Source organism: Malaclemys terrapin, chromosome 6 (genome assembly GCF_027887155.1).
Source record: "Malaclemys terrapin pileata isolate rMalTer1 chromosome 6, rMalTer1.hap1, whole genome shotgun sequence".
In the NCBI taxonomy this organism is placed as follows: domain Eukaryota; kingdom Metazoa; phylum Chordata; order Testudines; family Emydidae; genus Malaclemys; species Malaclemys terrapin.
The window spans coordinates 112,497,715-112,569,522 of record NC_071510.1 but is presented as its reverse complement, the minus strand read 5'-3'; the positions used below and the strand labels follow the sequence as shown (position 1 = coordinate 112,569,522).

At 45.0% G+C, this 71,808-nt stretch overlaps 2 protein-coding genes across 3 annotated transcripts; both read left to right on the top strand.

Annotated features, from left to right (window-relative positions):
- Nucleotides 1-12,040: 12,040 nt before the first annotated feature.
- Nucleotides 12,041-24,821, top strand: SEC11C (SEC11 homolog C, signal peptidase complex subunit). The gene is made up of 6 exons (XM_054032180.1): nucleotides 12,041-12,626; nucleotides 16,475-16,584; nucleotides 18,502-18,651; nucleotides 22,897-23,016; nucleotides 24,066-24,123; nucleotides 24,620-24,821. Exons 1-6 carry the CDS (start codon nucleotides 12,585-12,587, stop codon nucleotides 24,671-24,673), a joined length of 534 nt encoding a protein of 177 aa, XP_053888155.1. The 5' UTR covers nucleotides 12,041-12,584; the 3' UTR covers nucleotides 24,674-24,821.
- Nucleotides 24,822-47,840: 23,019 nt separating this feature from the next.
- On the top strand, nucleotides 47,841-55,637 carry GRP (gastrin releasing peptide). 2 transcript variants are annotated; one of them, XM_054032292.1, is made up of 3 exons: nucleotides 47,841-48,171; nucleotides 50,957-51,226; nucleotides 55,245-55,637. In XM_054032292.1, exons 1-3 carry the CDS (start codon nucleotides 48,000-48,002, stop codon nucleotides 55,274-55,276), a joined length of 474 nt encoding a protein of 157 aa, XP_053888267.1. In that variant the 5' UTR covers nucleotides 47,841-47,999; the 3' UTR covers nucleotides 55,277-55,637. The 2 variants fall into 2 exon arrangements, with proteins under 2 accessions (XP_053888267.1, XP_053888266.1); XM_054032291.1 differs by having other exon boundaries at nucleotides 47,854-48,171; nucleotides 50,957-51,207.
- The last annotated feature ends 16,171 nt before the right edge of the window (nucleotides 55,638-71,808 follow it).

Here is a 71,808-nt window from a genome sequence, read left to right as displayed (position 1 = left end):
CCCGGCCATGGGGCTGGGTGGTAGGGCAGCCAGGCAGCAGCTCTGATGCCGACCCCCGCCACACAGGACTGCTGGGCAGCCCTGGACCCCCGCCAGATGGGGCTGGCAAGCAGCCTTGACTCCCACCGCACAGGGCTGGCAGGCAGTCCCGGACCCCTGCTGCACAGCCCCAGACCCCCGTGGGGCTGTCTGGCATCCCTGGACCCCCGCAGAGCCGGGCAGCCGGCAGTCCCAGACCCTACGGGGCTGGCGGGCAGCCCTGACCCTGACCCAGCCCCACCGGGTGGTGGGGCCCCCAGACCCTTGGTGGTCTTTAGCACACCACTGGGCTGTAGCTGTGTGTTAATTGGGCCACATGCCCCTGTGGGTTGAGAACCACTGCATGGGGGGGGGAGGAACTTTGTAGGGAAGTAAGGTATAGTGATCAATACACATTCAGAGCCTGAACTTCTATATATTTCTGACTCTTCCACTGTCTCCAAGTGTGAGAGCAGTAGCTTTCTCAGTTTACCCATCTGTAAAATATGTAATACCACCTCTGTCCCAAATAGGTAGTGTAGATTGAGGCTTCATTAACTTTGCCATAAAGCTGCAACTATGCTGAAAGCTTTGAAAGGATAACCCTTTTCTTTCATTAATAAACAGCACCTTTTCTAAAAGCTGTATTTAAAGGGACATGTGGTGGGGAGGCTGCCCCACGCCCGGAGAGGGTGGGCTGCGGCAGGCCTAGGCGCCTGCGTAGACGCGCAGCCAACCAGAGAAGGGCTTACTGGGAGCCAATCAGAGGACAGCCATATAAAAGGCTGCTCAGAGTGAGAGCAGTCAGTTTGTCCCAGGCCTTCAGAGGGGAAGGTCTGTCTCTAGAGCTGGGAGGCCAGCACCACGGACAGCGCAGCGCAGGCCAGCTTTAGAGAGTCGGAGAAGGTCCTACTCCGCAGCCTGCCAGGCGGCCGGTCTGGAAGGAGAAGGCCTAGCGGGGAGAAGGGCTGTTGGGGAAGTGGTCCAGAGGAGTAGTCCGAGGAGGAAGGAGAAGGAGGACAACAAGACTGTCGCCAGAGGGCCTCTGGACTGGGACTCAGAGTAGTGGGCGGGCCTGAGTCCCCCCCACCCCATTTACCCCCTTATCGGTCCATTGGGCCATACACTCGGCCATAGGCCGCAGGGAGCGGCCGGCCAGAACCACACCAGGTCCTGGACTGTAGGGATCGGGCTTGAAGGCATGGGGCTGGTGATCATGCCCCCCTCCCCCCCGTAATGGGGTGTGAATGGACAAAGAGACACTGTAGGAGGACAGTGTTCCAGAAGAGGACGTGGTGCGTTGGGAGCAACGCGAGTCCGCGTGCCTACCAAAGGCGAGACGACAGGTGGGACGCCGCCTGAAGGGGGCGCTCTACTGGTTCAAACCAATTCCCCGAGACGACCAGTAGGAGGCGCTGCAGTGGTGAGTCACAACCCTGTCACAGGACACCATTAATTTGTATTCTAGTCAATATTTTTTATGTTAATCCTCTGTGCGGTATAGTTTGTGACTATACAGGGGAAGCCATAAAAACCAGCTTCATCCATGCACAATGTGCTGTCAAATATACAGAGTAAACCAAACAATTGAAAAGAATATTTTTCTCGCTGCTCATTTTTTAATCGCTGCAATCCTACATGTTGCTTGTAATTATAGTAGTCGAAAACGTCATTAATTTTAAATTGATGTTCTTTTAATCTTCCTGCCTGCAATCTACTCTCTTTCATGATACTTTGGAGTCTGCCACTGACTTCAATAGGAGCATGTGAGAGCCTTTAAAGAAGGAACTAATTATCTTAACTGAGGGGCAGGGGGAGAAACTTCACCAGATTTTGATTTTCATCTAAACATACAAAATTCATGAATGCATTTCTGGAGCTGCCTCTTCTTGTTTTTCGGAGGGAGGTTCTCTCATTTTGATACATTTAATGGCTTTTTAAAAAGAAGAAAAAACTGTAAAATGGTTTCATTTTGTTATAAAAATTGAGCTATAATCAGATTGCCTAGTCAGCACAAATCTATTTCTAAGTGCAATTCACCACACTTCCTGCAGCCTAATGGAGCTCTCCCTTCCACAGCAAGTTAATGTTAAATTTAATTGGTACCAATCCACGCAAGTTGAAGGAAATCACATGATATACTGTACAAATGATTAACCCATTTTACAGTTTCCCCTTCTTGAAATGAGACATTTCATATCTAATTAACTTTAATTCTCTCCTTTTCCAACTTGAGACTTTGTCTCTGTATTTCATCTGATAAAAATGATACTCAGCATAACTGTGATGGGCACTACAGAAATAGTTAAAACTATTATCAAGGCAGACATGTTCAAAATGTCCATCTTGCATAGACTTTAACAATACTTTAGTAATATTTAGAGAGACCCTTTGAGCCTTCAGGATTTCAAATGTACACACATTTATTATGGCAGAGCAAAAGCTCGGGTATAGTTAAGGTTAAGTATAACTATATATGCACAAATCTGGGGGCCACTTAGAAAATTCAAGGCTATTACTATGCCATATACAAGGGCAAACCAGAATTTCATGGTGATGGCCAGGGTAGAACTCAGACCCGCCCTGCTGCAAAACACAAGACTTTAACAATTGAGTTACAGGAGAATGCGGGCAGGGGACTGGACTCAATGACCTCTCGAGGTCCCTTCCAGTCCTAGAATCTATGAATCTAGAAACTTATACTGACAGCTGTTCGGCTGTGTGTCATAGGCCCTATACTGCTATCAGTCTCTCAGGAAAAAGTGCTGCTACATACACACTCTAGTTGCCCAAAGCACTACTGGAGTGAAGCCACCAGGGTGAAGGCCACCCCCAATACAACAGGGGAGAGGGCGATTTTGACCAAGGACACAGGAGCCACCCCCTGCTCTTACAAGATACACCACAGGGACTTTTCGTGTCTGTGCATGGCCAATATCATAGGGACTCTCCTGAAACACCTGGCTCAGACTTGCAGGAGGTTGTAACTCAGCCCGTCAGTCTGAAAAAGGGTTAGGAGGGACCTCACCTTCCCTTCCCAGGAGGGGGAGATCTGAATCCCCACAGAGGGATCCTCCCCTCCCCACCGAGGCCAGAGCTAGCTCATAGGGTCCCACCCAGGCAGCGACCAGGGGTTGTGCACTGGCTGCTAGAGACCTGCCATTTACCCCTCAGCAGCAACCATGTTGCTTTGTTGGACTTCGCCTGTCATGTGATCCATTGCTTTGGCAGCTGAGGGGGCAGTGAGCTGGTGTCCGCCTGCTCCCGGGCTGTGGAGTGGCCGGGCTCGTGAGGATGGGGTGCCCCCCGGCTGCTCGCAGGGCTATATGTGGGGAGTCCCCTCCTGCCCGCTGCAGGGATTCCTCCCTCGCACCCACAGTCCCAGTGGGCGGCGGGAGGGGCCTGGGGGCGGAGAGGAGCCCTCAGCCAGCCAGTCAGCAGTCTGAGAGGAGCAAGCGGTGGGGGGGCCCGGAGGGGGGAGAAACCAGTGGGCAGGTGGGGCCTTAGGGTGGAGCGCAGGTACTTTAGTACTTGTCTTATCCTCATTTCCACATCGGGCAAGCGGGGAAATGCATTTGTGGGAACAGTGAGCCATTCAGGAAACAGGCTTTAGGCTATTTCTACACTACAAAGATAAGTTGACTTCAGTTACGTAGACGATCATTCACCGCTGTAATTAAACCGCTTTTGCATGTCAACACAACGCTCCTTGTGATGGCAGAGTGCATACACAGTGGGTGCTATTGCATTGACAGAGAAAGCAGTGGACTGTGGGTAGCTCTCCCTTTGTGCAACTCGTCACCATCTGCCACTGGGTGCTCTGGGAAGGGATTGCAGTGCCTCATGGGCGCGGGCTCACCATCCCATGATGCAGTTTCCTCTATCCCATCATTCCAACTACATTTTGTGCCACTTTTCAACAACCCCTGTAAACTGTGCACTTGACATCTGTCAGAAAGCATGGATCCTGAACTGCTCACCAATCTTGTGATGAGCATTATGAACACAGTGCGGCTGATCTTGCAGTATTTCATGAGCGGCGAATCTGATGACACCATGGTGTCTGCCTTGCTGTGTGCCATGGAAAGAAACAATTCAGGATTGGTATTGACATTCATGGAGCAGCTGCACACCATGGACCATTGGTATGGAGCTTGGTAAACAAGCACTGAGTAGTAGGATCACATCATGATGCAGGTTTGGGATGACAAAGTGGCAGGAGAACTTTCAGATGTGCAAATCCACCTCCTGGAACTGTGTGGAGCTCGCCGCTGCCCTTACAGCACAAAGACACTGAAATGAATGCTGCCCTCATGGTGGAGAAAGGAGTGGTGATTGCTGTGTGGAAGCTGAGAATTCCAGACTGCTACCGATCAGTCAAGAATCAGTTTGGCGTTGAGAAGTCCACCGTGTCAGCTGCAGTGATGCAAGTGTGCAGAGCCATTAGTCACCTCCTGCTACAAAGGACGTGACTCTGGACAATGTGCAGGAAATAGTGGATGGCTTTGTGGCAATGGGATTCCCTAACTGTGGCGTGATGATCGATGGCATGCATAGCCTCCATTTTGGCCCCAGACCACCTTGCAATTGAGTACATTAACAGAAAGGACTACTTTTCTATGCCAATTGTGATCCTGGGAGACCCAGCCTATCCCTTGCTCCCATGATTCATGAAGCCTTACATCAGAAACCTTAACTGCAGCAAGGAGCACTTCAACAACAGGCCCAGCAGGTGCAGAATGGCTGTTGAATGTGCCTTTGGCAGATTAAAGGGTCGCTGGTGCTGCCTTTTTGCCACGTTAGACCTCAATGAGGAAAGTATTCCCATGGTTATAGCAGCCTGCTGTGCTCTGCATAACATTTGGGAAACTAAGGGAGAGACATTTCTGCAGGGGAGGAGCATTACAGTGGATCAGCTGGCAGCTGCTTTTGAGCAGCCAGATAGCAGGGCTGTTCAACAGGGAGCTATTCGTATCAGGGAGGTTTTGAAGGAACATTTTGACAATGAGTCCCAGTAATATGCCTTTCTGTAATACATTGAGAAGGCACTTCTGTCTTGCATCGTAGCATGACCTCTGTAATGATTGCTGTTTGTGTTAATTGTACTCTGCAAATGCACAGATTGCCACTGTGTATGAATTTCAGCAGCAACCATTGTATGTAGGAGACAAATAAAAAAAATTCATTTTCTTTCCATACATTTTTTATGTATACAGCTATACAAACATTTCCATTTCTTACCAGGGACATGACAATGAAGAGCACTTTTTTAAATGAGATCTTCCAACAGGGTATATGTTCAGCTGTCATTGTGAAACATGTCCCTAGGGGTGGAGTGCATGGGGTAATGTGACAGCTCGGGAACACATGAGGAATGTGTGTGGGGAGTTTGGGGAGGGCATGGAAGGCAATTCTGTACGGGCTGCAGGGGGAGGCGAACATGTACGTGTTCCACCTGCAGCACAATCAGGGACCTCAGCATGTCTGTTTGGTCCTCGAGCAGCTGTATCTTCCGCTCCTGCCTGATTCTTCTCCTGGCTATCCATTCTCAGTTTTTCATTGACAGCTTCTCTCCATGTTCTCTGATCCCTATCAGCAGCATCAGATGGTTCCAGCACCTCCCTGAACGTGTCTTCCTTACTCCCCCTGGTTCATCTCCTTATTAGACAGAGCTGCTCAGCCAGTGTGTAGGAGGAGACCCTCAAGGGCACATCTACAGAAGCTAAAGAAACAGACAGAGAAACTATTGTGAGTGCACTCACAGCTTTGATTCATACAAGTTACACACACCACTTTCTCACTTTCCCTTGGCAGGCATACAGCTCAGCGAAAGTCCTAACTATTGTGAGTTTGGCCCGGGGAGAAAGAGGGAAGATGGGACAAAAGGTTGATGCTGTTCAGAGGGGAATCACTACAAATGTCTAGGGACCTGTGACGGAGCATACATGCCCCGCACTGGGACTGCGGGGGTTAACCCTTCACTGTGGGCTGAGGAAGCCATGCCCCCACGGCCCTACTGGGCATGCTCAAAGTGCAACACCAGTATAAGAGGGAGCAGCCTGGTTCACTCTGGACGAACCGCCGTAGGGGAAGGAGGTGTGCTGCTGGCCCCCACTGAAGAGCCATGGGCACTCCACAACGTGGAGGCCAGCCAGCTGACAGTGACCTTCAACCCCCAGGCGCTGGACGCGACTGAGGGAGAAGGAACCGAGGGAACTAGGAAGTCACGAGATGCGGAGAAGCAGGTAGGAAGTAACCCAGGAAGACTTTACGGGGAGTTGGTTGGACAATAGTAGGCTAGCTCAGTGTGTTTTGGCCGGATCCCTGCTGAGCTGGTGGCAGGCAACCCTGCCACCAACAGGGCCCTGGGTTGGGACCTGGTGGAGAGGGAGGGCCTGGGTCCCCCTATCCTGGCTGCCACCCCCTGTGAGGTGGCAGCTCATCCTGACAGTGAGTGACTCCAGCCGCTAGGCCACACAGCCCCGAGCCCGGCAGCAGCCATGGACTCCGGCCACTAGGCTGCACAGCTATTATCAGTTTGCTAGCATCGAAAACAACTGTAGAAGGCTTACAGCTCATAAACCAATGGGCTCTATATAATCATTGTTGTGGAAGTCTAACAGCCATTCAGTTAGGCAATAATTGAGAACTGATTCATTATAAGGAGACTAATTGGAAACAGAGGAACATTCTTTTATGAGAAATTCTGCAGAATGAAAATCAAAAGCAGCTACTCATACAGTAATGGATGAAATTCAGAAACCTGAATCACTCATGAACCTCTCATTAACAATTCATCACAATATTGTGAACAGAATATGCCACAGAAGCGTCTGGACACTGGACTTACCCCACATCTTTGCCTAACTTTCCCTTTTATTCTTCTCTTTTTTTTTTTTCTATCTGTTTTGTTTGGTGCCCTCTTTAAACTCTGTAAAAAGACTCCATATATCTTGGAAGATGTATGAAAAACAAGCTCAGGCTACAAACTATTTTGATAACACATTCAACACAGACACTATGATATGTCAGCTTCTCTTCTATTGATTGTTTTCCCTGATCAAGTTGCCACAAACACTATTTTTAATCTTTATTTTGTCACTTCTTCAAGTAGATGAATAACAGATTTCCTCCCAATTAAGGGAGGAAAAATCCTTTTTGAAGCCTAAACAGTACGGTAAGAAAACCTGTTTCACAAGAATTGCAGACAGCCTTCACAAAGGAAGTGACAGATTTTGATTCTTTATTCCTTTACTGCTTCAAATGGTAAAGCCCTCATTAAGAGTAACATTTCCATTGTTGCATACCCCTCTCCTTAACTCAGATCTTAAGTATGCTTCCTAAATCTGGTAATCTTGGAGTCCTGACTTTGTCCTCCCACATCTCCTTCTTTGCTCCCATGTCTCCTTTGCTTATTAACACTTGTAAAATATTGAGTGACCACTACATCTGTTTATTGGTGCAGCCTGCTCCAACCCTGTCCACCCAACATACACTGGTCTTACTGTGTGCTCCTGGAAAATTAGGGAAGGAGCAGTCTTTGTGAACCTGGGTTTTTAAGTGCTATAAATCTATTTTACATCAAGCAGATCTAGTAAATACCAGTGTGAAGTCTCTGGGTTTTGGTTAATACACTAATGGTACATCTACACTAGCAATTGTAAAAGTGTCCATGTGTGGACTTGTCCATTATCCATATGTAAACCCCTGAAGCATATGTCTCAAGTGCCTGGTCCCCACTAAGCCTCCACTTCGGACTAAGGTACGCAAATTCAGCTACGTTAATAACGTAGCTGAATTCGAAGTACCTTAGTCCGAACTCACCATGGGTCCAGACGCGGCAGGGAGGCTCCCCCGTCGATGCCACGTACTCCTCTCGCCGAGCTGGAGTACTGGCGTCGACGGCGAGCACTTCCGGGATCGATTTATCACATCTTAACCAGACGCGATAAATCGATCCCAGAACATCGATTGCCTGCCGCCGGACCCTCCAGTAAGTGAAAACATACCCAAAGTGAGTAAAGGACAAGCCCTGTACCGGTCAGATGGTGGGTAAGAGGCAGGTCCCAAGTCTCAAGTATTAATAGTCCTCCACCTCATACTCACAATTTACTGAATCCTTTTCTCTTTGACCCTTACCCAATCTTTAAAGGTCTCTGTCCCCTTGTTTTCACCAGTAGAAGCATGCTGCATTGTCCACATCAGAACAGATTTCAACTGTACTCTTTACAGATCAATACAGGTGACAATGGTTACAGCTCTGACAGCAGCCACTTGGCCTGCTGAGCATACCTTGGTAATGATCAATGTCTGGGAGGAATATTCTATCCTCCTTGATTTTTTTTGGCCAGAGCAGCAGAAACATTCACCCGTACTGGGATATTTCATAGAGGCTGCAGGAGGCAGGTGTTCTGGCCCAGGACCAGGAACAGATTAAGCACTTGAGGAAGGCCATTCAAGGTGTTACCTCTGTAGTTATAGAACAAGAAGGGGCAGAGGGTTAGTGGGTTACAGATTGTTATAATAAGCCATAAATTCAGTGTCTTTATTAAGACCATGATTTTTAGTGTCTAGCAAAGTTAAAAATTTAAGCTCCCAGACTTGTCTTTTGAAAATGTTATGCAGGTTTCCTTTGCGGATGAGGACTGATAAGTCAGATATAGAGTGATCACTCTGTGAAAAGTGTTCACCCACAGGTGATAGGGTGTTTTTGTCTTTTATCATTTCCTGTATGAATTCATTTGAGAGCATAGTGATAGTCAGATTTCACCTATATAGTTATTATTAGGCATGTACTGCAGTGGATCAGTTACACCACATATTGTCACAGACACGTGTCTGACCCATGGGTCTTGAAAGATGTCTTGTGGGGCGTTTATCATTGTAGCAGTGGAGATATGTCTGTAGGTTTTGAATCTGTTGTTCTAGAATGGTCTGGTGCTGTTTTGAATTGGTGTCTCCTGGTCTGTGGGGAACTTGCTCCTGATGATGAGCTTGGAGAGGTTGGGGGTTGTTTGAAGCCAGAAGAAGGGGTTTCGGAAAGATTTATTTCAGGATGGGGTCCCCATGGAATATGGGCTGTAGATGTTTGATGATATCCCATATGGGTCCCAGTGTGGTGTGGTAGGTGACAACTAGAGGTGTGCAGTCAGAGGGGGTTTTATTTCTGTATGGAAGCAGGTTCTCTTTGGGATTTGGATGTTCCATTCCATGATGCAATCTTCTTCTCTGGTGGCATGTCCTTGTTTGGTGAAGGTAGTTTTAACTGGGTTAAGGTGCATATCCCAGACTATTTCCTTCGAGCATATTCTGAGGTATCTGAATGACTGGCTGTAGATAACAGAATTTGTGGCATGTTTGATGTGGTTAGTGGATCTACAAAGGTAGAGGTGATGATCCATGGGTTTCTTGTAAGTAATTGTTTATAGGATTCCATTGTTGAAGTTAATCATGGTGTGCAGGAAGTTGAAATAGTGTGAGAGTTTGAGAGAGTTTAATGGACAGGTGGTGGCTGTTGAAGTTGTGGTGAAAATCTGAGGGACTTTAAGTCCTCTGTCCAGAGGATGAAAATATCAATCAATATAGCTCAGGTATATCATTGGTTTTGTGGTGCATTTGTCCAGAAATTGTTCAACGAGGTGGCCCATGAAGAGGCTGGCATATTGGGGAGCCATCCTAGTATCCATGGCTGTTCCCATGGCTTGGACAAAGTGTGTGCTATTGAATATAAAATTGCTATGAGTGAGGATGAAATGGATGAGTTTGATGATGTGGTTAGGGTGGATATCTGAGGGTTGTCCACTGTCCTGTAAATAATTGAGGCAGACATCATTATGAAGGATGTTGGTGCATAGGGAAGTGACATCCATGGTGGCAGGGATGGTGTTCTGAGGGAGGTTGTTCATTGTATCCTGAAGGAAACTGGCTCTTTGTGTGGCGCGTGGTTTGAGGATGGTTTCAATGAGTCCTGATATTCCTTCACTAAGAGTGCCATGGCCAGACAAGATGGGTATGCCTGGGCTCCTTTGTTTAACTTGGGAAGCATGTAGAAGGTTCCTGTGGTGAGTTTGTGGATGGATGAGTTTATAGAGTTTCTCCTGGAGTTCTTTGGGGAAGGATTATAAGGATAATATCCTTAAATTCCTGGGTAAATTGCAGTGTGGGGTCTTTGAGTTCTTTATAGACTCAAAGTTGTCAGTTGGCCTTAATGCACTCATCATGGTTATGAGGAGCCCCCTTTGTTTGCTGGTTTGACACTATATGGTGATTTCAGGGATTGTATAGCTGGCCTCTTTGCAGTCGAGAGAGAAATCATGTTGGATGTGATGTTTAAGGATTTCACTATCAATTTTTTTCCTGACATAATCAATGTAATGATCAAGAGTGATTTTATTCACTCTGTGGTGTCAGATGATTCTTTTTTCTTGTGATTGTTGACGGGGACATAGTAATTGTGAGTGGTATCATCACTGCTGTTAAAGAGAATTCTTTCACAACAATATCCCCACTCACATGGAAGCTAGACAATAAAAATCATGGTCTTAATAAAGACACTAGATTTATGGCTTATTGCAAGTATCTCTAACCCACTAACCCATCTTCTTGTCCTATATCATGTGGGGGATGGGAGGGGAGGAAAGAGACACGCAAGAACTGCATGGTACAAGTGCAGCCCAGTGGACACTGCTATTTAAAAGATTCTGATCTCATACACATGAGCACCTGAAGTGGGATCTATATGGACAAACTCTACATTTTGGGTGGTATTGTTTGTTCCATTGTCCTAGAAATTTGTGACTAAGTCGTGCGAGTGATATTACATAGAAATGGCTTATGTTTTCATTGGGATCCACTTTTCATTTTCAATACTTTATGGAGAAAGGAGTGTTTACAGCTTTGGCTGAGAGGGTTGCAGGAAATGCATCATTCTGTCCCCTGGGAAAGAGGGCCCTGTATATGCAGCGCTTGCACACAGGGCAGCAGTGTTTCTACTGCGGGTTTGCCCTGATCAGTACAATTAGCCACCAAGTTCGCGAAGACCCTAATAGTCCCACTCTTCCTTTCTCTACCCAACTCCAGCCCTGCACTCCTCCATCCCCCGGGTCCAACTACGGTTGCCAATTCTGAGGTACAAAAAGGCAGGACCTCCGCCTTCCAGGTTTCTGTACTTCAGGACATCCATCTGCCCTCCACCCCCCCCCCCCACCGCATCCACCCTTGGGTAGCGCCTGCTCCCCCCACCCCAGACATTGCCTCCCACCCCACCCGCTACGTCGTCCTGCTCCTGGCACTGACCTCGCCAAGCAGGACACGGTGCCTGGCGGCTCCACCCCATTCCCGCTGGCGGGAACCCCCACAGCCTGTACCTGTGCGGCAGTGACTAGGCGCTATTGGGCCAAGCTCCCCCCGTCCCACCCACTGCTCCCAAGCCGCCTCGTCCCCCTACAGCTCCCAGTTACCCCAGAGCTCCCCGGGCCGGCCCCATAACTCCCCTGCCACTAAGGGGCGGAGCCAGCGGGACCAAACTGCCACACGTACCAGAGCCTCCCCACTGCCCCCCGCCCCGCTTCGCCCCTCAGCGCCGCCCCCGCCCCCAGCTCCAGCCTCTCCCGCCACATCCGTGAGCCCCGCCAATGAGCTGTGTACACGGGGCAGCCGCTGACACGTAGCTGCCCAACACGCTGCCTGATCCAAGAGGCAGGGCTGGACACCCTGAGCTGTCCCGCTGCTGCTCCAGGGTCGCGGTGGGGTCCCCTGAGATTTCGATTCCCGCCTTGCGCGCGTCTGACAACAAACGGTGAGGCAGCTCTATAGACCCTTCAGAGAGGGCCTCCCTCCGCGGGTAGCTTGCGACGGTGGCATTCTGGGAGTTGTAGTCCCTCCACTTTGCTGTTCCTTGCGCGGTACTGGAGGAGGATAACGAGCTGGACTACAATTCCCAGGGGTCTAAGGGAGCCACAGAGCTCTCCCACCTGGACAGCTAGCTCTAGCGGCGGGAGAGCTCTGCGGTCAGAGGGATGGGGGCTGCCAATAGTCGCCGCGGCCCGCGGCATTTTGGGGCCCTTTTTTTGTGTGTGGCCCGCAGGCCCCCCCAACCCCGCCCAGCGTCGTGACGTTTGACACAAACCCCGCCCAGCGTCATGACGACAGGCCCCCGAATTCCGTCCCTCGCTTTTTTTGGGTGGTGGTGGTGGTGGTTTTTCAAGCCAATCAGGCTTTTGGGGGGGCGGGTCTCTTGGCAACTCTCGGCCGGGCCTGGGGGCTTCGTTACAACTGCAGCCGCCCTGCCTCTGCTTCTAGGGGGAACTTGGGGGGCTTAACCCTGCCGCCCTCACCGTAGCCAGGGGGCTTAGCCTTGCCCCACGCCCTGTGCTCCTGGGGGGACCTGAGTGGCTTAGCCTTGCCCCCCTGTTTCTTGGGGTGCAACCCGACGGGCTCAGCCCTGCCCCAGCCCCGCAGCTGCTAGGCGGGAACGACTGGTGGGGTCCCCCTCGCTCTGGTTTCTTGCAGCCTCCCCCATTCCCTCTTTCTTTCCCTTGTGATTGACACCGCAGAAGGAGCTGGCGATGGACGTATTCGGGGACTTGCGGCGAATGAACAAACGCCAGGTAAAGGCATGTGTCTGCAGATGTGGTGTTGTCTGATGTGCTTGGGCCGTGTTGCATTCTCCTGGTTTCGTGGCAAGTGAAGGCTGCGGTTTGCATGCAACGCGTTATTAGCACCTAACCCTGCTGGGTATGTAGCATCTGTTGTGCAGTTGCATGGGTGTAGTGATGTCTGCATGTTGGGCCGCTCAGTCTTTTGTGTTGCGCTGCATTCAGCCTAGAGGTCTAGTGTTGTGAGTGTGCAGTTCATGCTTGTGTTTTGTAGCTAGCGTACCACGGAGTGTCAGACCGAGTTGTTTTGTGGGTATCTCGGACATGGTTGTTACATGTGTAGGATTCTCAGATTTTCACCCTAAAAATATAAACCCTGGAATATCTGTCCTAAGCAATAACCTTTGTTTGAGGACTGGGAGGGTTGCACCTCAAGTTTTTTGGCCACTGGTGGAAGGAAAGAGTGCCTATGCCTCCTCCTTATCTCCATACTGATTTATACTTGCCTCTGGAAATTTCCATTACTTGCATCTGAAGAAGTGAGGTTTTTACCCTCGAAAGCTTATGCTCCAATACTTCTGTTAGTCTTAAAGGTGCCACAGGACCCTCTTGTTGCTTTTCACAGATTCAGACTAACACAGCTACCTCTCTGATACTCTTTTACAAAGTTACTCACCTCTATCTCCCTCCCCTGCCACTCAGGAGTGAGCAAGTTTGAGACAAAGTTAATGGTCTCATCAAGGCCTTTGTGGATGGGGATGGTAAAGTGGCAAATGTGGCAATCTCGTTATTAATATGGAGTAGTCCTCATGTCACATGTGCCCATGGCCAACTTGTAGTCAATATTACTGGTTCAATTATTTAGGTATTGAGAAGCTGTGGAGGATGGTACCAAAAATCTGGCCAAAGCCCTGTTTTCTTGTAAAACTGCCTAAGGCATTGGGAACAGGCCCCCAAAACTAGGACATCCTTGGTTTTCAGCTATACAGTCATCTTACACATGTAGCATAACTAGATGCCCAAGTTCTCAACCAGCCAATCTACTTTGTGCTTGTTATGTGGCAAAATGGCAATGTGTCCTCTCTTTTGATGTTTCCTTCCTGGTTGTTCTACTTTGTGAAAGTCCATCATGCTGCTATTCTTGTTACTAATACAGGATCCCTGCACATATTTACTGTGGTGAAACAGCTAATACTCATGAACATCAGTGCTTTTTCTAGTATATACCTCAAAGTTCAGCTTTGTTTTTGTAGCTTCCTGTCAAAAATTTCAGTTTTTTTGACTCTGAGTTCCGTGCCTAGTCTTAGACCACTCTGTCTCTTGTAGTAAGCCAAAAGATATGGAGAGGTGCTCCTGGTCACTGCTGATCTCTAATTGGAGTATCCCTAAGTAAAAATTGCTCTGTGAGGTATCCCCCCGCCACCCTCCCAAAAAATAAAATATCCTACCAAGGCTACCAAATCAGGCTTTTTTGAGAGACGACGAAAAGATTAAACCTAAATGTCTGCAATATTTTGCAAATGTGAGTTTCACACATGAGGATAGCAGAGAATGATCTACACAACTCCCAAATATTCTTGCTGAACAAAAGTACCACTTGCTTACAGTACAGTGGCTCTGAATGCTGATAGGTTCACAATAAAGGGCCTAGTTTCTTGTGTATGTGTGCAAAAAGCTCTCATGAACAGTAATAGGAGTGATATAAGTGCAAGCAAGGAGAGAATTAGCACTTTCCTAAAGAGCGTATCTTTCTCTTTTCTGTTTCTCCACATTAAAAACCACCTCATGGTTTGTCAGTGGAAGTGTTGACAAGAGAGATCCAGGAATGGGAGTGGTAAACAGAGGTGTTGTAAGCCACAACTGAAGTGCATTGGAACAGATATGGGGAAACTTAAGCCTGATCTCACATTGTGATCTGCATAGGTGGGCAGCTGTACTTTACTCCTGGGGGAATTCTGCGCACTATCCGGATTCATCTCTGCAGAAAATACATTCTGCCTGAGAGGTGCTGCAGTTACACCTTTTGCCCACCAGGGGTTGCTGGGATATCCAGAACAAAGGGGAAGCTGCTGCCAGGCAGGAGCAGCCAGCTGCGAAGAGGGGATAGAGAGGAGGCTATCACAGTGCCCTGTCCATGGGACCTGGTGAGGAGGCACAGGATATGGGGGGGGGATGGACAGCATAGGGAACATGGGACTGCTGGGAGCTCACACAGACTGAATTCAGACGGGTTAGTGGGGAGGACAAACGGGTGGGGGTGGAATGGGGGTGGGGGTGCAGGGCTACATAGGGTTTGGGGGGTGGCTGAGTGAGAGTACAGGGACACATAGGGGTGGGGATACAGGAACACATGGGGACAGGGGCAGATGTGCCTGACTGAATGAGAGAGGCGAGGGGTCAGCCAGGGTCTGCATGGGGGAGGTTCCCCAACTCCCTAACAATTCTCTCCCGGGGGGGGGGAAACCCAACCTGTTCCATACTTCTCCCACCCAAACCCAACAGCCCCCTGGTTCACTCCCAGGCTTCTTCCCAGCAATTACTTCCAGCTTCCTTAGCTCTGCCATTATCCCTGGCTCTCCCAAGTCTTTGCACTGCTTCTCAGTGGTGCGGAAAATATGTTTTTGTACTGCAGTTTAAATGAATTATTACTCAGAATTCTGTATTCATATGCCTAGTAAAGAATCTATTTGTCAAAAAACATTTCTTGAATCTTTTGTGTTGTCTGTATTGTTACAGCCAGATTTGTTGACAGGTATTTTGAAATAAATTACCAAAATAATTCAAACTGGCCTGATTATATTGTGTTATTTTGACAAAATATGCAGAATTTTAAAATATTGTGTGCAGAATTTCTAATTTTTTGGTCCAGATTTCTCCCAGGAGAAGTACTTGCGTAGAGCCCCATTGACCTCACTGGGGCTCTGTATGGCTTCAGAAGTCCACCCGTGCAGGTCACAGTGCAGAACTGAGGCTTTAATCACAAGGTCTGAGATTGTGTTGCAGTGCAGTATAGTGCAGCACAAAATTTGCAGCCATAGGCAAGGTAGGGGTTAAAATGGTTTTAAGCCACCATCTTGCCCTCCTGATCTTTTATTGTCCCTGGTGTTGTCTGAGTTACAGGAGCCTCCCCAGGCTGCTCTAAGGACCACTTTGCTGCTCAAATTTCCACTGTGCTGCAGGCCCTTCTCTGACATGCCCTCATCCCTGCCCACCACATGCCCCCCTACTCCAGAGCTTGCAAGGGGTCCTCAGGAAGCTACATTGCTGCAGTCTACCACCTTGCCTGTGCCCGGGGAATCTTCCCCCAGTTGGTTATGAGGTTTTTAGGGCTCCTTTATGCTGCTCTGGCCTTTTCATGTGGCATAAAGAGACCAGAGTAAGGGTGAGGATGTCATCCGGGGTGCAATCCTGGCTCCATGGAAGTCAGTGGTGAAATTCCGATTGACTTCAATGGGGCCAAAGTTTCACCCTAATCTACTTTAGTATGCTTGTGTCAAGACCATTGTACCACTATCATGACTGTTAATGCACAACATTTTTTTTTAAAGAAAAGCAAACCAGTTTTGTTTTCTGGTTTCAGAGGTGTTCCAAATACCATATGTATTTACATTGTGTACCTAAAACATCCATGTTTCATACATCACATAGTTTTGTTTTGCAAAATAAAATAGGTTAAGCGTTGGTTAAATTTTCATAGTGTCCAGGTGTGACTCTGGTGAAGGAATTCCACATTAAAATAGTGAGGTTAATGAAAACCTGTTTGTAGCAGGGATTTCTGCTTTTGTACTTCTAGTCTGTACTTGTTAACTGGACAATTTTTATTTTTTGGGGGGGGGCTTGGTTTGTTTGTGTCTTTGCAGCTATATTACCAAGTATTAAATTTTGCCATGATTGTGTCTTCTGCGCTTATGATATGGAAAGGTCTGATTGTCATCACGGGAAGTGAAAGCCCTATTGTTGTGGTACTCAGGTATGTCTGTTTAAATCACTTCTTGTTTTGTTATAACAATAGAACCTAACTTTTTTCTGGTGCAAATATACCTCAGATTATTTGGTATCTAATAGTAAAATATTATCACACGGGTAAATAAGCACCCAGACCAACATTTTCAAACTGGGGTGCCTAAAGTTACGCTTCTCAATACATATTTGGGTATCTAAATAAAACATGGCCTGATCTTTAGGGCTGCCAGGTGCTTGCAGTCTGTGACAGCTCTGGGTGCTTGGCACTTTTGAAAGTCCAGATGTTTTCGTTATATGCCTGAATATGGAAAAGGTGCCTAACTTTATTATTATATTCCCAGAATGCCTAGGAAGCCTGGTTATGGAGCAGAACCCCAAAGTAGGGACCGGGTGTGAAAATGTTAGTTCCAGTAGAGAATTGCCTTCTGAAGCTAATTAAATTATGGCATATTTTGCCTGCTGAAAAGCTCTTTAAAGATAATATATATTAGCTATAAATATTCAGAGTTATCAACTGCCTCTCTACATTTTTCACCATCAAAATGGCATCTTTCTCTCTCCGATTTTTTATGATCACATTATATTGATATTGGAGTGGGCAGCAATTGTGGCAAAACTCCTTTTCTGGACAACTATTTATAAACGTCTGCGCTGCTTCCACCTCTTTCAGTAATGACTACATTTAATGTAATACTTTATTGTATAAGGGCCCCATCCTGCAAACCTATTAGGTTTGGTCAAAAGTGTAAAGTTAAGCACACAAGGATTGTGCCCTACGAAATTGCATCAATAAGGATAATATGTAATAGTAGAATTAGGGAATATTTTAGGCTTCAGATACAACCAAAGTTCTGTGTTAGCTTTTAGCAAATCCTTAAATAACACATTTTGTATATCTGTTTTAAGATCCATTTTAGGTTAAGCTATTTTGCAAAGAATGCAAGTTTACTGAAGAAATTTGTTTTCTCCATGATCAGATCCTGTACAACTTTATTGTACATAAATATCTTCTTTGCTTTTGACCAACCAACATGGTGATCTTGTTTCCATGAGCAGTGGAACAATACAGCTGTAAAGCACCATATTAATTTATGAACCATGTAAATATATGTTGGAATCCTTCATTGCTTGTGGGGTGCCCACTCAAAACATTTGAGAAGTGACCCTGCTTTTGTAGCACTGCAGTCAAAACAAACTAATCTCAAATTTTAAAACAAAATGTTTTCATTTCAAGACTGTAAATCTTGGAGTTACACTGGCAAATGTATGTTTCTACGTTGTTCAGGAGATTGGAAATGTGATCTGTAGCCTTTCTGTCCTGTAGGTTGCTGCCACTGAGTCAAAAACTGTGTCTGGCTTTGAAAAATGGCTGTAAACTTTTCTGATGTGTAATTATGCAATTGAAGATTAATAAGCAGATATCCTGCTTCCATAAGCATGAGACTTACCTGCATGAATTATCCCTGTCTATGTACAGCTTTGCTTCATAACATACGGTATTTTTTTTGGCCCATCATTGAAACGTAAGGTATTGGCCACTGCTTTGCTGGTGGCTTGTTAACCAGATTTGATGGACCAAAAGTCTGATCCACTCTGCTAAAACCTTTGTTCTTCATTATAGCAGACAGTACTAAATATTTTTCCATAGAACCTATTTAATGAAATCAATCTGTTAGCTTGTTCTTGGAGACTGGGGTTTCATTTTTCACAGGATCAGTCACTTGGATCTTTCAGAGGCAGGTCACATTTAAATAGGTTTTTATAGTTTTTAAAAGTAGTGTTGTTAATGAAAGGGCAAAACTCAGGCATTAATTAAAATCACAGATTTGTGTATAGGTATTAAATACTGTTTTTACTTTTCTTTTTAGTTCATCTTGCATACATCATTATACCTCCAGTATAACCTTTCTCTGTTTGTTTGTAGTGGCAGCATGGAACCAGCATTTCATAGAGGAGACCTGTTGTTCTTAACAAATTTCCAAGAAGACCCTATTAGAGCTGGTGAAATAGTTGTTTTTAAAGTTGAAGGCAGAGATATTCCAATAGTTCACAGAGTAATCAAAATCCATGAAAAGTAATTAAATTTTTCTTTAAATTATTTTTAAGTATACTTTTGCTTTGCTGTGTTTTCAGCTATGTTCTAATTTAATACTGTCTCCTGAAAATGGCAAATATGGTACACTGGAAGAGAAACCTTTATTTCCAGTATTTAAAGAAACATTTTTCGCTCTAATCCTGCAATAGGCTCCTTTCAGGCAGACCCCTGTACCTGAGTGAAGCTCCACTGACTTCAGTGTAGGTACATGTACACACCCAAAGACTATTCTGATAACAAAAGCCCTGATCCTTGAAGTCCTGGGTCTCTGTGTGGGGCTAGGGGCCCACCTGCATAGTGTTTGTTGCAGAATTGGGGCTTTTGTTACTAGGAGAGTGACTTCTACTGCATGAGCCTTCAGAAGTCTTAATCTTCAAAAACAGTAGTGAAGGCAGCAGTATAAAGAATTCATTTACGATTCTGTCAAATCCATCCCCATCAATAAATGGAGTTTGTCAGCATACAGATTTGACCCAAAATGAATGAAGAATTGTACAATTGTACAATAATAGACAATCCTATTGTACAATAGACAATCCCAAAGATGATTCATTATTAAAAAACAATAATAGAGCTACTGACAGATGGATGTGTTTTACCTTTAAATGTTATCTGACACATGTAAAGGGAATAACTGAAGAGTGATGTGTAAAAAAGCAGACCTCCATATCCTTGTATATGATGGACAACTTCTTCCAAAAAGAATGTAAGTGGTTTATATCATAACTCCATAACAGCAGAAATCTTCCACTGATGCTGCAGGTCTTGATCCAGTTGTCTGTCTGTGAGTTGATACAAGGTGAATTAAAGATGTTGGTGGTCCCCCTGATCATATCTATTTAACTTATGATTCCAGTTGAAGGGTCCATTCTTTAGCCTTTTTTAATAGATATTCATATATCCAAGTACCTTCTTTAATTTGAAAAACTGCCTAAAATTCAGCATGACTTTCTGGAAGGCACATGGTAGTGGGAAGAACAAGAGAAGGTTTTCTGTAAGGCAAAACAAGCCACAGCACCATCACCTTTATCTTGCCCCCTTCCCAGATGTGGGTGATGCTAGCTGGAAAGGGGGTAGGGCAATGGAGGCACTGATTCCACACATCCCTAAGCACAATTAGGCTATGTCTACACTACGGACCTTACAGTGGCACAGCTGTACTGCTACAGCTATGCCACTGTAAGGTCTCCTGTGTAGCCATTCTGTGCTGGCAGGAGAGAGCTCTCCGGCTGGCATAATTAAACCACTCCTATCGAGCGGCCATAGCTATGTGGGCAGGAGAGCATCTCCCACCGACATAGCGTTTTCCACACTGGTGCTTTTGTCAGTGAAATTTCTGTCTGTCGAGGGTGTGGTTTTTTTTCAGACTTCTGACTGACAAAGTTTTACCAACAAAAGTGCTAGTGTAGACATAGCCTAAGACAGCAAGATTTCTGTGGAAGTATGAAAGCTGTGCAGCATGCCTGGCTGCTGCAGGGCAGCTGATGTTGCCTGTACCTGTAGGGGTAACTTTTCCCTAGGTCTAAGGAGCTGCAAACTGACTGCTTAATCCACTGCCTCAAAGTGGAGCAGGGCTCAAGTGCCAACATGCCTTGTGCTTCTGACAAAAATCGAAAGGCTTTCTCCTTGTCTCAGATGTGGGAGGATTTGTGCCTGTATGATGGAGGTGACAGTCAGTTTGGTAGGATTGTGCTGTGAGGTTGGCAGCACATCTTCCCTAGAAGAGGTTTTAATGACTGGGAGGAAGGAATGCACAGGCAGAGATTGAGGTTTACTCCCTTTATGCTAAGGTTGATCTGTGTTTCTCAGTGCAGCCAGGTGGCTTTCAGCTCGTAGTTTGGTGCTGGGGCAGGTCAGATTTCAATTCTCCAGAGAAGAGGTTGAAAGAATTAGGCTTGTTAGTCTAGAAAAGAGAGAGCTGAAGGGGGCCTGATAGGTCTTCAAATATGTAAAAGGTTGTTATAAAGAGGATGGTAAATTGTTCTCCATGGCCACTGAAGATGGGACAAGAAGGAATCTGCTTAGTTTGCAGCAAGGGAAATTTAGGTTAGATATTAAGAAAAGCCTTTTATAAGCTTTTGTTTAGGTTAAGCTCTGGCATAGGTTACCTGCCGAGGTTCTGAAATACCCATCATTGGAAATTTTAAGAACAGGTTGGACAAACACCTGTCAGAGGTGTTCTAGGTTTAATTGGTCCTCATTCTCATTGCAGGGGGCTGGACTAGATGACCTCTTACGATCTTTTCCAGTCCTACATTTCTATGATTCTGTGGTAGTTTTCTGGAAGACCAGAGTTCACCAGATAAAGCAGTATATTTTCTTTTATTTTCAGTCTTAATCTCTCTATAAATCCATGTAGAAGCAGGTTGAGCAATTACATGCCATAGTGAATGTTGTAAAGTTAATAATTTTACATTTGTTTTAATTCTGATCCAAAGTGCTTTATATACACTTCAACTATACATGATATCACTTCACCCACTGCTGAAATGAAGCCATCTCTAGGGTGAAACATGGCAGCTGTTTAACAGCAGACAGCAAATATGCAACATTCAGGACAAAGCAAAAAATATCTTTTCCATTTGAAACTACAGGTAACATTTACATAGGCAGAATATAATGATCCTCAATAGAATTTTGCCAAGTCACTGGGCTTAAGACTCCTGCTCTTACAAAAAGAATCAAGGGCTTTTTGATGCCCACAAGTGGTCAGGACTTCAGTTTTGTGGCTTGTCTGAAAGTTGGTATCCGTAGCACTATGGTCCTCCGTAATACTGTGCTTGGCATTGATTCAGTTCTATCTGGGAGGGAAGAGTGCCACCTACTGAATCACCAATATAACTTCTGTAGCACCTGGGTGTTCCTTAAAGGTCTTGCATCTGAGTAGTGTCTCCATGAAAAACAGTGAAAGCCCTTTGTAGCTTGATAGTGCTTCATATGCTTTTTTTAAACAAAACATAATTGCAATATACCAGTCTTTTATCATTTGCAAAATGATACAGATCTAACGTAACTCTGATTCAGCCGGGATGCAAATAATTGTACCACTTAGCAGTTAACTTTTATGTGGCTCTGTATTTCCAGTGCTGTCTTGCTATTTTATTAACTGTGTTTTGATTTTTATGTAGCTGTACCGTTTCTCCAAATTTAAAAGCACATCAATATTTCTTTTAATCAAAAAAGGAATATGATAGAGCCATTTTATCTTTGAAATAGCATATAATATCTATGTTAATCATAGTGGTGAGTTGAACAAGAGCATGGAAGTTAAAGATGGAAATTACCTAGTGCATTAGTCTGTCAAGCCCATGCTGCTACCAAGAGGCAGGAGACAAGGTCTGACCCTTCCTTCAATGGAACACATGATTAAACTTTTGTTAACTTCATTGGGAGTAAGATCAATCCTCTAATCCCCTGATAGGCAATATATCTGATACTTCACTGGATGTTGTTGCATTCTTTTTCCTTCTCAGAGACACCCCCCTTCCCCCCCCCCCCCGACCTTTTCAAAATCAATAGTGCATTTTTCTTGATAGGGCCACTTTCAGTATTTTAGAACTATATACTTTACTGTAAATATGTTTGGCTTTACATGCATATAACTGCTGTTGATGCTAATAGAAATTACATAGAATCATAGAAGACTAGGGTTGGAAGAGACCTCAGGAGGTCATCTAGTCCAACCTCCTGCTCAAAGCAGGACCAAGCCCAACTAAATCATCCCAGCCAGAGTTTTGTTAGTTCGGGCCTTAAAAACCTCTAAGGATGAAGATTCCACCGCCTCCTAGGTAACCTATTCAAGTGCTTCACCACCTTCCTAGTGAAATAGTTTTTCCTAATATCCAACCTAGATCTCCCCCACTGCAACTTGAGACTATTACTCCTTGTTCTGTCATCTGCCACCACTGAGAGCAGCCTAGCTTCATCTTCTTTGGAACCCTCCTTCAGGTAGTTGAAGGCTTCTATCAAATACCTACTTGTATCTGGTGGAAAACATCTCTCTAATGTTGAATGGTTGATGTAAAAACTTTGTTATAGCTACTAAATCTGTCAGTGAAAACCATAAATGCCTTGATGATACTTATTAAACAAGTAGGACTGGGTGTACAGATTGGTATCTAATCTTATAGTATTTTACTTTTCATCTTCAATGTGCTTTGCCAGTATTAATTAATGAGGTTGTAAATGAAGTGGAAATTAATTTGTCACCCTGTTGCCTTCCAGAGAAAATGGAAACATCAAATTTCTGACCAAGGGTGATAATAATGAAGTTGATGATAGAGGCTTGTACAAAGAAGGTCAGAACTGGCTAGAAAAGAAGGATGTTGTTGGGAGAGCGAGAGGGTAAGCAGTACTTTTCTATGTCTTTCCTACCTCAGTAATACAGAAAGTACATTCTAGAAAGTATTTTGAGTTCTAAGTTGGGATCAATGTTGGTAGAAGCACAGGGATTAATACTATATCAAATCCTTTGATCATAAAAAGACAAACCCACCTCGAGAATTAGTTCTCTTTCAGGTGAATCACATTAGCTCTTTGTCAGAATACTAACTGCCTGAGAACTTCTCTAAAGACCCCCAAAATATTCAGTCAAAAATATGCAGTGGTGCGGAGTGTTAAGGTCTCTGGTTACTTCACTATTCTTATTTGGAAACTTGCTTAAAGCTACATAAGGACCTCACCTAAAGTCCACTGATGTCGATGGGAGATCTTCCATTGAGTTAGTGGACTTCGGATCAGTTACTAAGTGTCTGCCGGACCAAGAGTCCTGGCTGTGTTTTGAGCCATCAAGAAAACTCTTGGTGGAAGTAGAGTTCTCATGTCAAATGTCACCCACTCTCCTGAACTGATTTGCCTTGTTCAGAACAGCCAGAAATTGGCTTGCCATTGCCATAGAGTTGTTTTTTACCCTGGCGTTATAGATAATGCCTCTTTTGAGGAAATCCTTTGGTATTGCTGGAGGTTTTCAGTCATTATCTCAGCATTCAAAATCAACTGTTTTTAAGCCCTAATATGAAAAATGAACTACTAGAACTTAAGTTACATCACTCACCAATGGTAGACTAAGTTGCTTTTGCAGCTGTATAAGAAGGTGGGCGTGTAAACCTTGTCAATCTTATTTTCTTTTTTTGACTACCTTACCAAGTTTTAAGTACTATGCAGAAGGATGAAGCCTTTATTTAATTGAGAGAGAGAGGTCCACGTTACACTTTCTTAGGTTGTATTTCAAATACATGCTCTTTGGAGCAATACTAATTAAAAGCTCTTGCTGTATGGAACATAGATTTTTTCAATTAAATGTCTAGCTCTAACATGTATATTTTGGAAAATATTTAGGTATCTCTAACTGTGAAATTATTTCACATTTGTCTGCTTTAATTTTTGTCAATTAGCTTTTTGCCTTATGTTGGGATGGTTACCATAATAATGAATGACTACCCAAAATTTAAGGTAAGAACATTATTTTGAACATTAACGTGTTAGGGCTTGTAATTTGGTATTTACATGATAAAGGAGCAATTTCTACACCTAAGTGAAATACGTAGTTAACTGATAATAGATTTGTATATATGGATTTGGTTACCACAGGGAAAATTAGCCATATGGCTTGTTTTCAGTCAATTAAGTAACATTTAATCAATTAGCCTGTCGGCTCACATTTATGTGTAATTAAGCATGCAATTAAAATGCATATTTAGTGTTATGATCTCAGATTTGAATGTATAATTCTGATAATTATAGAAATAAGAATAAACTATTCATCAGCTGAAGCTATTGGCATATTTTGAATGAAAAAGAGCATCTCAAATATGTCTAATTCTTACAGTTGTAAGCCAATCCAAGAGTTGTTAACACTGAACAGAGACTTACTCTGAAATAGTGTCTAACTGTTTCAAATCTTTTAGAAGGCAGAACTGCAATAATTCTTTGTGTGTTTTCTTCACAGTATGCTCTTTTGGCAGTAATGGGAGCATATGTATTACTGAAACGTGAATCCTAAAACAAGAAGAAAATGGCCTTGCCCAAGATTGAAGTTAAAACTATTGGAAAAACTAATATATTTCAAATGTTCCAATTTCTTTATCAGGTTACGCAAAACCGTGCAAACTTATTTTTGTTTCGTCCAAATAAATTGAGTAATGAGTAAACTTGTTGGCTGTTTAATTATATAATTTAAATGTACTTATTTTATATGATCTTAAGCAGTTACTTATAAACTGAGGAGACTGGCTAACTTAACGGTAAAACTGGCCGATTAAGGAACTCGGTGGTAAAAATTCTTTTGTCCGAATTTATCCAAATTATAGGCTTTATTTACGGAACTTAACTAAAAACAATGGTTAAATGTCTAATCTAGCAACTTAATATAGTTGTGTCCTGAGCAGTATTGAAGAGGGAAAAGATTTTACTTTGTGACCTCTTTGCTAGCAATTCTTGACATTCCTGGTTTATGGGAGGAAAAGTGTAGTTGTGTAAGTAAAGGACTGAAAGCCAGGAGCTTATGAGTCTATTCCTGGCTTTAAAATGGACTCTCATTGTGGCCTTGAACAAGATTTTTTTCAGAGGTACTGAACATCCATCTATCTGAAAATCAGGCCATTAATCTCTCTGCTTCAATGTTCCTATTTGTAAAATGGAGCTAATACTTTCAAGCCTCACAAGGGCCTTTTGAGGATTTATTAATATTTGTAAATTGCTAAATGAAAAGCACTGTAGATACTTGGGTGATACTACTAATAAATACAGTACCAAGAGAGATTACATATTCCTGTCCTAGTGTATTGTTCTCTTCCTATCATGTTATATCATAAGAATATTACAAAAAGATCAATGTGCCACTCTAACATTTCCTCTAATACCTGTCTTGTAATGTGAAACTTCTGGGTTTTTCTTTCCTTGCTTGATAATGTTGATGTTGTATCTTCAATAAACAAGCGATTATTAAACTGCAGAAAGAAGGCCAGGGAAATAAAAAACAGCATGAGGTTGTCACCCTGCCCCCACCAGGAGTTTTACTTCTGCTTTAATCCCTTGCCTCTACAAAAGTACGCTATTATTACAATAATGGCCCTCCTTCTGGTAAAATCAGCAGTGCTAAAAAGCAGCCTACAACTGAATACTTCTAAGTAGCATTATTTATTTTGTGCCCCTTAAACCATTGAGCTATTTTCCCAACAAATTGAATGAAAAAATACAGCTTTCCTTTATTTCAGAATAATTTAGATATTTTTAATGCAGTCTTCCTAAAGGGGTGCCTTCAAAGGCCTGGTCCCCACTAACCCCCCACTTTGGACTAAGGTACGCAAATTCAGCTACGTTAATAACGTAGCTGAATTCGAAGTACCTTAGTCCGAACTTACCGCGGGTCCAGACGCGGCAGGGAGGCTCCCCCCTCTCGCCGAGCTGGAGTACCGGCGTCGACGGCGAGCACTTCCGGGACCGATTTATCGCGTCTAAACCAGATGTGATAAATCGATCCCAGAACATCGATTGCCTGCCGACGGACCCTCCGGTAAGTGTAGACGTACCCAAAGTTAGGAGAACTCGGTGTTTGAGGGCAGCAAATAGTGTGGTTATTGAGGAGTTTCATTTTTCAGTTTATTGCTGACACTTGATTTATTCGCCCCTCCATACACTTATGTAATTGCCTTCAGTGCAAAGTTCTGGTTTTCTGAGTTGAGTTTTGGATATAGGGGAGTTTTGTTGTTGTTTGTGTTAACAGGGAATGGCAAGTGGGTCCATGTAGGGACATTGCAGGATGGATGAACTGGATTGGAAAGGGAGGTGGGGTCTAATGGGTTTGAAGATATCCATTAGCTGACACTCTATAAGGGAATTTTTAATTCTTGGGTTTGGTAGCAGGTGCCTCATTTTAAGCTTTTTAAACAAATACTTCATTGAGAAGTTCTGAAATAGCTTAGATGGAATGGGAGAGTCAAGGTGAGTGAGGTCTTTAAGCTTTCAAAATGTCACATTTTGTGGTCTGTCTATAAATGTGATCAAATCTGGTAATGCCTCATTTTCCCATTTATGAGATTTTGACCTATTGGTCAAAATCAATATAATCTTTATCTTTAAAATATAAATTTTTATTGGACCAACTGAAGCTGGAGAAAGAGACAAGCTTTGAGCTACACAGAGCTCTTCAAATCATCTTCAACTGGAATAGAACATTCTGTGATATTTCAGGGAGTGTCACCATCTAATATGTGCATATTACTGATATTTTGCTGGTTGATGCTGCATGTCCAATTTTCCACACTGCTTTCGTTTGAGTACTTGGTGATCCATTAAGTGCACCCAGTTTCCAGTGCAGCAGTTGGTGTACCATATATGCTAACTCGTACTGCTATGGAAGGGGTAAAATGTATAATTCTGCTTGTTTATAGACCACCAAGTTTTAGGGATGATTTAACAGGTAAGTTATCTGAACTGCTGTGAGCACTTCTGTTGAAATCCACACAAATTGTTGAAAAATCCTCCAGGGCTATATGCATGTGGATGTGAGCTTGAATGAACCGCATGTGTCTCACTGGAAGTGATGGACTCTGAACTGTACTCTGAAGGTCAAGGAGGATCCCCCATAAAACTGGCCATTTGCTTGACCTTGCCTTTGTATCTGGTTTGGATATTTTAAATTCTTGGTCACCCTTTTGAATAGGCCTATCATCTTCTCGCTGTGTTTCAATGCAGGGGATTTCCCACTGCTATATCAGCACCAGAGTTAATCTATTTCAGTATAGACTCCAACATTAATAAATCCTATTGCACCTTGTGGTTTCTCTTACTGATGCTGAGGGCTGATCTACACTACCGCAGTAAGTTGACCTAAGTTACACTACTTCAGTTACGTAAATAACATATATAGCTCAGGTTGACTTACCACAGTGTCTACACTGTGCTGTGTCAACAGGAGATGCTCTCCTGCCAACTTACCGTACTCTTCTCAGGGAGCTGAAGTACTAGACTATGCTAGACTCTGCAATCAACTTAGTGAGTCTTCACTACACCCACTAAATCGACATTGCTGCATCAATCGCAGCAGTACCGCTCTACCAGTAAGTGTAGACATGGCATTAGGCCAGGTTGGCCCCTTTAGGTGGTATACAGTCCTGTTTAATCCAGACTGCCTCATGCTATTAGGTAGGTTTATAATTTTGTTGGTTAACCACACTGGCATGTGGCTGGTGTGTTCAGACCTATTGTATAGATTATTAATGAGCTGTCTGCCCTGTTTGCTTTAGACTGTTTTTAATGTGGATGCCCATAGTCATTTGGTTTACTTCAGGCCAGCCACCTGCATTTCCTATCCTTACCCATCTTGGCGGCTTAAAGCAAGTGGTATGGCATAAGTGTCACTATTGATAGGCATTATAAATGCCTCACATAGTGAGGAGAGGATGCTTCCTATCCTTAATCATAGAGAAGTGCCATCCTCTATGCCTCATGGCAACTACTGTCCAGTTGATTGAGAAAGCTGCAGCTAGTCTATTGTTACCTTGCAGTGCCATTTGTTTTTATCCGCTATTGTTTCTTGTTGAGGCAGGGGCTATCTTTCCAATATGCCTATACAGCACATGAAACAACAGGACTGGGACCTGTAAGCCCTACCCCAATACAAATAATTGATCTTCAGTTCCAGGTCCGTCTGGACACTGACACCTTGGGTAGATTTTAGTTCGGGTTCCAGGTTGTAAGTTGGAGTGAACTTTGACACAGTAATGTATGAATGTTATGAAGCTACTGGATTTCCATATTAAGGAGGGAGGTAGAACTAAGGTGGGTTAATAATAGAGCTGGTTAGAATTTTTTAAATGAAAAATGGCTTTTCAAAAGATACAAAAATATTCATTTTGTTTCCTTCAATCTATCCAATTCTAATAAAAAATATTTCAGTTTGAATAGAAATCCTTTTTTCATTTCCTCCCCCTACTGAAAAACTTGGTAGGGGTAACCCAAAAAAATCAAAACAATTTTTCATTTTGATTTATTTCCTCAAAAATATCAGTGAAACCATTTTGTTCAGGTTTTTCACCGGCAATACAGTACGTTCTTTTTTTATTATTATTAGTCCTAAAACTGGTAACTGATTGCCTTCTGTGGAGAACAAAAAGCAAGGAAAATATTTGCACACAAACTGCAACCACATCTAGCGGTTATAATTTGGTCAAAATCAATATAATGTTTATCTTAAAGACGCTATGCTACACTTTCATTAAGATCAATTTAGTACTGTGTGTTTATGTTTTATATTATCTCTGGATATGTGCTCCAGTTGTATTCACAAAATCACACTTATTAATACTGAGTGACTTATCAGGGCAAGTAAAATAGGTCAAAATCTCATAAATGGGAAAATGATGCATTACCAGATTTGATCACATTTATAGACAGACCACAAAATGTGACATTTTGAAAGCTTTAGGTCTGATGATGCAGCCCCATACATAAATTTTCTATAGAAGTCTGTCTTGTTTGAATAAGGACTGCACCCTGAAGTCCTACATTTTTAGTCATCCTTTAAAAGTAAAGTGCAAGGTTAACAATGAACTTATTCCCTTTAGATTGTTGTTGCTGTTTCATTCTGATGTATAAAGAAGTTTGAAAGATTTTTTTTTTTTTTTTTTTTTGGTTTGTTTGTTTTTTGTTTTTCTCCACACATTAGAAATTCAGGTCTTGTGTGCACTTGTTTTTCTACCAGGGAACGGCATAGAAGATTTCAATTCTTACTTAGATTTTCTGCATCCCCAGAATGTTGACTTGGTAATAGAGGTAAATTAAATATGTTAACTAGTTTTCATGGCAAAATAATCTTGAAACTCACATTAGGAGAATGTTTGTTTTCTTGCTGCTGTGATTAAATCACTGTATTATAATTTGATGTCTACTTAATATCATTTAATACTTGCAGTAGAGAGGGTACTCTTTGCTATTGAGAATACTTGGTGACTGAATGTTAGAGGTTTTTCCCTGCTAGCAGTAAGTCCTATTTATCACATTTACTTTGAAAATATTAAATTTTGTGTTAGTAATTAGTAGATGTTATAGCAATTACTTACGAGCCATAGTCTGAAAATTGTTGCTTTTGAGAAGATTTTGTCCCTTGTACTATAGACTTAAAGAAGAGGGGGAAATATAGCAGCACAGTCAAGTAGCAGGATGGAAAATCCTTTCCTGGACTGAGAGCTGTCAGAGCAGGGTTCTAATATGGCCTGATAGTGCCATAAACTGTATTTAGACACTGAGGCCAGGTCTACACTATACTCTTCTCACACCCATGGGTGACGCTGTTATATTGAAGTAAATGAACACCCCGAGCAATGCTGTTATACCAACCTTAGGCCTCTGTGTAAACAGCGCTATGACAGCAGGAGAACTTCTGCTTGACGTAGCTACCACCTCTCATTAGGGTTGCCATACGTCCGGATTTCCCCGGACATGTCCAGCTTTTTGGTACTCAAATCCCTGTTTGGGGGGAATTTTCAAAAAGCCGGACATGTCCAGGAAAATAGGGAGGCATAAACTAGGGTCCGCCTAGCCCCAGCACGACCCACTGGGTCCACAGCGCAGCCCAGCCACCCCGGCTACATTGTAGCGAGCTCGGGCAGGGGGGGAAAAGGGGGAGCGCAGCTGCAGAAGGCAGTGGAGGGGCCGCTGCTGCCCCCGCAGGCCAGGCAGACCGCGCGCCCCAGCCGAGCCCGCAGGACCACGGGGAGGCCGGGCCCAGCCAGCAGCTCGGCCTTCCCTCGTGGATGGGGACCCCCCGGCCACTGAGGTACCCTTCCTGCGGCCCTGTCGCCCCGCACGGCTCAGAACCCGGCGCCGCTGGAGCTGTTTCCAGCGGGGACAGACAGGCCGGGGAACGTGCTCAGCGGTGGCAGGAAGGAGGCTGCGGGGCGGGGAGTGCGGCGTGTGCCAGGGCTGCAGGGACCCCCGCCGCCCCGGCTGAAGCCCCCACCAGGCAGAGGTTGCCGGGGGAGCAGGACAGGCGGGGGGCGCAGAAGCTGCAGGGCGAGGAGGAGCAGGGCAGGCAGGGGCATAGAGGCTGCAGGGGTAGGGGGGTGCAGAGGCAGGGCAGGCGGGGGGGGCGCAAAGGCTGCAGGGTGAGTGAGGAGCAGGGGTCACAGGGGCTGCAGGGGTGGGGGGGTGCAGGGGCTGCAGGGGGAGGGGGGAGCAGGGGTCACAGAGGCTGCAGGGCAAGGGGGGTGAAGAGGCTGCAGGGGGAGGGGGGAGCAGGGGTCACAGAGGCTGCAGGGCAAGGGGGGGTGCAGGGGGTGGGGGGAGCAGGGGTCACAGAGGCTGCAGGGCAAGGGGGGGTGCAGAGGCTGCAGGGGGAGTGGGGAGCAGGGAAGCACTTAGCAACCCCCAACCAAGATCAGAGTGGGAGGGAGGAGGGGGAATGCGGGGTACTCAGAGGAGGGGGCAGAGTTGGGGCAGGGACTTTGGGGAAGGGGTTGGAATGGGGGCGGAGTTGGGGCAGGGGCAGGGCCCCTGGGGAGTGTCCTCTTTTTTTCAGGGTTGAAATATGGTAACCCTAACCTCTCACGGAATTATTAAGCTGCCAGGAGAACTCTCTCCCATTTGCTTTGAGCGCCTTCACCAGAAGCACTACAGCAGCGCAGCTGCATTGGTGCTGCTGCGCCAATGCAATTTGCAGTGTAGACTTGCCCTTAGTTTCTGCCATGCTCTGAAGATTTAAGATGGAGGACACTCTCTTGGCCCCACGCACCACTTTTCATTCTGTTTCCTGTGTAATAACTTCTTGTTATAGATGTAAGCTGCATTCTACATTGACACGGCCCAGTTTGAAAGGTGGCTGAGCTATGCCTTCCAAAAAATACCACATATCATGGAGACATTTTATTACACAGGCAGCCTTGTTGCAAATGGCACTTTCTCTTTTTTTGGGGGGGAGGGTTCTTTCATTTCACACCACTTAGCTGTAGCAAGGTGGAGGAACTGTCCCAAGAGTTAATGGCAGGTTCTGAAAATACAGAGTTGGGGGTGAAGGAGAGCAGGATGCAGAGGTGTCTGTTTTTGCGTCTAGCGTGCAAAGCCTGAAAGCAGCTTAATTTGCCCTTGTGCATAGCTTTGAGCTTGGAATATGTCCTAGATCCTTTTACAAATTAGATCATTTTAGCTGTATGATGGTGACAGATCTCAAATTGCAGTAAGTGAAGTGTCTCCCTGATCTTTCTGTGTAGATCCAATAGTATAGAGTGTTATTTCTGTGTCAATTTACTGTTCATCTCAACTACAGTCACCAGTCACAAAGTGTGTGTGTGGAGGGGGAGGGGCGGAAGTAAGGCTAGTTTATAATGTGATGCTCATGATGACGGAGTATGAATGGTGAGATAGTAAAGTGGACTTGTCTACATGTTTTGCAGAAAAAGTATAGCATGTATAGTACAGGTCATTAAAAATCTGCCTTTCTCAGACACTGTCCACACTGTTACACTGATCCTGCAGGGGAACATGCACAGACTGGTTTTGGATAGATTGGGGAAGCACTCAGTCTTATAATAATAATTAATGGAGCTATCCCATCTCCTAGAACTAGAAGGGACCTTGAAAGGTCATAGAGTCCAGCCCCCTGCCTTCACTAGCAGGACCAAGTACTGATTTTGCCCCAGATCCCCAAGTGGCCCCCTCAAGGATTGAACTCACAACCCTGGGTTTAGCAGGCCAATGCTCAAACCACTGAGCTATCCCTCCCCTCTCTCTCTTCTATCAGGGAGCAGATATCTTCAGTCCATCTCATCTCTTTCCAAACCATGTTCTTCTTCGAGTGATTGCTCATGTGTATTCCACAACAGGTGTGCGTACTCGCCACATGCACCGGTGTTGGTGTTTCCCTAGCAGTACCTGTAGGGGAGTGCCTCTAGCGACCCCTGGAGTGGTACCTCCATGGCACGGTATAAGGGGCACTGTGCGCTCCCCCCACCCTCAGTTCCTTCTTGCTGCCAGTGAAGGTGCTTTGGAACTGCTCTGCTCCAACTTTGCTGCAGCTTGTCCCCAGAACTCTTGTTCATTCAGTGTGCGAGATCTGTAGTTAGTACTCGATTAGTTTTAGTTTAGCTAGTGCACCCGGGCCAGGGCATGCCCCGCGTCCCAGGTTTTAAGTCATGTGACACTTGTAGGCACCCAATGCCAGTGAGTGATCTGCACGCGGACTGTTTACATTATTTGGGTGAAACTCCTCTCAGCGATCGCTGCAAGATTTGCAAGTCATTTAAGCCTTGGACTGAGAGAGAGAGAGAGAGACATCATGGAGTCGGCATTGGCCCTGACTCTGGTGCGCTGCTCCGAGTCAGCACCGGGCACCTCGATGTCAGTGTGCGGCGACCCCCCCCCCCCCAGCGCCATCTACTAGTCGGCACCGCTCCCCATCCACGGGGCACGCCAAGAAGGCTAAGAAGAGGCCTTCTCCGTCGTGGCACCAGAGTAAATCTGGGGCAAAGACTAGACCAGTTTTGTGCAGTCCTCGATCCCCATCGGCCTCTAGGCCTCCCACTCAAGTTGAGCGGAGTAGCCCGGCCCAGTTGGAGCAGGCTTCCCCAGATGCCTGGATGCCCTCCACACCAGAGGCCCTTCAAGCGGCCCGGGATGTCATGTCCATGCTGGTACCAGGAGCACCGCCAATGTTGGCCCCACGCTCCAGAGGCAAGTGACCTGTGGCAAACTCTGGTCTCATTTGCCCCCATCTCTAAGAGAGCTTTCTGTGCCCACCAAGGGGCATGAATACCTATACACCCACCCTGCCCCTAACTCCCTGGTGACCGAGTCGGTCAACCACATGGAGCGGCAGGATGGCTCCTTGGCCTAGGAGCGGTGGAAGTGGTGCCAGCGGAGTTCAAACGCAAGGGGTACTACTCCCGCTATTTTCTTATCCCGAAGGCCAAAGAGGAGCTCAGGCCCATCCTGGACCTGTGAGGCCTGAATCAGTACACGGTGAAGCTCAAGTTCCGCATGGTCTCCCTGGCCTCCATCATTCCCTCCCTGGATTCTGGGGACTGGTACGCCGCCCTCGATCTGCGGGACGCATACTTCCACATCCATATATTCGAGGGGCACAGATGCTTCCTCTGTTTCACGGTTGGGCAGGAGTACTACCAATTTACGGTCCTCCCATTTGGTCTGTCCATTGCCCCCAAGGTATTTACAAAGTGTATGTCGGTGGTAACAGTCTACCTCAGGGGAAGATCTGGACCCCCCCCAGTGCCTATCTGGAGGACTGGCTGGTCAAGGGCAGCTCCCGGTCGCAGGTGCGGGATCAAGTGGCGCTCCTTCTGTTCATGTGGGCCACTTCGGGCCTGTTGGTAAACGACACCAAGTCCACATTAGTCCCAGTACAATGCATAGAGTTTAGCGGGGTGGTCCTGGACGCCATGTCAGCCAGAGCCTCCCTCCCACCAGACAGGTTTGAGACCCTGAAAGGGCTCATCAACACGGTCACAAGGTTTCCAGTGACAATAGCCAGAGCGTGCCTCCAGCTCTTGGGTCACATGTCGGTGTGCACGTATGTGGTCCGCCACGCCAGACTCAGGATGAGGCCCTTCCAGCTCTGGTTGGCCTCGGCGTTCTCCCGGGACAGAAACACGATGGACAAAGTCCTTACTGTGCCTGAACTGGTGATCGCCTCCCTACGATGGTGATCCTCCCTGGGGAACATGCTCCACGGGGTCCTGTTCAGAGGCACTTCCCTTGATGGATGCACAGACCTGGGGTGGGGAGCCCATGTGGGGGTCTGCACAGACCTGGCCCTCCACATAAATGTCAAGGAGCTCAGGGCGGGGCGGCTGGCATGCATGGCCTTCCGCTTGCACCTGGAGGGCCGGGTAGTCAGGTTCTCACAGATAACACGGTCTCAATGTTTGTTTTACATCAACAAGCAAGGCTGGGCCTGATCCTCTGCCCTGTGCCAGGAAGCCCTCAGGTTGTGGGACTTCTGTATAGCCCACAATATTTGCCTACAGGCCTACTACCTACCGGGCGCCCAGAACCCGTGGGTGGATCGCTTGAACAGGGACTTCTCTCAGCACGAGTGGTGAAGGCGCACTCGACTAGGACGCAGGCTTTGTCGGCCACCTTTTTGGCCCATGTCCCCATCCAGGACATTTGTAGGGTTGCTACGTGGTCTTGGGTTCACACTTTCACCTCGCATTATGCGATCATCTCCCAAACCAGGGAGGATGCTGGGTTCGGCAGGGCTGTGCTCCGTCCCAAGAACTTGTGAACTCCTACCCACCTCCAACAGATATAGCTTGGAATCACCTACTGTGGAATACACATGAGCAATCACTCGAAGAAGAAAAGACAGTTACCTTTTCCGTAACTGGTGTTGTTCGAGATGTGTTGCTCATGTCCATTCCGCATCCCGCCCTCCTTCCCCTTTGTCGGAGTTGTCGGCAAGAAGGAACTGAGGGTGGGGGGAGCGCACAGCACCCCTTATACCGTGCCATGGAGGCACCACTCTAGGGGTGGCTAGGGGCACTCCCCTATGGGTACTGCTAGGGGAAAAACTTCTGACACTGGTGCACGGGGCAAGCACACACACACCTACTGTGGAATAGACATGAGCTACACATCTCGAAGAACACCAGTTACAGAAAAGGTAACTATCTTTTCTACCACCCAGTGATTCCAAGCCCATGTTGAGCCTTGCTTATTGTAGTGACCAACTGATAAGGGAGCTAGAAGCAGGGCCGGCTCTGGCTTTTTGGCCGCCCCAAGCAAAAACAAAACAAAACAAAACAAAAAAACCTGTGGCGCGGCCAGAGCACGGGTGCAGGGGGACAGGCTGGGGGGAGGGGAGGGCGAGGGAGCGGGGGGGAGAGAGAGTGAAGGGGGCGGCCAGGGCTACAGCAGGGGTGCTGCCACACGGCCCCTCCCACTGCGCCGCCTCCTGCCGCGAGGGCTCCGCTCCGGTCGGCGGGGAGGGAAGGAAGAAGACTGCCCTGCAGGGCGCTCTGGTTCTCCGCGCCACCGCCCCCTACAGGGCAGCCAGAGCGGAACAAAAAAAAAAAAAAAAGCGCCGTGCTGCCCTAGGATTGGGCAGAATGCCGCCTCGAACAATCTGCCACCCCAAGCACCAGCTTGCTCAGCTGGTGCCTGGAGCCGGCCCTGGCTAGAAGACACTTTCACCCAAGCATCTGTGCTCAGCTTTGGGTCTAGCGCCCAAATGATTTCCAGCGCTTGTCTATGTGCAGAGTTGCACCAGTTTAAAGTGATGTTTTTTAAACTGATTTTAGTTAAACTGGTGCAAAAGGCTGAGGAGGCTCTCTTATTTGGTTTAAACCAGGCTTATTTAGGTTTAGGTTTAGATTGTCACTTTGGAACAGGTCTAAATCAAACTGAAAGAAGCTGCTCTTTAACTGGAATAGTGTCCACATAGGGTTTGCATTGTTTTAATTAAACCTGTGCAAATTTGTGCATAAACAACCCACTAGACTCATAATATGCATAGAATGTGCTGTGTTTCACAGGTGCTGTAAGCACTTGCATAGAGGTTCAACAGTACTAGTCCTCCACTACTCTCTGACCCTTCTACTCTCTGACCCTTCTTCATCCCAGTCTGTCAGTGTTAAAATATCAAGATTCTCTAGAAGGAAAGGTTCCAGTTCTAGCAGAGATGATTAGATCACTTCCTCTGAGAGAGATTTTTCTCTCTAGTTTTACCATAGGTGGGGTCTCTTGTATGAGACGTTAACAATGAACATCCTCTCTGCTCAGGATATTAAAGATCTCCGGGTACTTTTCTGAGAGCTTTGGCCTGGTCAGCTACCAACTTTTGAGATCAACAGCTTATAACAGAGGTGAAATAAGACAGGGAGCTACTAGAGAGTGAAGATCATCAGAGATGTGCTTCTACAATTCACTATGCTATGTCTAGGGAGCAGGCCAACCAAAATTGAAAATATTGTTTGTTACAGTAGCAGCTAGAGATCCAAACAGAGATGAGAGCCCTATTGTGCATACATATAGTAAGGGACATGCCCTGGCTGCATGGAGTAGCAATAAACTCTTAGGATTCTAAGACTGTGCATGACTTTGAATATCAGAGGACAAATGACTGCAATGAAGGGTGAGGTCATAGCTCCTCTTGGTTCCTCAAAGTGCTTTCTCCTTCCTACTCATAACCTCTCTCTCTCGAACAGGCTGTTTTTCATCTAGCTTGCAATTTCCCTTAGATGCTGGGACAGATCAGAGACAAAATTGTCTGCACTTGATATGAGAGATTGGAGGGTGGGGGGAGCTGCGTGCCATTAGCATTCTAGTAGCTTTGAAGTTAATGCTGTCTCAGCCCAACCAGTGGTCCGACATAAATGTTGAATAAGGATGGTGCGGGGGCAGCTTCAGTACTTTGTGAGTAGCTGTCCATCATGATCATTAAAGATCTATCAGAGAGAAATGAGTGAAACTATTTTAATAGAACTCCCTCTATTCCAGGTGGATTGGGGCGGGCGCTGGGGGGAGGGGGGATTAAGAGTGATAAAGATGCTACAGGCATCAGAAGGAACTTTTTAATTGGATAAATGAAAAACCCTAATGCTTTAATTGAAGCTGTTTTCCATCTAGCTACACTTCTACAGAATGGTGAGAAAAGAAACCTTCTAGGCATTGCAGCCTTGAGTACTCTGGCAGACGGGGGGTGGGAATACTGAATCTGACAATAATCTCTAGGGGAGACGGGGGAGACTCTCTTACTGTTCTCCACTGGAAGCCAATGCTGGAATGAAAAAGAACCTTGAGACAAGAAAAGAATTTGGGCAGCACTTGCTGCTGTGTGTATTGCCCTTTGGCTAAGTTGGCTGGAGGGGCTGTTTGTAAAAACCGATGACTTTGACAAGAGATTTGTTTTCCCACTTTTGCTTGTTTTAATTTAGTAAGAGACAAAAGGAATAATATTAAGACCTATTACATGGGGCAGAGGAACGAGTCCGTCCCATTGTTAAGTTGTGATCATTCCAACACGGAAGTCTAATCACAACTAGATGATATTGTGGGGGGATTGTTGCGTTACTCAGCGTGTTGCATGACATTTTTGTTAGTGATGTTTTGTCAGGAACATTTGGTTTCTGATATTTCACTTTCAGCAGCATGCACTGTAGACTGCCGCTGGCCATTCATGTCTAGAGTTATGCCAGTCATATAGCAAAGGAGAACAATTAATCATCCCAGTTGTCTTAAAATGGCTAGGTACAATAAATCCCCAGGATGTGCTGGTTTTCTTCTGTTTTTATGCTGCTGCTGTTGCTGCTACAAAAATTTAAAAAATAAAGCTTGAAACAAAGGGGAAAGATGGCTTTTCAAAACACCCCATCACCTTAAATTAAATTTGGTAATGCATCCCACAACTGGGGGACTGTGAACCAGACAAATGCTAGGGTTTAATAAAATAACCTCAGCCTCATTTGCAGGGGTACTGGAGATATTTATTTGAAGGGAAATGGAAAGTCCAGTATAATTTCTTCCTGCACCCTCTTTTGAGGAAACAAGTCAAATGTTCTCTGACCTACATCTACCACTGTTGTTCCCTATACAGTCTTCATGATGATATAATGGGCTTTATTTGCAGATAGTGGTTTTCTGATTCTAATGTGGGTCTTGCTAACTGTTCAGTACAGGACACGATAGTTTGTTCTGTGTTTGTACACCATCTAGCACAGTGGCATACTGGCCTGTGCTTGAGGCTCCTACGCACTATGATAATACAAATAATAAGCAATGATCCTCACAGAGCAGAAAGTGCCTATTTAACTAACAAGGATATATTTCTAGTTTCAGAGATTTTTAAAGCCATAAGTGACCGTTATATTCATCTAGGGTAACACTTTCAAAAGTGTCTAAAGGTACATCTCCATTTACAGCGGTGTGTAGAGTACAGACACTGCACAGGTATAAAGAGCAGTAGAGATGGTGAGGCCTGGCTTAGATGGGTAGAGTAGACTAGAGTGCCCTTCACCCCTCAGCCCACAGGCTATATACCCTACGCAGCTCTCTACATGCCCAAGCAGTGCCTTCCATGTACACACTGCTATTGTTAGCAGTGTAGTGTCCTGCTGCCCCATCCTTTCCCTGCTGCAGTGAAAGGCTCTGGGAGCAGGGAAAGGCTCTACAGTGGGGAGGGGTGACAGCTGGAGCCATTTACTATGGTGTGTATCTAACACACCACAGTGACGAGTATGGATGCAGCTCTCCTTTCACTGCACTGCGTAGCTACCTGTGTAGTGCCTGTACTCTACACACCACCATAAGTGTAGCTATAGTTTAAGTGACTTAGGAGCCCATCATAGTTTCAAAAGTGAGTTAGATACTTGTGGCTAGATATTTATGGGATGTAGGCACTGGTATCCACCATGTGGGCGCCACTGACATTTTCAAAACCCAAGCTCCAGACTTGCCTAAACTCCCCTTGAAGCCTAAGTTTCCACTGGTTAGCATTTTCAAAGCAGCCTAAGCCCTGCTGTTACTCCATGGCTAATGAGTTGCTTGAAGCCCTAGCTCATGCCAAAGCTCCAAAGTAGAATCTTTTAAAGTAGGCAAGGGAACACGTATCTTGCCCTCGGAGCCTGACCCCTGGCTGTGCTCTGAGCATGTCTAAGATCTGATACCTGTCATAGCCCACAGCAGGAGGACCAGATGCAGGCCACCGCTAGGTCGAGGAGCAGTACAGCATCTGCAACAAGATAGCTAGGAGAACAGGGAAACATAGGGTGAGCATGAGAAAGCTATTGAGCGTGAGCAGGGGAGAGAGAGAAAGTAAGTTTCAGCTGCTAGGGCATGGGTTACCTAAGTGACTGACCTGGCTTAGATGCCTAATTCCAGGAGAGGGTTCACAATTGAGGATCCAAAGAAGAAGGAAGTCTCTATCTCTGCCCCATCAGCCAGGCTTAGCAGGTCAGCCACTTGGGTGCCTAAACTCCTCTCATCTCCCCCACCCCTTTTCTCAGCCTTTCACTCTTGGCTAGCATAAGAGGCTCTCTGTTCAGCTGGCCAGCTTCTAAAAATCCTGTTCTTAAGCACTTAACAATCCCCATGCACAGAACCGCCTAACTCAGGGCTGAAAATTCCAATAGGTAGTAGGCCCACTAGGGGTTAAACCTAAATCAATGAGATTTAGAGTCCTAAGGGCAAAATTTTCAAAGGTATTTAGGTGCCCAGTGGGATTTTTGAAAGTGCCTAAACAGGTTAGGTGCCTAAATCCCATTGACACTCCCACTAGGAATCTATCTGCATCTTCAGGTGCTTAAATGCCTTTGAAAATCTGACCCTAAATGGCTGAGAGAGTTTTGAAAATGGGACTTGGGCTATTAAGTCGCTTAGATGCTTTCAAAAATTTTACCCTTAGTCTGATTTCCAGCATAATACAGGCCAAAAGACTCAGTAATTCCTGCATCAAGTCCATAACGTCTGGTTGAGATACAGCATAATTTTATTAAGAGGTAATATAAATACATGGAATAGATAAGTTTAATTTCTACCTTGTTTGTTCACTATTTGTCTTTATTGCCTCTTATCTTTATTAAACTTAGTGTTGAAAAAGACTATCACCACTATTCCTACAGACTCTCTCAATGTTTCTTTGTGTGTGGCATACTTTGTCCAAAAAAAATAAAGAGAGAGAGAGAGGGGAAAAAAAAGAAAATTCAAGCCAGGCCCATGATAAATTTAATATATTTCTCTGATAGATTCAGGTTTTTTTACATTTTTGAATATGTTCAAATATTTTTATATATAATTTATATATGTTTTTCTCTGTTGCTATCATTTTATATTGAATACAGTCCCAACCACTATCTATCTATCCATATAAAAATACAGAGATGTGGCTGAAGCCAAATCTCAGATTTAACTACGTCTGAACATTGGAAGTGTTTGAAATATGAATCTAGATCTGAACTTTGCAAATGGCAGAATTGCTGCCCTAGCTGTGCCTATTTCATGGATAAATTAGGACTTCAGTTTCTAGGTCTGTGACTAAACACCATTCAACCACCCTAAATTTGTATATGTAATATCAAAATGGCATATCCTCGGTATCCAGCATCTCTGCCAATACATCATTTGTATATATGCTACATTTTAATGAAAGAAAATATTTTTAAAATAATGAATGAGGTCATGGAGCTGCCGGCTGTATTTTTGCATGGAGTGATGAATTCTATCAAATACTCTATGTGGGATGGGAAATAAGAGGACCCCTTCTGGACCAGTGCAATTCTGATCTTGCCCTTGTTTTTACAACACTCAACTCCAGTGACTTCAGCGGAGTTATTCCTGTGGTATGCAGGTGTAAGTGAGATCAGATCCAGAACCCACATGTTTTAGGTGTGAGTTGATGATGATCAAAGGGATTTTGTGGAAGGAGGGAGTTATTTGTTTTTCTCCTCCAAGGTTTCAGGGAACAGCTTTGCAGGTGGAAACAATGAAACTTCCAGGAAGTCACGTGTTCCTTTGATAGAAAACCACTCTTCTCAAGGAACACAGATTACTCTACTGATTCTTACCTAAAGCAGCAATCATGCCGAATGTGTTTGTGAACTCTGCTTTTTATTTTTTTGTTTCTCCTTTGAGTTTGGACCTCCAGATCATTCTCCAGTTTTCTAATTCTGTCCTTGCTATATCACCTGTCTCTCTCCTACTTTTGCCCATAGCTATCAAAACTAACATCACACATTCTACCCATCTATTTCCCTAACATATTGGGTGTTTCTTAACTCAGTCCAGGGGCCTGCTCAGGAATTTAGATTTGACTGATTTTGGAGAGGCACATTAGAGCAGCCGCTGGTGGTCAGCTGCTGGGGCTGGAGCAGCAGTTGGGGTTGGAGCAGAAATACATATGTTTTTAGATTAATGTTGGGGGCGAGGGGCTGTGGTCCTGCTTGGCCTCCCTGCTTGTGCACGCCCTTGACTCAGCAGCAGCTTTATGTGGAAGAAACCTGAGATTTGGAAAATTCTAACCCATTTATATGCATTTTATCTAGACACCCATGACCCTAGTTTTAAATGAAAACTAGCAAATGCCACATGAGTCACCTACCTCGATGACTCATTAAAATCACTGACCCTGATTTGCTACGCCTGGGTCCATAGCTGTTGTGTGGAAAGCCTTCAATGGCAAAGTCTTACACTGTGTCTTGATTTTGGCCAAACTCAAGTTCAGAGGGAGCGATTGCTATGTCTACCTAAGCACTTACACTGTGCTCATTGCCATATCTTCTGAGCATCTTCTACAGGAGAGGTCCCTCAGCTGAGAACACCATGTTGCCAAACAGATCTGGACTGTCCTAATGAGAGGGGGCGGGGAGAAGATGGTCCTAGCCCATGCTTCAAAGATAGCTCAGTTGAAGAGACTGGGTTCTTGGAGGTGAAAGAGTAATCATTTCAGAGCCCAAAGCATCGGTCTTATCTACTCAAAGCAACCTGTGCTAGTAAAAATGAATATTTTGACATAGTTTGCATGCACACCATGAATATTCTAGCTGTGAGCTTGACCTAAAATTTCCTATATTTTTCAAGGGAGGCATTTGAATATGATAAATAATCATCAAACATAGAGTAACTGCTTCTGAGATGACCTTTCAAGATGTGGATATTCTACTCCATTCCTGCAAACTATGAAATGTAAGAGACAGGGGAAACCCAAAGAGAGTCTGTCAAATCAATACCCTGCTTAATTGCTTCTTTGAAATAGAATACACTGGGATGTATGCAGGCAAAGGGATACATTTTATGCTTGTCACATGTCATCTAAATCACCAGAAGATAAACTACTCAGGTGAACAATGGAAAACTTTTGGCATCCTCTAAGGTAAGTGTGATTTACTGTATAGATGTTGCTTAGATTTTGGCAGAGTGGAGAACTAACTCCAGCTGTCTGTTTCAGAGGGTGCCAAATCTTCTGGAGCTCTTGACAATTCTGCATCACCCTGAATGTGGGACAGTACCTAACAGGCACAATCTGGCCTTTTATTTTGCACACAGCTGGGTTTTGAGCAGTAAAGTTCAGATCCATTGTTATAACTATTACAGCAATGCACAGAAGTCCCAGGCAGGATCAGAGCCCATTGTACTAAATGCTGTGCAAACACACAGGGAGAGACATTATCCTAGCCCATAAGTGTTTACGACTTTAGATCCAAACTTTGGTCAAGGGGTGCAGTGTTTGGATCTGTGAGGTTGATTCAGCTCATTAGTCAAGTTCAGGCCTGTTATGAAGCTTGGATCCAGATGGGAATTTTCTTCAAGTTTCAGGATGTCTGTATCCAGGCATACAGTTTGGTCTAGCGTTTAGCCCTGCAGTAAGTACATGGTAGATGCATCAGACCAGTAACAGCTCTTGAGAGCTTCAGAAAGTAAACCCTGCCCACTTGGAATCTGCAAATAACATTTCACCTCCATAGTTTTATCAAAATTGAAGAAATAAATATGGCACATCTAATTAAACAAAGGCATATACACAAGTATCATAAGAAACCCCTTTTGCCGGTCTTGACTTGGATAGATTTAGTACTTTATAAAATATAGCACCAATCCAAAATTTAAAAAATGTTAACCCATCTATTGTTAAATAAAAGCTTTATTACAACATACTGTTCGGTGGCTGCTGATTTATCTTGTGGTTCTTTTCTCACCACTTCTTAGAAGAATAGTGATTCTTTAGGAAGCAATTATTGCAGAGGGTCATTGTGCAGGTTATTTGGAAAACCCCTAGCATGCTCCCAGATTCTGAAAACTGCACATCAATCAATTGGGCATGTTACACATTTACAAAGTATTCCTTAGCGATTATGCCTTATTATTCTGTTGCTGATAGGTTCAAACCATTATCAGCTCTGTACATATATTATAGGTGCCTCTAACATTTCAGGATCTGACTGCAAACAGGATGATGAAAGATATACAGCATTTTTAATCTTTCGTGCCTGTTATTTCCATAAAATCTGCTTTAATGGAAGAACAATCATATTTGCCTGAAATGCAAAGGAAGCAAATGAAATAACAGTATAGTAATAATGTTACTGAAAATAAAAGCCATTAATGTCTTCCTGCCATAAAGCTTAATTGTGACTTATTTTGCCAGTGTGTAGACATACGAGAAGTATGAACGCTGTTTTAAAATTAGGGGGATTATGTCTTGAAGTTCATATGCAAATATTATTGGATTTCTGCTTTAGCAAAGAAAGGCTGTCTCAAACGACTAAGAGTGAGTCACTTAAAAATAGATTAGCCGTACTTCTTGTACCGGGAATCTTCCCTGAGTTTGAGGGGTTCCTGTGTATTATCTAATTATTTTGTTCTGAAAAGGTTAACAGGAAAATACAAAATGTGGTCAGGAACTATGTTAACATTCTTATCCTCAAAGGCCTGTATAAAAGAAACACTAGCAATGTGCAAAATAGCACAGATATGTAGGGTTGAATCCTCAGCAGTGTCTGAGATACGCTCAGTGAGGCTGAGGGACGAGGGGACAAAGTGGATCTAAAGTCACTTTGTGTTCCTCCAGTCTTAAGGCCTATCTGGTCCCAGGCATAACTCTTGGAGTCTCCTGAGGGGTCCGGCTTTTGAATACCTCCAAAGTTTTGGGATATTTATGTGGAGAAAGTGGGAAATTTCTGTATTGTTTTTATGAAAAGGATATGTGTCTCAGTTTCCCCAATCATTTTTATTTGGTATAAAGGAGTTTATTTCTTTCCAGAGACTGGAGAATGAACAATGAATTGACTGGGTGTGGGTCATGTAGATGTGTCCGGGTTGGTATGAATGGACTATCAAGAATTGTCCACATGTGAAAGGAGCTCTCTGATGGAGACCAACCACCGGACCATTAACTTTTAATGACTGTGGGCCAAGATGATCTGTTGGGATGTGGATGGGTAATTATCTGTCTGACCACAACTCATCCCTTACCTCAATCTGGATGGGCAGTGCCTGTGAAAACATCATGACTGGAACTTGGGACAAAGGACTTGAGTGTTAGAAGATGGATAAGAATCCTGCTTTCCCAGCCGAGGAGGTAATTCACTCTTGGATAGTTAGGCAAGGTCAGGAAGGTTTGCTGCAGATGTGCAGTCTGCCTACCAGGCCCACCTAATTAAGCAAGGAAAAGCTGGCAAGCTAGATGAGAGTCATGTGCAATGTCCCTAAATACTGTATTCTGGTTGTCAGATAATGTCTTGTTTTGTCACTGCAAACGTCTGCTGATTGCACCACTCCCAACAGGGATCCAAGTTCATTTGGAAATGCTGAAGGAACTACAGCGAGAAAGAAAGGTGCTGAAGCCAGAGATCCAGGCTCAGAACAGCAGTGTCATGAGGCTTGACCTTGATAAAAGCAGAGGCCCCGGTGCCTATCCCTAAGAAAGGTATACTCCTAGAAAGACTGTATAAAGGTTGGAAGCATAGCATGCCCTGTGGATTCATGACAGTTTGTAACAGAAGTGTTGGTGCAGTGTATGGAAAATTTGAATCTGGTTCCAGGTTCAGATTTCAGATAGTCCCTAAATTTTGAGATTATTAACATCCAAGTTTCTGATCTCTGTTTAGAAAGGCCGGGGTGGGGTGGGGGGGGCGAAGTATCTAGTGAAGTCCCACAGCTTTCAATCTGAAATAGAACTAGGTGTTCAGATAAGCCTTTGATGGTGGGTGCTAACATAATTTAGGTAGTGAGACAGAGAAACCAGGACAGGTGTTTGGGAAATGATTTTATTTCCTGTGAAAATTAAATGGGAAAATCAAAAACTGAAATGCCCTATGTTTTTGTGGTTTTTTTTGGCACCCCCAAAGTGAATATTTGGGGTGGGGGGAGGTTTATACCAAAAAAGTGGGATTCATACTCAACTTAGAAATGCACACAGGCACCCTAATTATAAAGATATGCAGAAAAACACTCACAGTACACTCAGACATTCACATCACATGCTTGGAGGGATACAAAACACAGAGCCGAGTAGAAAGAAGTAAAAAACAGTAGAGCTAAACTGAATTTTGGGTTCAAATTAAGTTTCAAATGGAATCTGAATTCAAATGAAGTTTGCCAATTTTGGACTTAAATAAGCACTTGTGATTTTTTTTTTAAATTACTTATCTAGCTGTGCAATTTGTATTAGTTTGTCCATTCAGGGCATACAGTTCAGTCATAACCAAAATTCAGAAAGGTGAAATTCAGGCAAGAGAAAAACAGAACAAGAGCGCGTACAAGGTTCATAATATTTTATCCAAAATGAAATTCTGCCTCCTTTGTTCACCACTCCATCACAGGTCTAAAACCACACCAGACATTATATACCTGGCTAGGTGCACAACACAACACACACACAGCAAATATGGGTGAATGGCACAGAAACGCAAGAGCCACATGTAGACACAGAGATATGCACACAGCCCACACACTAAGTAACTCACCCAGCAAAATGAACACAACACAAATGGCAATGAAAAGCGTGAAAGAAGAGAGTTAGAAACAAACACAAAGAGGGTGCAGACAGAACACAGCAAACATCTGGTCAGCCGATGGTATGGAACCTTGATACCCCTGAAAGGGACTCGATAAGTGTAAAGTCACTCACACAATATAGCCACGCACGTGCAGCCACAGAGATACTGTCCGAATCCCCTGCAGCAGTGCAAGTGCGTGGGGCGAGGGACGGGAAACCACCACATGAAGGATGCGCTAAAAGTGTACAGCATAGAACCGGCTAATGTGAGCCAGTGACAAATCGGGCCATGGGGTGGGCGGTAGCATGGGTGTGCCTAAATGAGCCTGGAGTAAGGACGCGTGCACGATACAATGACAGGGGGCCATCAATCAGAGGGCGCCTGTCCCGGTGTGAACAGCCCGGTGGTTATCAGCGACAGTAACTGGGGAAATAAAGCCCACCCCGCCCCCTCATCGCCCCCTGCCTTGATAAGAACGTGCTGGCGGGGGCGCATCCAAGGGCTTATCAAGTCTCACAACCCACAGAGGAAACAAAGCTCCCCGGTTCAATGAGTGTGCGGGGAGGGGCTGAGGGGCTTTGTACGACCTGGGAATTGCAGGGAAGGGGGGCAAGGGCTTGTTGATCCACCGAACGGGAAACCTCGATAACATGCAGTCTGGTGGGTAGGGCGGCTCAGGAGATCTCAGTACCCAGCAACTCGCTCCCGAGCCCTAGAGTTACTTTGGGAGCAGGGCTGGAAAGGAAACCACAATGCCAGGCCCCTGCTACCCAAAAGTAGGAGTAACGGGCGAACGGGTTAATACGTTCCAGAGGCGGGGGCATGGGGGTGGGGGCTGAGGTGTTTGATTCAGGGGAACCCCGTAACACCGAGATATTCCCCAGAAGCAGCGATATTGCGCGGGGGATGATGCCGGGGAACCAACACCTCTTGCTCCCCAGAGGCGGGGATATTGGGGGCTGGGGTATTTGATACAGTAACACCCAGCTGTTCCCCAGAAGCGGGGATATTGGGGGTGTGGGTGTTTGATACGGGGGAGGCCCGGTAACCCCCCCTGCTCCCCAGAGACGGGGATATTGGGGGCTGAGGTATTTGATACATAGGGACTCCAGTAACACCCCCTGCTCCGCAGAGGCGAGGATATTGGGGGCTGGGGTATTTGATACAGTAACACCCAGCTGTTCCCCAGAAGCGGGGATATTGGGGGTGTGGGTGTTTGATACGGGGGAGGCCCGGTAACCCCCCCTGCTCCCCAGAGGCGGGGATATTGGGGGCTGGGGTGTTTGATACAGGGGGACTCCAGTAACACCCCCTGCTCCCCAGAGACGGGGATATTGGGGGGCTGGGGTGTTTGATACAGGAACACCCAGCTGTTCCCCAGAGGCGGGGATATTGGGGGGCTGAAGTTTTTGATGCAGTTGCGCTCCATGCTCCCCGGGGGCAGAGATGCAGGGGTGGAGCTGGGGGTTGGATAACTGGGGGACCCTAGCGCTCAGAGAGGATCACGCCGAGGCCGCGGCTCGGGGGTGGTTGAATCCTGGTCCATTTGGAAGGAGAATCCCCGCCAGCAGGGAGGGGGCCGGGAAGGGCTCGCAAAGGATGCGCCGCCCATCGCGCCGGCAGGCCGGTGCTGTGTGGCTCTGGCTGGCTGAGCGTTCCCCAGCCCCCGTGCTCCCAGAGCCACCTCTGGGGGGAGGCGCCAGGTGCCTGAACTTCGCTGTCACCTCGTCCCGCTTCCTTATAAATTCGGGTCAGCGCTGGCGGCGGCAGCAGAGGCGGCAGCAGCACCTGGCCCGGCAGATCCCGAGCAGCGGATTCCCTCCCTCCACGCCCGGAGCCGCACTCGCAGCAGCAGGGAACCGTCCCGCCCGGGCAGCGCCGCGCACCATGGGGGGCTGCGAATTCCTCCTCCTCGGGAAGCCCCGCTCCTTCCTCTCGCTGGGCCTCTTCGCCCTGGTCCTGCTCGAGGTGCACTGGGGCGCTGCGGCTCCCTTGCAGTCCAACGGCGGAGCCTCCCCTCTGGCCAAGATCTACCCCAGGGGCAGCCACTGGGCGGTGGGTAAGTGTCCGCGCCGCGCAGGGAGCCCGGGGCAGCCCCGGACCCCGCTGTAGCATTTATTGGGGGCGGCCGCGGGGGGCTTTTCTCCCAGGCGCGGCCGCGCTTCGTGGTCCTGCTAGAAACTTTGGACTAGCTCGATCCTCCTCCCGGTAACGCCCGTCCGCCTGCCCGTCCTAGCACGTGTTTGTCTAGGGAGCGATGGATGGCTTGAGGTCCCAGCCTCGGGTTAATCAGCGCGTCCGCCCAGACTTTACTAGCCCGTGGGTTTGTTTTTTGTTTGACACAGGCTGTCTCAGTGAGGGGAAGATTTACTCTGTATTCAAATAGAGCCGTTTGGCGTAGGGCGTTGATTCTCCTCCGGCTCACGAAAGCAGGAGATCTGGCGAGACAGATGCACTTTTACATGAATCGGGGTGGTGGTGGTGGTGGGGGGGGGTTTAAAAAAGGTTCATAAATTATAATAATTAATACATGCAAAGATAGGCGCTGTTTGATGCTGGGGATCCCTGTTGGCAAAGTGGCTCTCCCCAGCCCCTGAACCGTGTCATCGCAATACTGGACAACCAGAATCCGGTAAGAAAAGGGGCGTTTGCCAGGGGCGCAGGCAATGTCTGAGCTCGAGAGCAAACCCGCGACAGCCAAGCTAAGAGAAGATCGAGGCTACCTTTAAAACCCTGTGATTCATTTAAGATGATACCTGCAGTCCATGGCAGGGCTCCCACGGGCTTCAATGGGGCTCTAACCCGTCCTGATCTGTATCGATCAGGATTTGTTCCTGGCATGCCCCGGAGAGCAGCACTGCACAGCCGCAAAACAAGCCTGTCAAAGGACAGGCTCCGCCGCTGATCTCTGCCATTCTCTCCTAGAGCCAGGTGTGGGACACGGGCCATCTTTGTAGTCTGTGTTTGGCCAGCACCAAGCGCAAACGGGTCCTGGTCCATGACTTCTAGGCACTAGGATAATAATAATAAATAATCTACAACTCACTTTAATCAGAGCAGTGAGGTGGGGCGGAGGTGCAGGAGAGGAGCTTTCTTCCATTAGAATAGTTGGCAGGAGGGGTTTGTGAAATCCATCAGAGTTGCCCTGTGGGACAGGGAACTGGGGAAAGGTGTAATTAAAAACGAGTCAAATACATTCTTAGGCGAATGGAACAATCCTTCTTACTAGAAAGACCAGGTGGGTGAGGTGATCATTTTTATTGGACCAACTCCTCTGGTGAGAGAGAAAAGCTTTGGGACTAGCTACACAGAGCTCTTCTTCAAGGCACACGAGCGGGCTTCAGCCCCTGATTTCCTTGGCCAGCAAGTGCCTTTTGTGCTACTGACACTGGAGGAGGATGTCGTTTCATTTGGAAGCTGATAGTGTGTGTCTAGCTAGTCACTAGACTCCCAAAGTCGCCTCGTTTCTCTTAGCTCCTCTAGCGCGGGTGTTGTATCCATTTTGTAGTATTGGTTTGTAGGCTACTCCCCAGAAGCAGGGATATTTGGGGGCTAGGGTGTGATACAGGGGCAGACTTGTTTCCTTTCGTCTGCTTCCCCCATCAAAAGCCGCAGAGCTCTGTCTAGTTCCTATCAGCCATGGCATGAGAGGTGGAAACGGAATTAAATACCGCTCCAGTGACCACAGATTAATAATAAATCTTTGCAAAAGTCAAAGGGAATTGAAATCTTGCAATGCGCGCTGATAGTGTCCGGGGGAAGAAGGGCGCTACAGTGGGGAATAAGAAAGGAGAGCTCGACACTTGGGAAGAATTAATCATTGTAACACATCCCGCTATTTCTGAATTCAAAATGTATATTCGAGAGTGAGATCAAAGGGGCAATGAGCCCCAACTGATACTTCTTAGAATTATTTCCTGAAAGCAATGCCCTGACTTTCGCTCCACTTATTACAGCGATCATCATTGGCAAGTTCTTGTCCCCAGCGTTTCTCTTTTGCAGTACGAACAGGAGTACTTGTGGCACCTTAGAGACTAACAAATTTATTAGAGCATAAGCTTTCGTGGACTAAAGCCCACTTCTTCGGATGCATCCACGAAAGCTTATGCTCTAATACATTTGTTAGTCTCTAAGGTGCCACAAGTACTCCTATTCTTTTTGCGGATACAGACTAACACGGCTGCTACTCTGAAACCTCTTTTGCAGTGTAGACTCGCCCTCAGTTTGTGGACCACAGCCAATATCAATTTCACTTTCATAAAAACGAAACCTGGAATAATGAAGCCTGTCAAATGTAGCTTTTTGCCATAAAAATTGCCGTTAAAAGTGGTAGGAAGAGCCACGTTCTGATGCTGAACTTGGGTGGGAAGGAATTAAAACTCTCAACCTCTCCTTGACCTGCTCACACTCACTCCTGCTCTCAGCCGCCTCTCTTTACCCCTGCCAGTGTGCCTTATTCTATCTAGTAATCAGAGGGGTAGCCGTGTTAGTCTGAATCTGTAAAAAGCAACAGAGGGTCCTGTGGCACCTTTGAGACTAACAGAAGTACTGGGAGCATAAGCTTTTGTGGGCATCTGAAGAAGTGAGGTTCTTACCCACGAAAGCTTATGCTCCCAGTACTTCTGTTAGTCTCAAAGGTGCCACAGGACCCTCTGTTGCTTATTCTATCTAGCCTCTTCTCATCAACATATCCTCGGCCCATTTAATATAATGTGTGTGACTCTGAGTTGGTGTGACATCATCCAAAAGGCTCCACTGGCCAATCAGAATGTGGCTTTGGACATCCACAGTCACACGGTAATTAATTTTTGATTAATGTCACGATATTCTGATTATTTTTATAGGACATTTAATGGGGAAAAAGAGCACTGGAGATTTTCCTTATGTTTATGAAGAAGAAAACAAGATCCCATTTTCAGCCTTACCTGAAAATGTCAAGCAGCTGGGAGAGTACCTGCAATGGGAAGAAACGTTGAAGAATTTGCTAAGGCTGTTGGAAGGGAATGAAAACAGAAGCGCTCAGATCCTAAGGGAAGAGCTTCCGTGGTATACCAAGAACACTTGGGAGACAGATGATGACAGCAGCTTTAAAGATGTAAGTTTAAAACAAGAAGGTACTGTAAATCTAATTTTTTTAAAAACAAATTAGCTCCTAACTCTGGGATTGTTGGTAGAGCTGGTCAAACAATTTGTAATGAATAAATTCAGTGAATTTATCCCTTATTCCTGATCGCAAATTGTCACTGAATAGAGTATACTTTTATGTATGTATTTATTTAGAACAGCTCAGCAAATATTTTGTAAATTTCAGCCTATGGCTTGAGTGCTGACTACTTGATGTGAATATTTTTTCAAGTATTGTGATTTATTTGTATTATACAAATGCCCTAGTCATTGCCAAACAAACACACAACTAGATATAGTCCCTGCACTGAAGAGTTCACAATGTAATCTGAAAACCCGTGCAAACAATAGGAGGGAACCAGCAGGGAGGAAGATTAAGGGTGATGATAATAAGATCACATGATGGTTAGGTAGGTGAGCTATGTTCAAACTCAGTGGTTTTGTATTTTTAAAAACACAAACAAACAAAGAAGCTATCCCCAACTACTGCCCAATCTGCCTCCCATTAGCTAGCTGATTTATCTGAATGGTCAGGATTCCACTTTCAATATTTGAGCTACATGAATGGCCATCTGTATCATTTGATATTATTTCTGTCCTTTGATGTTATGACCTAACCTTGATAAACTGCTGCCACTCAAAACAAATTTCACTTTATCACAAAATGGGAATTTGGGGCTAGATTCAGAAAGGGACTTAGGAACCTAACTGCCATTTTAGGCTCCTAAATCCCAGGATCAGTCCCCATTGAGAATCACAAAAACCCCGTTCAGTGGCTGCCAAACATGCAGGTGCCTAAACTCACTGGGTGAAAGTTCTCTGGGTGCCTATGTTTCTGCCTCTGTGCAGGTACAGGGCCACCTCACTCTAGGTATCTGGCCTCCTGAGCCCCAGTGAGATGCACCTGGCTGCCCAACTCGCCTGCCAGGCCCAAGCCAGTAGGCATGTTCTGAAGCCGCTTAGCAGATTGGGTCCTGTATGTGAGTTCACCCAGAACAGCTGCAGGGAGGGAGGAAGAGGAGGACCTCCTTTGTAACTTTTAGCCTGGTGGTTAGGATACTCACCTGGGATGTGGGAGATGCAGGGCCACCCAGAGGATTCAGGGGGCCTGGGGAAAAGCAATTTTGAGGGCCCCTTCCATAAAAAAGTTGCAATACTATAGAATACTATAGTATTCTTATGGGGGGCCCCTGTGGGGCCCAGAGCCTGGGGCAAATTGCCCCACTTGGCCCCCACCCCTGGGCAGCCCTGGGGAGATGCCCAGTTCAAGTCTCCCTTCCACCTGAGCAAGACAAGGGATTTGAACAGGAATCTAACACCTCTTTGGTGATGCTCTAACCATTGGGAATAGGGATAGTCTGATATGGGGAACTCTCTCTGTCTCTCCTGTTGAATCTGTGTATAAATAATGAAAGAGCTATTAGAACACGGGGACTGGGTCTCCCACATGCTAGGTGAGTGCTATAACCACCAAGCTAGGGAGTCATTCTCATGCTTGTGCTCTCTTTCACACACACCCCCAACCTGGCCCTTTGAGTAAATCCAAAGTGAAACAGCTTCAGCAGGAGGGACTGGGGGCCCCCCTACCCATCAGAATATCCGATAGCTCAGTGGTTAGGGCACACACGAAAGGAGATTTTGCTTTGCATTTTTCAATGGTAGTGCACAAAGAGCTTCTATTTTTGTCATAAACAATCTGTTTAGGCCCTGAGCCAATGCTTCCTGGAGTCAGTGGAAGTTTTCCCATTGACTCCACTAAGTGATAGGACAGGCCCTTAAAGTCAAATGATACCCTTTTCTGAGATTTTGCTCTTACAGACAGGGAGACCCTGGGAATCTTATGTGCTTCAAATTCCCTGAGCATTTATGATACTATTTAAATAATAACAATCATTAGCTGTCTTAATAATAAACCAAGGCTAGTGTAATATACTGGTGCATTGGTCTGATAGCCAATGAGACTTGGAGCATAAAAGCTGTAATTATCAGGGAGCTGCAGGGTCCTTTTGAGTGCAGATTTTATCTCTGTAGCGTCTCTGGTATATGATACAGTCTTAGTTACCCAGACTTTGTCTAGTCACTCCCTTCATTTTAATGTGGTGCTGTAGAACATCCTTATGAAGGTGCATAGATACCCCAATGATGAATGTGTTGCGCATGGCTAGATGTAAGATGGTCAGATCGGGTTGATTTATTATTATAATAATGCTGTTGCCACTGATTCCAATGGGTGCAGGATGGGGCCTGTAAGTCGCATGAAATAAATCCCAACTCTTGCTGTATTTGAATTTTCAATGGAAGCCAACTGTCTAGAAAGATCAAGACATGTTTAATCAGTCATGGTAGATTGTATCTGCTGATGAGTTCAGATACTGGGATCGAGCAATTAAATGTAAACATTCCAAAGAAAACAGCATTGCAGACTATACACGCAGGCTGAGAGAACATACGGTATATCAATTATTCTGGGACCATTGCATGGTCAATCTATTACAAGGCTGTAAATAATGGTAGATTGCGTATGTGCTTGTGGAGATGTTAGCATCGCAAGGGTCCATCTAAGTATGCATCACCATAGACTGCCACCTACTGAATGTACATATAAGCACGTTTTAGTGGGGGGAAGAATCTTACTACTGACTCTTCATACTAATGTATGAACCTAAAATGTAACAAGCAACACACTTTGTATGTATTGTGCTAGGAACAGAAAACTACAGAATATAAGATCGTATTGCTAGATGTACTTTTGTCAGGGATGTTTCCAAGTGGAATTTACTTAATGTCACTTTATAAGAAGGAAGCCTATTATTATTTTATTTCCACTAGTGCCCACAATGTGTGAGGCATTTTCCAAACATAAAAACTACAATCTCCGCCCTGAAAAACTTACCATCCAAAAGACAGACACAGGGTGGGAGAAGGGTTATGACATACAAATAAGTGACGAGGTCAAATGAAGATAGGCCCCCCTCTTGAGTGGGTACTAAGTATTTGTAACTCAGTGATGTTTTCTATATGTCAGATAGTAATTTCTACAGAACTTTATTGGGTTCATCCCATTAAATTCTATACATTTATTCCATAAGGAAAGTGCAGGAGGAGATCCCGTTGAGAGTATACTTAGGTTAATGCGTGTAGCATGGGCATAGGTTTACAGGATTATTAAAGGCATGATGCCATAATGTACACATAGTCACTGTGCTGTAATTTCATTGTTCCATGTATATATTCAAATGTTACATTTTAAAAATCCAAATTAAAAGTATCTAGAAACAAGAAGCTGAAGGTCCCTCTGGTTTCACATCTGGCTCGTATATAAGAATCAGGTCCCTACTGCTTGACTTATTTAGTCTCATTTTCTATCTGTGTAGCTGAAATCTCCCACTGCTACTATTGTGTTCTAGGCACAATTCTTCTCTGTTCCTATTGTTGCCTCCTCATATTTTGCCTGTCTGATCAGGGAGTCTACAATGCTTGTTCATTTTTATTATCTTGAATGTCATGTCCTAACAATTCAGCCTTGCTCATCGTTCCCCCAAGGTTTTGATTTTTGTTTTACTGTCAAATTCTTCTGCATCAGTTAATTTAACAACCCGCAAATTAACACCAACCCTCCCACCCCTCATACATAGAGTAAATTAAAACTAAAACTAATCTGGAACAGCTGTAGAAATCTGAAGCAGCTGCTTTCCTTGTTGTTCTAAGGTTTTGCTCTTGCAAGTTGTTGCAAGTGCAATCCAAAGTAAATTATAAAATGTTTCTATGAACTCACATTCCAACATTAATTTGATGTTATATAAATGGGACTATGAAGAAAATAACTTTGAATAACTTTTTTCTTGGACCTTGGTTGTCTTTTAGCAAGCTAACATTGGGGGGCAAGTCTTAGGAATGTATTTGTTGTATGGAATAGATGCAGAGTACAGTTATACATTTGGTTTATTGAATCAGGATGTGACTTTTGACAAGCCTGTTCTGTAAATATTATTTACTTCTCTTTATTAGATGATGGATTATCTGCTTCAAGTTCTGAATAGGAAAGAAAGCACTCCGAGCTGAAGTGAAGATCTTCCAACCTTGAAGGAATAGAATAGTATCCTTAAGAGACTATGTTTCACAAGCACTCAGTTGTAACAGATAACCAACAAGGTTTCTTTTGTGTAAACAAGATTACTTTTGTGTAAAATACCTAAACACTTGTAGTCTTGTATGTTCCAACACTGACTAAACTCTTCTCCTTTTTTTTTCTCCAAGCTGCATTTTCTTGTTTGAACTGCTTTGCTGTAAATAATTGTCCAGGAAGGGTCTTCCAGTTATCTGACTTCTCTGTCTAACCAGTTCATCTTTAGGTTAAAACTACATGACATTTCAACATTCACAATAAATAATAAGAAGAAAGGCCAAGTTTCTGTTTTGATCTGAGTTACAAAATGTTGACTGGCGGTGTCACAGATAGTAACAAACAAACAACAGGGAGATTCATCACATGTTGGGCAAGATCCTCAGCTGTATAAATTGCCGTGGCTTCACTGAATCCCATGGAGCTACACTGATTTACACCAGTCAGGACCTGTCCATCTGTTCCATTGACCCTAAGGAGTGTATTTTCAGTGCGCCAAGACCCAAACTGCCTTACATATGTAAACGGGGGAATGGTCCCGCTATTGTGGGGAACTTTCCTGGCTTATATACTGCCCCAGTGAAATGGGCTAGCGAAAGGATCTGAGTCCTCGCTCCCACTTCCTTTACCCAGAGGCCTGTCTGACCCCGAAGGCTCCCCTTCCACTCTCCTGTGTGGCAGAGTCCTCGTAACCTCAACAAGGCTGACTCACTGATCATTACATACAGTTCCAAGCACAGACAATTCATTAAAAAGCAATCAATTAAAAAAAATAAGAAAAAAAATGAGAAAGGTGAAAGGAAAACCCATCGTCCTGCTCTGTGGCATGGGGACATCACAACCAGCATCTCTGAAATGTAAGGGAAGTTCAGTCTGTTCCTAACAAGTCCCAGGAGGTATCCAACAAAAACAAACCCCCCTGAGTTTTAGTAAGGGCCAACAGTCCCCTTACACACAGATGGGTAAGGCCCAAACATAGTGAGGTATTTCTGCTACCCAGGTATCCCAGGCAGTGGGATAAGCTCATCCTGATGGACCCTGTATCCCCCTGCATGATACATAAATGACATCTCCAGTGGGCCTTCAGAGGGGGATGTGGGATGTCACACACGACTAAGGGTGGGGTCAGGCAGGCCACACACAGTGCAGTTCCATATGGCCCTAATTCAGCACGAAGGCAGAGCATTTCCTACCAGAAGCACATACAGCTGCATAAGACAGCGACAGGCCGCGCCCCCACCAAAAAAAACACTTGCTGGGCCTGAACGGTCCTTCCCTCAGCTGCGCTGTACTTCAGTGTGTACACTGGTCAAGCAAAGTAATCTGCTCAGTAGACAGAGGCCCTTGCACTCGATTGGGCAGTTACAAACTGGGAGTCCCACCTAGCAAAGGGAAACTGCTACTACAAGTTCCCACAGTAGAACAGCCTAAAACCAGACCACAAAGAGTACAAATAATTTCTCTATGCAAATGACTAAACAATGGGTAGTGACATATGAAAATGCGTAATCAGGCTAGCCAGTGTGACACTTAGCATCTCATACTTTTACACTATAATAGCCATATGACAAAAATAATTCCCAGCTGAATGTTTGTTTCAAAGCAAAGCAAACCCTTCCTTGAGTGCGCAGCTGAGGCCAGCCATTACTACATTTCACTTTGAGCAATCCCCCATGGCTGGGGAATAATCACGTGAGAGACCCAGACATGATTCTGTCCAAAGGTTACAATGCAGCGCGGTAGTGTAAGTTACCCTTAGTGTCAGCCAATGGCTGCTGAAATCTACAGCTAGCTTTCTAGCTATCTTCATTTTTTAAAGAAGCCTTATGTGAAATTCCCATATGTGGCATCACACAGCAAGATGCCAGCTGCCAGTCTGGAAGTTAAATCAGCAATTCAAATTAGAAATAAGGCCTATTTCTTGTAACGGTAAGAGCCATTAATCATTGGCATAAACTACCAAGGGAAGTGGTGGATTCGCCATCTCTCGAAGTCTGCAAACACATCAGACCTGTTCTCCCCGTCCACTGGCTTTCTGTAGAATATTGAAGCAAGTTCAAGATGTAGCTCCATAGGCCAGGTCGAGGGTACCTAAAAGTTTCAGGATGAAGACAGGGGTAGACAGCTATGCTCTGCTGGCATAATGGAACTCGCTACAATAAGGGCTACTCTGAGACTGTCAATGAACTCTTCTAGGAACTAAGGACCATCACAAACGTCACCACCTTCTGCTCCAGGAGCAAGGGGCACATCTTCGACCTTGCCTTCACTAACATAGACATATAACAACATGTGTATATCTGCCCTTCTCTTCAGGGGAGGATGAGAGACTGAACACGTGACAGACATTAATGTTACTTAAGGCACTACCGGAACACAGGTGCCAACTTTTCAAAGTACAGGGGAGTATTCAACCTCTGGTGCTGCCCTGCCCCAGGACCCCAGGACCAACTCCACTCCTTTTCCCAAGACCCCACCCCTGCCCCGCCTCTTCCCACCTCCATTCCACCTCTTCCTGCCCAGTTCCGCTGTCTCTCCGTGCTCACCGAGCGCACCACATCCCCGCTCCTCCCCCCTCCTTCCCAGCCTCCCTGAACGCCGCAAAACAGTTGTTCATGGCTGGTGTGAGGAGGGAGGTGCTGATCCGTGGAGCCACCAGCAGGCGGGAGGAGCCAGGGGGGTGGGCAGGAGCTGCTGGGGGGCTGCTGGTGGGTGCAGAGCACCCACCATTTTTTCCCTGTGGGTGCTCCAGTCCCAGAGCACCCACGGAGTCGGCGCCTATGTACTGGAAGACAGGGTACAGCTAGACTTCAATAAAAGACCCACAGCATGTCCACGGCCGGCCTGGGTCAGCTGACTTGGGCTTGTGGGGCTAAAAATTGTAGTGTAGACATTCGGGCCTGAGAATCCACTATGGGGGAGTGTCTCAGAGGCTGAGCTCCAGTCTTTGCCTGGACATCTACAATGCAATTTTTAGTCCCTCAGCCTGAGCCCTGTCAGCCCGAATCAATTGACCTGGGCTCTGAGACTCACTGCTCTGGGTTTTTTTATTGACGTGTAGATACTACAGTGATGAGCATGGCGGAAAAACCTTAGTAGAATAGAATAGAATAGAATAGAAAACTGGATGCATTTTTGTCAGACACAGGTTATTGGGCTCAGTACAGGAGTAACCAGATTAAATTTTATTATCTGTGGACCATACAGGAGGTCAGACTAGATAACGTAAAGGTCCCTTCTGTACTTAAAAAAAAATCTATAAATTTAGGGCATGAGCCTCTGTTACAAACTGGAGAATGACTGTATCACAGACATTAATTAATAACTAACACAGAGATTCATTTAATAGATTGTAAACTCTTTGGGGGCAGGGATTACCTTGTACTGTGTACAGTGAGGGCCTCTAAGTACCACCATAGTATAAGGGGGGAGGAGGGGAATTATTGGATGTATAAGCAGGGAACAGTGTGTAGGAATAGGAAGTGATTATTATGTCTGAATTCAACATTATTGAGACTGATGCTAGAATCCTACGTTCAATTTTGGTGTCTGCGTTTTAAAAAGAATGTTGAAAACTTGAAGATTGTGCAGAAAACAGCCACAAAACTAATCTGAGCGTTGGAGAAAGACGTAAAGAGCTCGCTCTGTTTAGTTTATCAAACTGAAGATTAAGAGGTGACTATTTTAACAATGAGGGTGATTAACCATTGGAACAAACTTCCAAGGGAATGGGTGGATTCTCCATCTCTTGGTATCTTCAGAACAAGACTGGAGGGCTTTCTGGGAGATGTGCTTTAGCCAAACACAAAGCTATGTCATGGTCAAACACAAGTTCTTGGGCTCAATATTGGGATACCTGGGTAGAATTTAATGGCCCGTGATATTCAAAATGTCAGACTAGATTAGCTAATGGCCTTAAACTTTATAAATCTGTACATTTACTTGGGCCATAACCTGTAAAATAATTCTGATGAAATTCTCCTGGATTCCAGCAGGTGGCAGACTCTGCCAAAATATGGATCCTTGACACAGGGCTTCATGCTGTTGTGTAGATTTAGATTTTCGCTTGCTCACGTTTAAAAGAAAAAGTTTATATTAGTGAATACGAACAGAAGCCTCGGGACAAAATGAAGAGCACTGAGTAGTTCCATCTCATGCAATTACAGTGCCCTTGACTGCAACCTAATTTCTAGGATTATAGGAGATAGGCTATATTCTTGGGAAAGTGAAGGTCTGCATAAGGCGGGGTTCTCAACCTTTTTCTTTCTGATGCCCCCCCCAACATGCTATAAAAACTCCATGGCCCACCAGTGCCCCAACAACTGTTTTTCTGCGTATAAAAGCCAGGGCTGGCATTAGAAGGCAGCAAACAGGGCAATTGCCCAGGGTCCCACTCCACAAGGGGCCCCACAAAGTTAAGTTGCTCAGGCTTCAGCTTCAGCCCCAGGTGGCAGGACACAGGGCTCAGGGCCCCGGGCTTCAGCCCTGCACAGTGGAGCTTCATCTTTCTGCCCTGGACCCCAGTGAGTCTAACATTGGCCCTGTTTAGGGAACTGCCTGAAACGTGCTCACAGCCCCCTCAGGAGCCTCCAGACCCATGGTTGAGAACCACTGACATAAGGTACCTGTCACGGACGTATCAAATTGTCCTCTTCTTCTTCATTTGTATTGAAATGTGAATGATTTTCATCCGCAATTAATAAATTCTGTTATACTTTGATACATGGGTGTTCTGGTTAAAAAGCCAGTGACTCCCCTATCCTTTGACTGCTTCCTGTGAGAGTTTTACTCAATTCTCACCCCCTAACCTAGCACTCCTCATTAGCAGAGAGTGGGTGTAAGGTCTGACAGGGAACTACAAGTGTGTTTTAGGAATTTGCAATATACCTATCACTACAGTATCTGTCTGAATGCAAACAAGCCCCTAGAGAACAAATATGATTTTAACACTTTATTATAACTTCTACTGATTTGTTATTATTAGTCTATTTTATTGTAATATTGAGCTGTACATTTGCACACCACTTCACAAACAAAGATAAGATGTGTTAACTGCTCTGATCAATTTAGAATCTATTGGCTAGGTCCTGCTCTATCTACTCATACTAGCAGCTCTGTTTACCTCTACAGGACAACTCGAATAAAATCAACACGGTTTGGCCCTAAACTCGATATTTTTCAAACCTGACTGATAGCTTTTTATCTTGCATATTCTTTATTCCAAGGAGCTGAAATAAAGAAAAACGTTACTGTTAGAACTATCACCAATGAGATTTTATGGCATGATACAAGTTTTGGAGACTTGTATGATATTCATGGTTTTTTTGTCATATAAATAGTGTGTCATCTGCATTAGATGACAAGCTATTATCCAAGTTCAAATATGTCTTTGACACATAATACACAGACCTTTTATCCTTTAGCTATGTCAAGTTATACAGTTCTAATACCATTTTTCATTTCATTTTCATTTGTATCAATACAATGCTGATCCATTCACAGAGTAGTCTAATTACTGTCCTAATATATACACAGGACTCCCATGGCTCACTCCTGCAGGCCTTGCTCCTATTGCTGTGAATGGGAACTGTAGAATCTGACTGCATATGGCAAATATGTTTAATAAAATAATTATTGCTTTTACCAGCTTCATCTTCCTAAATATTATGGCCCCACTTCCTTAGAGTGTGTAAACCAGCGTCAATCTGTTCACCTCCCTGGAGCTATTCCAGTTTATGCCAGCTGAGGATCTGTATATTTAAACAATGGCTTTTAACACAAATCCTGCAGATCTATTTGCTTGTCTCGTTTCTCTTTCTGTGTCTGGAAATTTCCTAATAGTCAAAGCACCCTTCATCCTGCTCAACTGACCGCATGAGGCCTTGCTGGGGTTTAGGATTAGCTCAGCAGAAAAATCCCCTTTCTCGTTTGGTGCCAATGCTCTCCAGCATTGCTATGGGCCTACTGAATGTGTCAGTGAGGCAGGGCTGGTCCAGACAAATCTGGGCTCCTCCCATCAAGCTATATAATTTGTCTCTAGCTGCAGTTTTTGACCTCCTCCTTGCCATTCACCCCAGAACTGTTCTGCTATGACAGCTAGAGGGAAAGGAAGGAAAATATGTGGAGTGAGTTTGAACGGTGGATGGAGGTTTTTCAGTTAAACAAAAGGGCAGGGTGATGTTCCCCCAGCCAGCACCACAATGTAGACAGAGCCTTCGTGGTTCACCAATGTGGCTCAAATTATTACCACCCTGGAGCTCTCATTCATGAAGTAGCTGGTGCACTGCAGTACACAGCCATGGCACTGGGCCATGCCCAGTAATTGTCCCTCTAGCATTTGAGTCAGTCTTCTAGGGTGAGACCCACATGTGCCAGCAAAGTGGGGAAATCCTCTTCAGGTGCAGGAATGGCAACACTGAGGGTACATCTACACTACAGCGGGGAGTCGATTTAAGATACGCAAATTCAGCTACGTGAATAGCGTAGCTGAATTCGACGTATTGCAGCCGACTTACCCCGTTGTGAGGACGGCGGCAAAATCGACTTCTGCCGCTTTTTGTCGGCGGCGCTTACTACCACCTCTGCTGGTGGAGTTAGAGCGCCAATTTGGGGATCGATTGTCGCGTCCCAACGGGACGCGATAAATCGATCCCCGAGAGGTCGATTTCTACCCGCCGATTCAGGCGGGTAGTATAGACCAGACCTAAGTGAGCTGGAACTGAAAAACATTGAGAAGGATTTCAGAGGGGATTGAGCAAAATAATAGAGAAAAGGTGCTCCATAGGAAGCTGTCTGGGAACTTTGCTTTGTCTTTCGTGTTCAGCTGTGTCTGTGCGTATTTAATCAGATCTCTTACAAAAACATTCAGAATAAATGAAGAAGGTGGTTGGGTGCTAACCTCAGACTTAGGAGATGTATGTTCATTACCCAGGTCTGCCACAGACCTCCTGTGTGACCTTGGCCAAGTCACTTCTGCCTGTGCCTCAGTTCCCCTCCTGTACAATAGGGGTATAGCGCTGCCATACCTCACAGGGATGTTGTAAGACTTAATACATTAAAGACTGGGAAGAGTTCAGATATTATGGTAAGGGGGGAAGGGGACATACAAGTACTTAAGATAGATTTGAGTCCCTAAATGGCTTCTGTTCTCCTGCTTGACAGACCACCTCACTCCGCTAAGGGGCCCTACATTCTGGAACCCTTGGTCCAAAATACTATTTATTTCCTGACCTTCTGGTCATGCACAGAGACCCATCTTCTTACCATCTTCAGAAGGTAGGAGCAGCTGAAGAAGCATCCAAAGCGTGGATTGGTGCAGTGGACAGGGGGTAAAATGGGGCCCAGCTGGGGCCACCTCAATTTCCAGGACCTCCCAGACCAGAACTGTACATTTAACTCCCTACACGCACACACATACTGGGGACACAAGGACCCAGGCGGTGCCTCCCCATGTGGCCTTGGGGAAAACCTGCAGGGAGGAACTACCAGAGACTCCAGTCTGTAGGAGTAGGAGCAGAAGTAGCCAAAGCAGGGACCTTGGGACATTGAGTCCTGGTCTACACTAGAAAAGTGAGTTGGCTTATGTACATCGCTCAGGGGTGTGAAAAATCGACACCCCTGAGCAGCATAGTTAAGTCAACCTAACCCTCAGTGCAGACGGTACTAAGTCAACAGAAAAATTCTTCCACCACCCTACCTCAGTAGAGAAGGTGGATTACTTATGCCAGTGGGAGAACTCCTCCCATGAGCGTAGGTAGTGTCTACACTGAAGGCTGCGCTAGAGTGGTGCAGCTGCAGCATTTCAAGTGTAGATAAGCCCTGAGACAACTTGCTACAGTTTTGACCTGACTTTCTCTGTCCTGTGTTGATTGGCTATTTGCTCCAACCCTCTCCCTCCCACTCTCTCAACTTCCTCACCTCAGCTTCACTCCACACCTGCCCTCTTACCCACTTCTCCCTTGCCCTGTCCCCTTTCCTTCAGTATCCCTTCTCCTTTCCCTTTTCTTTACATTTAATTGATCCTCTCCGAACTACACCCCACCACCATCACCAGAAAACCCCGTGGAACTAATATGTCATTTGCTGCTAACATGTTGTTCACTCTGTGAGTGTGTTCTGCCCTGTCCCCCTGTCCTATGTTGGGCTTCTCAGTTTAGATAGTAAGCTCTTTGTTTATTACTGTTTATTACTCTGTGTTTGTTTAGCATTAAGCACAGGGGAATCCCATTTTTGGTTAATCCTTAGGCACTACTTTAATAAACATGATTAATAATACCTCTTACAGGGGAAGGTGGGGCACAACATGGGATGATCTCTATAGGGAAAGAAGGGGTTGCTGGGTTTCATTTTCTGATGGTTGGTCATTTTCCTTTGGCTTGAGGGTGAATAGCAGCTGCAGGCTTTAATTTTGAATTGATTGTATTTTAATTTGTTTTAATTGCTGAATACTCAAACTATGTACATATTAAGTATTACTGATTAATTAATTATATTATATCCACAAGGTCATACATAGATTTTGTAATGGGTACCCATGTATCAATAGTCAAATCCTTCAGTTCTCAGCTCAGCCTTACTCAATCAAAAATCCCATTGATGCCTATTCAACTTTTATCTGAGTAAGGACTCCAACTTTGGTTCTTGGATACCTAACTGAGCTTTTCCATCTTGAACCTCTAATTCTCTGTCTAGAACTAAGTCACTTTGAGCCAAATTCCAGAGTCTTCAATGTAGTTAAACCCCTTTTGCCATCAGTGGAAGACCATAACATGTGTTGCTTTAGCAGGAAAAAAAATGCCAGTACAATAAAACTAATTGCCTTAGCACCTTAATTAATGTAGCAGTTTCATTACTTCAAACGTGAATAGCATACAGTGCACTGGATTAGATAACAGAAGGTCCTATCCAGCACTCTTTTCTCAGTCAAGAGCCCTCTTGCTATTAATGGGAGTTTTAACTGCATAAGACCTACAAGGTCTAGTTTTAAATAGTCTCTTTTCTATATTTGTCTATAAAGAGAAATAAGTTTCTTTCTTTCTTTTTCCTGAGGGCCACATCGGGTTTCCAAAACCGTATAGAGGGCCGGGTAGGGAAGGCTGTGCCTCCCCAAACAGCCTGGCCCCTGCCCCCTATCCACCCCCTCCCACTTCCCGCCACCTGACTGCCCCCTTCAGAACACCCGACCCATCCAGCCCCCCCTGCTAGCCTCCCCGGCTGGGAGCTCAAGGGCCGGGCAGGACGGTCCTGCGGGCTAGATGTGGCCGTAGGCCATAGTTTGCCCACCTCTGGATTAGACTATGCCTTCCATAGACTTTTTACCTGCATAATAGCCGCAGGATCTGGCCCATGGAGTGAGCCTCTTGTGGATATTTTCCTCAGAATTATTCATTCATAGATTGATAGATTATGCACCAGAATGGACCACAGTGATCATCTAATCTGACCTCCTCTATAACACAGACCTTAGAATTTTATGATGTTATTCCTGCATCAAACCCATAACTCCTGGATGTTAGGGCATACCCTTTAGAAAGACATCCAGCCTTGATTTAAAGACTTCAAGTAATGGAGACTCTCATTTTTGCTGCTGTTCTCTGTACCTTTTCCAATGCTAACGTATCTTTTTTAAATATAGGGCAACCAAAACTACACACAGTATTCAAGGTTTGGGCATAGCATGGATTTATACAATGGCATTATGATATTTTCTGTATTATTGTCTATGCCTTTCCTAATGTTTCCTTTCATTCTGTTTGCTTTTTTGCCTGTCAGTGCATATTGAGTGGATGTTTTCAGAGAACTATCCACAATGACTCTAAGATCTCTTTCTTGAGTGGTAACAGCTAATTTAGACCCCATCATTTTATATGTATAGCTGGGGTTATGTTTTCCAATGTGAATTACTTTGCACTTAGCAACATTGATACTTCACCTGCCATTTTGTTGTCCAGTCACCCAGTTTTGTGAGATCCATTTGTAATTCTTCACAGTCAGCTTTGGACTTAACTATCTTGAGTGATTTTGTATCGTCTACAAAGTTTGCCACCTCACTGTTTATATATCCCCTTTTCCAGATCATTGATGAATATGTTGAACAGCACTGGACCCAGTACAGATCCTTGGGAGACCCTGCTATTTACCTCTTTCCAGTGTGAAAACTGACCATTTATTCCTATCCTTTGTTTCCTATCTTTAAACCAGTTACAGATCCGTTAGAGGACTTTCTCTCTTATCCCATGACTGGTTAGTTTGCTTAAGAGCTTTTAGTCAGGGTCCTCGTCAAAGGCTTTCTGAAAGTCCAAGCACACTATATCAACTGGATCACCCTTGCCCACATGCTTGTTGATTCCCTCAAAGAATTCTAATTGGTGAGGCATGATTTCCCTTTACAAAAACCATGTGGACTCTTTCCCAACATATCGTATCTATGTGTTTATTGACACCTTAATCTGGAATAGTTCCTCAAATCCATCACCCAAAAAGAATGGCTTAGGCATGGGCGGCAGTTATAATATGCCAGGGGAGGTTCTGCCATGACCACAGCTGCCAGACCCCAGGTTGTGGAGTTTGGCAGTGAAGTTTTTGCTTTATTATGCCCCATGCAGGTTCCGTGGTGGCTGAGGCGGCACATACCGCCTCCTCAGCTGCCCCGGAACCTGCATGGGGCATATCAAAAGCGTCTTCTACAGATGCTTTTCCCCGGGCGTTGGGCGGGTTGGGTGAGGGGAGGCATGGGGCTGGGCTCCTCCGGGTGTGGGAGGCTTGGCTTGGGGCTTCGGCCAGCCCAGCTGGGGTTCCTCCAGGCGGGGAGGGGTCTCGGGGCTTCGGCCAGCCCAGCCGGGGCTCCTCTGGGTGGGAGAGGGGAGGCTTGAGGCTTTCGCCAGCCCAACCAGGGCTCCTCTGGGCGGGGTCAAGGGGAGAGGCTTCTGGCTTCAGCCAGACTGGGGCTCCTCTGGGAGGGGCTCTCTGGGTTGGCGGGGGGGCTTGTGGCTCTGGCCGTGGGGGTGGGGGGTGCACAGAAGGTCTCGGAGCTCCAGCCATGGGGAGGGCATGGAAAGAAAGGGTGGAGCTGGGGGCTAGCCTCCCCAGAGGGGGGCTTCACCCACCACCCATGGGCTTAGATGTGGAAATCTTCCTCACATCCTCTGCAGTGTAAACCAATGCAAAGAATTCATTTAGCTTCTCTGCAACAGACTCATGTTCCTTGAGTGCTCCTTGAACACATTGATCATCCAGTGGCCTCACTAATTGTTTGGCTTCCTGCATCTGATGTACTTAAAAAAATTGCTGTTAGTGTTTGTGTCTTTTGCTAGTTGCTCTTCATATTCTTTTTTGGCCTGTCTAATTATGCTTTTACACTTGACTTGCCAGAGTTTATGCTCCTTTTTATTTTCTCCAGGATTTGACTTCCAGTTTTTAAAGGATGTTGTTTTGCCTCTAACTTCTTTTACTATGGGGGTATACATTTAGCCATTGTGACTTTTTTTTTTGGTCCTCTTACTTTTTTTTAATTTGTGATATACATTTAGTTTGAGCCTCTATTATGGTATTTTCCATGCAGTTTGCAGGCATTTCACTTGTTTGATTGTTCCTTTCATTTCCATTTAACTAGCTTCCTCACTTTTGTGTAGTCCCCCTTTTTGAAGTTAAATGCTACTGTTGTGGGGGCTGTGATATGTCCCCCCCTGCAAGTATGATTGCTATTATTGAATGGTTCACCTATATTCTCCTCTGGAGGTCGAATTAGGACTAAATCAAGAATGGCCTCTCCCCTTGTGGGTTCCAGGATTGGCTGCTCCAAGAAGCAGTTGTTAAGGGTGTCCAGAAATTTTATCTCTGCATCGCCTCCTGAGATGACATGTACCCTGTCAATATGGGGATAGTTGAAATCCCCCATTATTATTGTGTTTTCTGTTTTGGGGGCCTCTCTTTTCTCCTTGAGCATTTCACAGTCACCATCACCATCCTAGTCAGGTGGTCAGTATGATATTCCTACTGCTATGCTCTTGTTATTCAAGGAGGGAATTTCTATCCATAGCGATTCTCTGGTGCAGTTTGATTCAGTCAAGGTTTTTTCTATATTTGACTCTATGCTTTCTTTCACATATAGAGCCATTCCCCCACCAGCAAGACCTACTCTGTCATTCCTATATATTTTGTACCCTGGTACTACCGTGTCCCATTGATTGTCATAGTTTCACCAAGTTTCTGTGATGCCAATTATATCGATATGCTCAGGTAACAGTAGGCATCCAAGTTCACCCATCTTTTTATTTAGATTTTTAGCTTTTGTATGCAAACACTTACCAGTGTTTAGTTGTCTGCTCTCATGCGATGTAACTGAATGGGACTATTTTTTGTTTGATTGTTCTCTTCAGTTCCTACCAGTACTTTATCAACTTCTGTCATTGCCTCTGTACTACTATATAGAGTATACTCTTTAATAAAGCCCATCAAAGGCAAGATACCTTCATTCTATATCCTAGAACAGGAAACTTCACAGGCAACTGGTTTAAATGTAGTATCCAAAACAGAGCTAAGGAAAGGTACAGAACAACAAGTTAAGGAACTGGTACAAACTGGTGGGTTGGATGTTAGATGATGTAAAAACTGCTTTCTAACTCGTAAGCAACCATGTTATAAATATAAATGGTTTGGGGCACATATTTCGAAGCAAACCTACTGAGTAAGGTCAACATTGCGAGAACAAGCTTCCCAAAAGGATTGGTATACTTTCTGTGTTTTTCTGCTTTGACTTAGGCAATAAACTTGGCTAAGCTTGGCTATTTGGTCTCTAGGACATTTTTAATACCAAACCACAACTGTAGTTGAGCAGTTGGCTGTACGATGGAGCAATACTAGGCACCTCTGCTGGCTTCCATCACTCTAGTAGCTGTGTGCAACATTGTAAGCCAGATGTGGCCCAGTCCAATGTGGCTGTGCCGGGGAGCAAAGGGCTGTATCCTCTACAACCCTCCACACACGCACACTCCTCCATGGTCTGCTTGGACTGGTGCTCCTAATGTCGGAGAGACGGCAGGCTTGGTAGGGCTCTTACTCCTCACCTACCCATGAGCAGTTGGGCAGAGTGGAGCGTGGGTGGAGGGAAGCAGGCAGAGCCCTCGCATGGTTCAGCTGGCAGGCATCAGGAAGGAGTTGAAATAATCTGTGCCTAAAGGTGTGGTACAGATTCCTTTGGCCTATGACCAAGGAAAGAGTAGGATCACGGTTCCTCCCTGGGGAAGGGCAGCTATTAACTGTCCTATCTCAGGGCATCGAGCAAAGGCTGAATCTAGTCCATAGAACAGGGGCTCTCAACCTTTCCAGACTACTGTACCCCTTTCAGGAGTCTGATTTGTCTTACATACCCCCAAGTTTCACCTCACAAAATTTACAAAAGTGTCACAGCACATTGTTACTGAAAAATTGCTGACTTTCTCATTTTTACCATGTCATTATAAAATAAATCAATTGGAATGTAACTATTGTACTTGCATTTAAGTGTACAGTATATAGAGCAGTATAAACAAGTCAGTGTATGAAATTTTAGTATGTACTGACTTCACTAGTGCTTTTTCTGTAGCTTGTTGTAAAAGAAGGCAAATATCTAGATGAGTTCCAGGTACCCCCCCGGAAGACCTGGGTATATTCCCAGGGGTTTGTGTACCCCTGGTTGAGAACCACTGCCATAGAAAAACTCCCTAATTATTTACAACTTCAATGGCCAGAGCCTCCAGACCTTTGTGAGTAACCCTGACTCACCCAAGTAGTCCCATCACTGTCACAAAGCTCTGTATGCAGAATGGGGCCCACTGAGTGCAATTGTGCTATTCACTTGACTAAGGGCTTTGCAAGATGTGGTCCTAACTCATGGCTTTGCAAGATGTGGCCTCAACATTTTGAAGGGAAAGAAAGGAAGCAACATGATCAACTTAAAGGAGATTTATATCTTTTCATTTTTTCTCCCTTAACAGCCTTTTTTAGTCCTTTAGAATTTGAGGTTTTTGCAAGGAAGTTAGAAGCAAACATTCAAATTACTGTCCTTCTAAGACAGTTTAAGTAAAACAGGAAATAGGTAATTCAGGAAGGGCCAGGCTAAGAGCCTTAGCAATGTTATAGGAAAGAAGTGGTTAAGGATCTAGATGATTTAATCCAGTTTTAAGAAAAGGTTTTACAGTGAGCAATTAGATGCTGGTTAAGGAATTAATCACTAATGGGTCATTAACTCTGACTGCTATTGTACAGTTAACAAGCTGAGGCAGGATTATTAGACTCAGTACCCAATTAAGGAGGAGAAGATATTTACAACAAACTGAACAAGTGGGCTCTTACAAGGGAACAGAACAATTTGAGAGAAACGTTATGGACACACAAACTACCCAGGGTACAAAAAAGTATGGATGTGGACATCTGCAGCGTGCCTAGAGCTGTCACTTCACTTTCACTACATCTTTTTTTCCTAAATGTGGGTATTTCCCTGCTCATCTTCATTATTTTCAGCACTAGAGGAACATATTGTTTTCTTTTTAAGGACATGATTGCCCACTAACTACCCTCCTTACACACACACATATATAAAACATTTTACAAATATTTGTAAAATTGTGCATGAGAGAGAGAGAACATGTATGTAGCTAGACAGTGTGCAGTTATGGACTATTTAAGGACATGACTGCACACAATCAAGCTGTCCAGCGGTGGCTCAAAAGCATGAGTACCAGCCTCAGGGCAGCCGGTTAAGAACCAGTACACAAAGCCCAAATTGGCTGTGAGATCTATACTGAGCTTTCACCAACCAATGATCAAGTGTAAACTTCTCAGGCGCTCTAACAGCTTTAGCATGGAGTCACAGACAGTCCCCTTAGGTACTCCAATCTGTCTTGTCACCCAGGTAACCTACTTTTGTGATAGATGGTTCCTTACATCAAGGATCACAGCAATACTCAGGTTACTCCCAGTCCCAAAGGACAAGTCACTTACCCCAGGTCAATTGCACTTTAGATCTCACACCAAAGACTTGTATTGGCTTGTAGCCAATCCTATAATAAACTATATGCAGGTTTATTATATATGAAAAGGAAGCAAGAGAATTATTTACAAGGTTAACACGCAAATGAGTTACTATCTTAAGTTTCAAAAAGTAATAGAACCTTCTATAATAAGCAAGCTCTGTATGAGCCTTTAGGGCTAACTCAGGCCAAGCACTGATGATCTTTTGCTTATACAGTAGAACCTTAGAGTAACAAACCCCAGAGCTACGAAGTGACTGGTCAACCACACACCTCATTTGGAACCTGAAGTACGCAGTCAGGAAGCAGCAATAGACACACACACACATACACACACACAAAAGCAAATACAGTACAGTACAGTGTTAAACGTAAACTATTAAAAAATAAAGGGAAAATTAAAAAAAAAAGATTTTACAAGGTAAGGAAACTGTTTCTGAGCTTGTTTCATTTAAATTAAGATAGTTAAAAGCAGCATTTTCAAAGCTGTATTAAGTCAACGTTCAGTTGTAAACTTTTGAAAGAACAACCATAACATTTTGTTCAGAGTTACGAACATTTCAGAGTTACGAACAACCTCCATTCCCCAGGTGTTTGTAACTCTGAGGTTCTACTGTACCTAATAATCCTTCCCCAAAATCCACGCAACATAAAGATATCATTCCTCCTTGCTAGGGGGTTTTATTCCCTTCCCTCTTCCGCTTTGAGCTGCAAACTGAGCTGATGGGAGGAATTTACTTGCAAGACTAATTTTCATGGGGGACAGGGAGAGTAAAGAGCAAAGTCTTTTGTGCTCTTTAATGTTCCACTCTAGTTCATCTGGTGACTATGGGCCTTCCTTGTTAGGCAGGAAATAACACCTTGTATTGGAGACCAGTATGTCACACCATTTAATGACTCTCGCCTGTCTGGTGATTTATACAGACTTTGTCTATGCTAGCACTTTTGTTGGAAAATGTTTTGCCCGTCAGGGATGTGGGGAAAAAACAACCCTGATCAACATAAGTTTCACTGACAAAAGTGCCAGTGTGGACAGAGCTATGTTGGCGGGAGACGCTCTCCTGCCAGCATAGAGTGGTTACACAGGAGACCTTAAAGTGGTGCAGCTGTAAGTTCCGTGGTGTAGACATCGCCACAGTTACCGAGGCTTACAATGCAAACACTTCAATATTATCTTATAATACGTGACACAGCTGTTATAAGTGAGAGTAATGCAGGCAGCAATTGGCAAACATTCCGTAAAATCTAAACACTAAACAGTATTTAACAATACTAACACACAGGTAAGCCAGACAGGTTCCAGCTACGTATTCATCAGTGTTCAGTGGAGACAGGGGGACTGTGGCATGAGCTGGTGCCTGCTCTGCTAGGGTCACATACACTATCTGTCTACACAAATGTATGCTCGCTCTCCCTCTCTCACACACATAAATGTATAATT

Coding starts and splice junctions, on each gene's coding strand:
- SEC11C (XM_054032180.1), top strand. CDS start 12,585: ATGGACGTATTCGGGGACTTGCGGCGAATGAACAAACGCCAG. Junction 12,627..16,474: donor GGCGAATGAACAAACGCCAG/GTAAAGGCATGT, acceptor GTGTCTTTGCAG/CTATATTACCAAGTATTAAA. Junction 18,652..22,896: donor GTAATCAAAATCCATGAAAA/GTAATTAAATTT, acceptor GTTGCCTTCCAG/AGAAAATGGAAACATCAAAT.
- GRP (XM_054032291.1), top strand. CDS start 48,000: ATGGGGGGCTGCGAATTCCTCCTCCTCGGGAAGCCCCGCTCCTTCCTC. Junction 48,172..50,956: donor GGGCAGCCACTGGGCGGTGG/GTAAGTGTCCGC, acceptor TTATTTTTATAG/GACATTTAATGGGGAAAAAG. Junction 51,208..55,244: donor ATGACAGCAGCTTTAAAGAT/GTAAGTTTAAAA, acceptor TCTCTTTATTAG/ATGATGGATTATCTGCTTCA.